Raw genomic sequence first — 68,223 nt, 5'->3', positions numbered from 1 at the left:
CTGCCCGCCCCGCCCTCCCCGGGCATGGGTGACGCAGCGGCATCTCTCTGCAGTTCACCCCCGCCATCCGGCCATTCCTGCAGACCATCTCCATCGGGCTGGTGTCCTTCGGGGAGCACTACAAACGCAACGAGATCGGCATCAGTGAGTCCCGGCAGGGGCCCGCCTGCACCTCACCTCCCTTCTGCCCCCGCAACCCTGCCCCACCAGCCTGACCAGCTGGGCTCCCTAACACTCTTCCTGACCCCCAGGTGTCACCGCCAGCTCCCTTTTCACCAGCGGCCGCTTTGCCATTGACCCGGAGCTGCGTGGGGCTGAGTTTGAGCGGATCACACAGAACCTGGATGTGCACTTCTGGAAAGCCTTCTGGAATATCACTGAGATTGAAGTGCTGTCGGTGAGTGTGAGGCCCGAGAAGGGCCCCAAGTAATCACAAGATGGGGGACACTGAGACCCAGAAACCATCCAAGGCCACACAGTTCTCTGCCGGACTGCAAGCCCAGGGAAAGCTCTTGAGAGGAAAGACTGGAGCTCAGTGGGAAGGTGTGGGGGATTCCCTGCCAGCATCCCCTCCCTAGCACCCCTTCTGTTCCCTCCCACCAGTCTCTAGCAAACATGGCATCAGCCACCGTGAGGGTAAGCCGCCTGCTCAGCCTGCCCCCAGAGGCCTTTGAAATGCCGCTGACCTCTGACCCCAAGCTCACAGTTACCATCTCACCTCCCCTGGCCCATACGGGCCCAGGGCCTGTCCTCGTCAGACTCATCTCCTACGACCTGCGGGAAGGACAGGTAGGGCCCGGCCTCAACCATGAACAGGCCCAGAGCCGAGGAGTGGACAGCCCCACCCAAGGCTCCCCCTTCCTCGTGCTGCCACCCTCCCTGCCCTCCCACCTCTCACTCCTCACACCTGCCCCGCTCCTGCCTCTGAGCCTGACCCCTGGGTGGGGGTGGGGGTGGGTCCCCAGGCAGATCATCCCAGCTTCACCCCCTCGCCTTCCTCACCCCCAGGACAGTGAGGCACTCAACAGTATGGTGAAGTCTGAGAGTCCTCGGGGCCTGGAGCTGCGACCACGCCCCCAGCAGGTGCCCCGCTCTCCGTCCCTGGTGATACACATCCACGGTGGCGGCTTCGTGGCCCAGACCTCCAAATCCCACGAGCCCTACCTCAAGAGCTGGGCCCAGGAGCTGGGTGCCCCCATCCTCTCCATCGACTACTCCCTGGCCCCCGAGGCACCCTTCCCCCGCGCGCTGGAGGAGTGCTTCTTCGCCTACTGCTGGGCCATCAAGCACTGTGCCCTCCTGGGTGAGCCCAGCCCCCAGCACTCCAGGTCCTGCCCTGACACCTCCACACCCTCTCCTGCCTCCACACTTCTCCCTCTCCCCACTGCTCACCAGACCTGCCACCTCAGCACTTACCCCTTCCCACCCCTGCACCCCACTTCTAGCCCAGACAGTCCTGTTTCTCTATCCCTGCTGACCTGCACTGCCAGCCCCCTGCCCTACCCGCTTCCGGCCCTTTCCTCAAGCTCCTGTAACCTCCCACTTCTCACATGTGGGGAGGCACCGAGCCCACTGGGGCCATAGGACACAGGCCTGTGGCCCAGTCTTTCTGTCCGTGCTGTCAGACTGAACCCTGACCTTCCTCGGTGCCCCTTCCCCCAGACATGCCCCTTGTCTCTCCTTTCCCACTGTCCTCTTGCTTCTGGGTCCAGCCTCCCAAGCTTCCTCTCCATGCTCTTCGGATCCTCCCACCACTGTCCTTCAAAGGAGTCCAAATCCCTGCCTCAGTTACCCTTTCTCTAAAATTGGCATTGGCTAGACCTTGGGGTGTCTGGGAGGCCAGCACTCCTGGCCCAGGGCTCAAGTTCCTCCCTGCCCAACATGACCGTGCCCCTCCACACCAGGCTCAACAGGAGAGCGGATATGCCTTGCGGGGGACAGCGCAGGTGGTAACCTCTGCCTCACCGTGTCCCTTCGGGCAGCAGCCTATGGGGTGCGCATGCCAGATGGCGTCATGGCAGCCTACCCGGCCACGATGCTGCAGTCTACTGCCTCTCCCTCCCGCCTGCTGAGCCTCATGGACCCCCTGCTGCCCCTCAGCGTGCTCTCCAGATGTGTCAGCGCCTATGCTGGTAAGGCCCATGCCCCTAGGCTAGGGGGTGCCGGGGCCTGGGGCCTGCAGGGCCAGGGGTGAGGGAGGACTGAACCTCCTTGTTCCTGCTGAAGCCATCAGCTGTGCTTGGGCTCCTGGTGGCTGACATTCTGGTTGTTGAGACTGGGCCCTCCACATGCACTCTGCAGGTGGGGAGACAGAGGACCAAGCTGACTCAGAGGAAAAGGCGCTGGGCATGATGGGGCTGGTGCGGCGGGACACAGCCCTGCTCCTGCGAGACCTCCGCATGGGCGCCTCCTCCTGGCTTAACTCCTTCCTGGAGATGAGTGGGCAAAAGTCCCACAAGGACCCAGTGCCCATAGCAGGTGAGATGCCCTCCCCTCATGCACCCAGCAGGGTGGCCGGAGGGACAGCCTGGTATACCAAAGTCGTGGGGGTCCTCAGGGGAGCAGAGATCCCCTTCCTGACCCTGCCCTCTACCCAGCCTGCTCTGGATGAAGCCTAGCTCTTCCAGCACAGTCCACAGTCCAGAAGTCCTGGAAATTCTGGGACTTTTGCTTCCTCCAGTCATCTCAGAGATCTAGCAACTACAAGATTTAGCTTTCCAAACAGCCCGTCCCTGACAGGCACCCTGGGGAGTGACTCAGAAGTCCCTGCCCCCCAAGTCCTGTTTATCAGTCCACAGAACGCCGCCCAAATCGCCTGGACACTCAGGTGGGGTCCAGCCCTCCTAGATTCTCTCCTGACTTCTAACAGAGGCACAGAGGTTAATACCCACCCCCAACGGCTGGCGGAGGAGCCTGGGGTGGGAGGTCAGCTGCCTGGACAGACTGCGGAAACCAAAGAGACCCCTAGCCCTGGGTGGGTGGCAGACCCTCAAGCGGCTGAAAGTCACTTCCAACCAGGGAGCCCTCTTTCCACGCCATTTTTGTACATGTTAAACGATCTTCAAGCACAGCTACCTCAACTTATTTTCTATCTCTAGCACATTCCCCTTTTTCTGAAAAGTGTTCCAATTGAATGCATTTTAAGTTTTGAAATGTTGGGCTGTTCCAATGGGTGAAAACTAATACAAAAACAATGAAAAGGGGTTGGAATTTTAGGCACAGGGACCGTTGAGCACTGGATCTTCCTTGTAGGATAAAGTGACCAGCGCAGCCCCTGCAAACACACACCAGGCCACTCCCTCACCGTGCCAGGTGCTTGCTCTCCCTAGGTGTGGTGGGCGGGTAACAGGACCTGTGAGCCTGGTTTTGCATCTCTGAGAAATGGTACAGAAACAACACCTGCCCAGAAGTTTGTTGGGAGGACTATGTGGCACACCCCTGGCACACAGCAAGTGCTCTTGGTCTGTACCCCGAAGGCTGCCCCGTGACTAGGCACAGTTCTGGTCATTGCGCTTACGCAGCTGTTCTGCTGTGGTCTTGCGTTTTGCCCTGTGGATGTATAAAGACAAGTGAAATGACTGGAAGAGACAGGGGTGGCCCTTGTGGTGAATGGCATGGACTTGATAAAATAGATGGAGCAGAGGCCGGGGGGCACCCCAGGTGGGCCAGGAGAGCATCTCTAACATCTTTTGGGCAGTTGTTTGCCTGGTAACTATGAAAAGGGATGAACAACATGATGGAAATTTGAGATCAGTGTGGCTATAGGTGTGGGATCACTGGGAGTCGAGTAGGCCCCCAAGACTCTTCAGCTCTGTGTGATCAGAGCCTCCTTTTAAGCCATGTGGGTGCTTACACCTCTTTGATCTGTTCACACCCTTTGTGTCAAGTGGCTATAAAAAGTTGCCTAGGGCAGGGAGGCAGCTGGAAGCAGGTAGCAGGCCTGGGAATAAAGCATTAATAAACTACACTGATCTATTATGACCTCCCCCCGGGGAGCAGTGCCTAATCCCACTGAGTCTGCACTGCTTCCTGTGAGATAAGGACTATTTTTATCCCCTTTGTACAGAGGAGGCAACTGAGGCTCCCAGGGGTAAAATGACTTGTACTTACCCTTCCCAGTCACCACACACACCCCTCCACTGGGACTCTGCTCCACCACCAGGACCACATAGGTGTCATAGTCATGCATGATTAAGGGTTCAAAACCCCTTGAAACTGTAGCCTGGGGCTCCTAATCATCCCAGGAGGGAATTTGGGGAACACTCTAGGCCCTGCAACCCTAGAATGCAGCACCTCCTCTATAGAGGCCACTGCCCTGCCATGACCTTCCCTGCCAGCCACCACACACCCAACCAACAGAGCTAGGCTTGTCTGAAGCTCCAGCAGACCCTGGTCCTGCTCCTCTTGCAGAGCCAATGCGCCGCAGCGTGTCTGAGGCAGCGCTGGCCCAGCCTGAGGGGCCCTTGGGCACCGACTCCCTCAAGAACCTGACCCTGCATGACCTGAGTCTGAGGAGCTCTGAGACATCAGGCAATACTGAGCTGTCACTGTCAGCTGAGTCACTCGGCCCCTCCAAGTCCTCTGATGTAAACTTCTTACTGGGATCTGAGGATATACCAGAGGATGCCCAGGCCCAAGATGAGCCAAGTTCTAAAGACCAAAGATACCAAGGAGTCAGCGCAGCCTTCCCTGAGGGGTTCCATCCAAGGCGCTCAAGCCATGGTGCCGCACGGATGCCCATCTACTGCTCGCCCATCGTCAAGAACCCCTTCATGTCACCACTGCTGGCACCAGACAGCATGCTGCGGAGTCTGCCTCCCGTGCACATCGTGGTAAGTGCGGGGCGGGTGGGTGCACCCCTCTGGGCACAGTCTGGTGGAGCGCAGGTGCACTGGGGTAGAGAGCTCCTGGGGTAGAGAGCTCCCGGGGGGCTGGGACGGTAGGTAACCGCTGGATAGGTGTGTGCCACCGAGGAAGGAATATACCCCCCACCCCCACCACCAACGGGAAGATGGAAGGGGGTCAGCGCTAGCGCTGCCATATTCTCTGGCAATTCTATTGCGCGCCATGGTGCAGCCTCACTGCCAGGGCTTAGAGACATGGGGAGGAAAAAGCTGGTGGGGTCTGGGGAAGGGAACTCTGGGCCGACGGGGCGCTCAGTTAAACTTCCTCTCAGCTCCCTGCCCCACCTCCCTGTCTCCCATCTCTGTCTGCCCCTTCCCTCACGTCAACTCGCCGGCCTGAGCCTAATTCGCACCTTCCCGGCCCCGCAGGCCTGCGCGCTGGACCCCATGCTGGACGACTCTGTCATGTTCGCGCGGCGACTGCGCAGCCTCAACCGGCCGGTGACGCTCCGCGTGGTGGAGGACCTGCCGCACGGCTTCCTGAGCCTGGCCGCGCTGTGCCGGGAGACGCGGCAGGCCTCGGCGCTGTGCGTGGAGCGCATCCGCCTCATCCTCACCCCGCCGGGCCCCGCCGCCCCCGCACCCCCCAGCGACCCGGAGCGCGCGTCCACAAGGTCCACGCTGCCGGCCTGAGGGGCGGGCGGAGACGTGCGCGGGGACATGGGGGCTGCGGGGAGCACACTAAAGGCCTCTTGTTCCCATTTACACCAGCCTCCGTGATGAATGCGCCCCGGGATGGGAGGAGGGCCCCCCCCAGGGGCTCCTGGCCCCTCCGGCTTGAGCCTGGCCTTGAGCCTGGCGGGCGGGGGCGGACTGTGCCTTAAATCGGGGGTTCGGCGTTGGGGACGGTTCAGGGTCCCAAAAGCTGAGCCCTAGCCTGGGAATGGAGGCGCGCGGGAAACCAGCCTGACCGCTGGACCTGCGCGCCACCGCTGCCACCGCCCCTGCCTCAGGGGCGCGGGCCTGGCCCCACCTCCTGGGGCCTTTTGGTTTTGTTTGTAAATAAAAGTATTTAATTATTTTGGCCTCTCTCAAATAGGGTGAGGATTCTCCCGCCAGGGGGCAGCACCGGATTCAGACGCTGGGAACCAAGAAACTTGGAACTGCAGAGCAGAAGGGGGGGGCGGCAATTCCCGGGTTCTGACGATCTTGCTTGCCTAGATTCTTGGGTGCCGAGGAACTACACTCCCCTACTAACCGACTTAATCCAGGTTGAGTTGCAGGGGACTCGTGCTCTCAGCTCCCCCCTTTACAAGCACAGCTCCAAACCGACAAGGAAAAGAAAACCCATCTCTTGGGTTCCAAAGCTTCTAGTGACCTAAACTTACTAGAGAACTGGTACTAAACTAGCAAAACCATAAACAAACTGAACACCCACAACTGGAAAGTCACGCCTGCCTAGCTGTGTCAGCCACTCGGTCCCTCAACCACGACAGGCCTCGCTTTCACATTCCCTGGTTTGGAGCGGAGATTTCTATCCAAGGTCAGCCTTCAGGAGGGTCCTATCCTGGTCTTCGGGTGGGTAGGGGAAGAGACACAGTAAGTCATGGCCTCCATCTGTGGTAGTCAGGGAGGACTTCGCTGAAGAGGTGATCTGAATTTGATCTAAAGGATAAGCACAAGTTTGCTGGGCAGAAGAAACATGTTAGGTGTGTGGTCAAGGCCTCTGCCTGCCATGAAGTTCGGGTGCAAAGTGTATGTGGGGTGGGGGCTGGAGATCAGCTCAGGCACCGAATGAGCCTGCCAGGACGCTAGGGGAAGGGCTGTAAAGGGCAAGACTGGCACCCTGGAGGTAAAGAAGGCTATAGACGGGGGAAATAAAACCAGGGCTGCACAGAAGCCATGGTGGTAGGGAGCAGGAGAAGGGGTGGGGCAGATCCCAGACCTGTGACTCAGGTGGGATGAACAGAACTGAATGAACTTAGAGCCAAGGTTACAGGAGAGCAAGGGGCCCAAATTGACATTTGGGTGTGGCCAGGGAAGCAGGTGGATAGAGAGGCTGTCTCTCCACTGGGAGGAGGCTAGGGTGTGAGGTGCCGTTTTGCACTCATCAACAGGTCTTTGTACGACAATGAGGGGGGAGCATCCAGGAAGTTGCAGGGGTCAGAGAGCAGACGGAGTGCTCACTTCTGCCTGCAACTGAAGGACTAGAACCTTCCCAGGAAGAGTGGGCAGGTGGTACAGGCAGAGGACCAGGACAGAGTCCTGAGGACATTGGTCTCCGGAGAGGGGAAGTAGACAGTAAATGGTGAGTCCTGGGGGTTCTAAGGAGCAGCTGGAGAGAAAAGCTAATAAGAAAGAAGCCAATGTAAAGCAAAGGGAATTTCAGGCGGGAAGGAGTGATCTGAGGCAATAAGACCGAACTGTTAACCTCAGGCCTCAGCAGTGAGATGCGTCCTGAGGGGACTTGCCCAGGGCCTTGCAGGGCCAAAGGAGGGTTGAGGAGGGAGTGAAAGACAAGGGATTGGGCCAAGAGGGTACCACAAGTTTCCAGCAATAAGAAGGATGAAAAATAATTCAAGGGAGCTTGATGGTGTCTGTGTTTAGAGATGATGGAACATTTTTTAATGCTACCCGAGAAGGAAGGAAGGGAGAGACTGAAGAAGCAGAAACACAGTTTCTTGAGGGAGTGGGGAAGGGACCCTCACCTCAGACCCTCACTCACCCACCAAGTGACTTCTGAGTCAGGGCCTGCGATGCTTGGGGAGGGAGCCATGACGGTCCAGTTCCTGAGTCACAGCTCCTTCCAGTTCATGGAAACACTTGCTTATCCCTGCCGAAACAGTCCTCACCCACCAACCTGCTCCCCTCCCTGTCTCCATCTTAGGGACGCCTCTAGCACCCTCCAGTCGCTCAGACCAGAACTCTGGGTCCCACAGTCTATTAAGCCCCATTTCCTGGTCTTTCTGCCTCTTGAATCTCTGCTTGTCCTCTTGACATCTGATCTAACACAAGCTTCACCGTCTCCTGACTGGGCTCCTTCCTAAGTCCCCTATCGCGGTGCTGACCCCAGCCTCATTCTTCCATTTCTGGCCATAGCTATGGCCCAGTTCTCCTCTGCTCCAAGGCCTTCCGTAGCTCCTGGCTACCCACCACCTCTGCCTCCAGCTCCACCAAGCCTCGCTGTTTCCTCTCCAAGCTACGTCCACAATCCCAGAGCCAAGTCCAAGCTCCTCATTCCGACCTCTGCCCACCTCTTCATCCTCTTCCAGCCTGACAGCTCCCCCCAGTAACATGGATGTGACCAGCCTCCACACAGCAGTACTCCTCTAGGCCTCCCGTTTTTGTTCATGCTGAACAACCCCCACCCCTGCTGTCCTCCTCCTTTGCCTAGCACCTCCGAGTCCTCCAAGGTCCATCTCTAATGGCCCCTGGCCTCCCTTTCCTGACCACACCAAACCAAAAAGACGCTCTGCACAGCCCTACCCATCCATGTGTGGGGCTGACCTCCCACCTGACCCCGGCGCTCTGAGGGCAGGGCTCAGGCCTGACTCAGCGTGGTCACCAGCATCGCCCAGCACGAAGCGGGCGCACCAGAAGCTTCAGGAAATGTTTAAGTAATGGGTGGATGAGTGTGTTCACGAGCGAGTGGTGTGAGTGGCTGGACGAGGAAATCAGTGACTGAGGTAATTAATGAGAGCAGGAAGGACGGAACGGATGGGTGAGCAGGACAGGTAGGGCCTGACGAGAATCAGGTTTAGGGCGGCAGGAATGCAATGGGTGATCAATACCGAAGCCTGCGCCTCCCCGACTCAGTTTCCCCAAAAAGCAAAATGTACGCTCGCCCCAACGAAGCCCCCCGCCCCTCTGCCTCCAGCCCACCAAGCCTCGCCGTTTCCTGTCCGAGCTACGTCCGCAAACCCAGCACTGGGCATCTGGAAAAGGCTTACCCGGCCGGACCCGCAGAACCCGTTTCCTCAGCAGCCCGCGGCAGCCTCTGCGGAGCAGGCTCCCGGCCTATTGGCAGACGGGCAGGACCGCCGGGGATTGGCGTCCCCAAGAGCCTATCGCTGCCCGACTTAGGCGGTGGGCCCCGCCTACCGGGGCAGGCGCCCGGGAGTGGCTCCGGGAGGCTGGAGGCGGAGTGTCTATTGGCGGGAAGACGGTGACTGGCGTCAGGGGCACCTTATCACAGCCGGACTCCGCACTCCCGCTCCGCACCCGCCTCTGTGGGGACGCGGGGAGGTCGCCGGGGGCGTGGCCTATTGCAGGAGGGGCTTGACTGGGGCCCCGGGGGGCGAGTACCTGGGCGCTCCGACCGGCCGGTCCCCGCCCGATCTGAGGGAGCAGGGGATGGAGAGTGCGGGGCGGAGGGACGGGGAGTCGGGCCTTCTGCATCTGCAGGAAGAGGCTGAGCTCCCGGGCTCCTGGGGAGAAGGGAGCGCGGACCTGAAGGGCTGGGGCCTGGGGACTCCTGGATTCAGAACTTGATGTGGCCGATAATGAGCCTGGAGCCAGGCCTTGTCCCAGGCAGAAGTCCTGGGGTTTGGAATAGAAATGGAGAGGGAGAGGCTTAGGGGAAGCCGAGGCCCCGGTAGGCCTTTCCTCATGCCTACAGGGAAAGCCACGGGCGGGGTACGGGCTTCTAAAGGAACCCGCGAGCGGGAGGAGACTTGAAACTCAGGTGGAGACAAAGAGAAAAACATACCAACAGAGAGATTAAAATATTGAAAGCAATAATAAGGGAACTCTTTTGCATGGAACTCACAGTGGCCCCGGTACTACGCTTACTCATAACAGCTCTAAGATCGGATTGTTATTATTATTATTATCCCCGTTTTACAAGTGAGAAAATTGAGGTGCAGAGAGGGAGAAGCAAGGAACAGACAGGACAGATATAAAACATAGATGAAAATACACAGATAATGACAACCAGGCCCACAGAAAGATGGGGGGGGGGGTGGGAAGAAGTGGGGGAAGAGCAGCTGAGAACTGGGACTCCTGGCAGTAGAAGGTACTGGGGTCTACACTTGGGGGTTCTGGGCAAGGAAAGACCAAGGGGTATTTCCTCCCCTGACTCCGAATACTAGGCTAGTCCAGCCCTTCTTGCTGTGGGCGTTGGACCTGCCTGGTTGGGGTAGAAAATAGTGATTAGGGGGGGCAGATGTGTCATTATCCTATCAGAAGATGATAAGAAAATGATTCATGGGGGTGCCCCCAGCCTAGGTGGGGCCTTTCCCCCATTGCCTGTTCTTTAGTCTGGACACATCAGGCCTCAGGAAGGATCAGGGAGAAGCAGGGCCTCTGTCCCTACCTATCTCTGCATCCCCATCACTCAGAACTGTCACTAAGGCCCACCGTGGATATGAGTGTGCCTCCCTGGGACAGCAACAGCTTTCCAGTAAGAAATGCATCTCACCACATCCCCTAGACCTTGAACCCATGCTGGCCAGAGGTGCTGGCAAAATGCAGGGACTCACAACTGCTTTTGGAATGGACTGATAAACTTCCTTCTCGCTGTGCATCTCTCACTCTTTCCTCATCCTGGCATCCAAGGCCTCCCCTGGCCTTGCCAATCTCCTCCCACCTTCCCTTTCATCCTGGTGTTTCTCCAGAGTCATTGGGTTCACCCTCCCCATTAGGGAGAAACGGAGGCTCATTTTGGAAGGAGTGACCCTCCCAGGGTCACCTGTGGGTCTTATAAAGGAGTATCTGAGCAAGAGGTTCTCAAGATCCCAAATACAGCCACACTCCTGGCCCCTCAGAGTCAGAAATGCAAGATCAGGGGCCTCCCCGGTGGCACATGGGGTTAAGCACCCGCACTATGAAGCAATCCAAAGCCTCTGTTACACTAGTTCCATCCTGGCCCAATAGGAAGCAGACCACATGGCGCAGCAGACCTCTCCTGTCTCTCCTGCTGCTCCCCTCAGCAGTGTACTTGGGTCAATCTGTTCCCCACTCTGTCTCTGGTGAATCCTCTCACCCCCTGCATCTCTGGCCTGTGCCCCAGCTCTTGTATGCATAAATAAATAAATCTTAAAAAAAAAGAAATGCACGATCACAGCGAACACATGCCCTGCGATACCTGCTTAATGTGATCTTGCATTTGCACCCACACAATTAGAGAATCACACTTCACCTATGTACACAATCATAAACACAAGCACACGATTACAGAATCACCAGCATTGACAAGACCCACAGAAATAGCCCATTTCATATGCCAAACAGAAACCCCAGTTACGCAATGATATGCATGAGCCATGGAGGGCCCACTCATCCAATCTCTATGAGGACCATGAGCAAAGATTTAGTTTCGTTCACTACTGTATCCCCAGCAACCAGCACAGTGCCTCATCGTCAGCACCATCATAAACACAAAGCAGGCTGACATCCACCCACAATCCTGAACACTCACGCGTTAACTCAGTTGGCCTCCTCAATAACCTTCACAACCTCCCATTTTGCAGATGGAAAAATTGAGGTCCAGGGATGCTGGGTGATTTCCCCAAGATTTTTCATAGCCAGTAAGAAGCCTTTAGGATTTGACTCAAACATTCTGGTTTGGGATTCCATCCCATAAGGCCGCTACTCAATAAGCTCTGCTTAATCCACCCAGACTTGTAAAACCTCAATCACAAAGAGCACTCGCTGGACCCAAGGGGGCACAATGGGTAAAACCACAGAAGGGCAATGTAGAAACACAAATAGAAAAAAACCCCTCACGTGTCACACCCCGGAACACAGGAACATGGTGACGGTCCCCATGCAGATGACACATGGCACACACCACACAAAAGAGACACAACACACCCAAGCCCAGACACAGTGTTGCACCAGGACTCCCAGCCCCTCTGGGCTGGCCCTCCAGGAAGCAGCAGGCTTCCATAGAAAGGGGGGCCCCCTCACTGGTCCGCTCAGCCCAACCAGTTCCACCAGGGCTGTGGACAGGCAACACCCACCTTTTGAAACCCACATTGGGCAACTGGACCCAGGCCAGGCCTGGACGCCTGGACTCTGGGGAAAAAAGGAGCTGAGACCCTGATTCCCGTGTTCTGAGGGAGTAAGGGGCTGGGTGCCCCTTTCTTGGATTCTTGGGGAGAGGAGGAAAAAGAGCCTGGTCTCTCAAGTCCTCAGGTGGGAGGGCCAGGACTTGGATTCCAGCATTCTAGGAAAAGAGGGAGCCAGGGACTTTGGATGCCGCTGTTTTTGAAAGCAAGATTTCAGATTTAATCCATATAAATACAGGACACCCAGGTAAGTTTGAATTTCACATAAACAAATACATTTTTAGTGTAAGTATACCCCAAATATTGCATGGCACATACTTACACTTTATTTATTTATTTTTTTTAATAGAGGCATGCTTTATTTATTTGTTTGCTGGTTTGTTTGTTTGTTTTGTTTATACATGCACTGGGTACAGTCAGAAGTGCAGGAGGGAGGGTGAAAGAATTCACCAGAGCCAGAGCGGGGAGCAGAGCAGGCAGAAGGACCGAAGTACACTGCTGAGGGGAGCAGCGGGCGGCAGGAGAGGTCTGCGCGCCATGTGGGACCCTCCTCCGGTGGCCGGGGAGCAGCCGGGGATTGAACCGGCGCCGCAGAGGCTGCGCGCAGTTTCGCAACCCAGCGCTCAACCGCTGCGCCACCGGGGAGGCCCCATACTTACACTTTAAAAAGTAGCTCTATTAATAAGTATTGTAAACCAATGAAATATCAGTATGAAAAAAAAAAGTATTTGTCACTTATTCAAAATTTAAATTTAACTGGGGTTCACCTGGCAACCCGACTTAGGAGGGATGGTGATCAGATACCTAGAGACATGGCCATGGTCTCCTGGGCCCCCAGGCCTCTCTTCTTGCTCACTGCCCTCCTCTCCACCCCCAAGCAGGTCGCCTCACAGCTTCCCCAGTCCCGATTTCCTCATAGGGGAATTGCTGTATCTAATTGGGGCCCCAGGCTATGTCAGAGTAGGAAGAGGAAACTTGAGGGCAACTCTCTGGTTGGGATCCTGGAAGTGCCTGGACTTGGACATGACTGTCCCCGAGTCACTGATGCTCCCATTTGGCAGAGCTGGGGGATGGGCTCTCTGGCTGCCTCCATGGCAGGTCTGGGATGGGGAGAGACGCTGAGACAGGAAACAGAGATCCCAGCAAAGGGAGAGAGACACGGAGTTGGGAGGGCAGAGACTCAGATTGGGGAAGGAGAGAACCCCAAGAAATTTGGACATAGATTTGCAGAGACGAGGAAAGGAAGAGGGGAGAGATTCAGAGCTGGAGAGATGAGAATGCAGAGATGGGGAGAGAGAGACACCAGGACAGAAATGGAGAGGTATCCCCCGGCATTCAGACCCCCAACCACATGATGGATCAAGACACAGAGTGCTGGGCCTCCCCTGGTGGCGCAGTGGTTGAGCGCTGGGCTGCGAAGCTGCCCGCAGCCTCTGCAGAGCAGGTTCGATCCCTGGCCACCAGCAAGGGTCCCACATGGCGTGACAGACCTCTCCTGCCCCGCCCGCTGCTCCCCTCAGCAGTGTATTTCATCAGTCTGCCTGTTCTGTTCCCCGCTCTGGCTCTGGTGAATTCTCTCACCCTCCTGCGCTTCTGACTGTACCCAGTGCTTATATAAATAAATAAATCTTAAAAAAAAAAAAGACACGGAGTGCTGCCTGAGGTGTGGGGACAAGGACAGCGGGCCATCTGGGTGGTGCCGGGCCATTGAGGCTCAGGTTCTGGTGTGTTTGACCATGAGGTAGAGGGAAAGTCAGGATCTCCAGGCCAGTAGGGCAATCCACCTGCCCTCACCCTGTACCCAGTGGAGTGATGACACCACCTTCTCTTCAGGTGACACCCCAATTTTCCGGTGCCTCCTACATTTTTTGGAGTGACACCCGTGCTGGGAACCCCACCCGGCTCTAATGCTGCTTCCCTCACTGAGTCACTTCCAACCCTACCAGGCCTGCTGAGGGGAGACTTTGGTGACTCAAGTATCCAGACCCCCAGCTCTTTCACCCTCAAAAACCCAGCTGCCCTGAATCCTGGACCTCCCACCACCCACTTAGGGAGGCAGCATAGCCCAACCCAAGAGTCTGAACCCTCCCAGGCCCTCCTTCAGACCTGGGAGTCTGTCCCACTCTCATTCCTATTAGGGGCTAGTGATCAGGCCCCGGCCCTGCCCCCGCAGACCCAGCATCCTCTGCTCTGTACGGAAGCAGAGTCCTGGACACATCCACCTCCTTCAGAACCACAGCTTCTCAGTTCCCAGCCTCCTCCCTTCCCAATTTGAAGGTGGGGTGAGGTTTGTTTATTTACTTTGGTTCTAGCATGAGTCACCCCCAAAACACACTGCCCCCCCAAGTGCCATATGGTGCTGAATAGAAGGACAATGCCCCTCTCCCAGCAAAGAAGGGCCTCCTTTAGGATGATGGGAGAAGTCCTGGAAAGGGTGCCCACACCACTCTCTCTGGCGCCTCACCCTTTCTCTTCACCCCTTTCCCTTTGCTGAGCGGCCCCTCCATCTACCTGCCTCTCTACCTGTCCACCTGTGTGTCTCTCTTCTCTGAATCTCTGACCCCCTCTTGCTAATTCCCCCAGATCTTTGTGCCTCGCTCTCTGGCTCTGCACTTTCTCCATCTCTGTGTCTTCTCCACTCTGCCCTTCTCTCTCTTTCCTTGCCCACTCCTCTCTCTCTATGTCCACTCCCAGCTTCTCATTCATGGACACCCCCCTCTGAGAAGGGGGGAGGCTGAGAGGGATAGGGGACAGAGCGAGAGGGAGGGGAAGTCCAGATGGGGGGAAGACAGTCAGCCAGACCGGCTTGGCTACCTGGCACCTCTGTCAGAGCCCCGCCCAGGACCTTGTGGCCCGCCCGCCCGGAATATAAGCAGCTGCAGCTCCAGCCGAGTCAGAGAACTGTGTCCCTGTCACCTCTGTGTCTGTCACCGCCATCGAAGACTGCAGGTAGGTGCGCTATCCACAGCCTGCCGCTGAGGCAGGCGGGTGCCTCTGCTCTATTCTCCCCCACCCCACTCCACTCGCATCTGTCTGTCTGCTTGCACTGCTCTGTCTGTCTCTCTGAAGAGCTGCTCTTTCTCAATGCTCTTGGGTTCCACCTCTTCTCACCTTGAGTAGCACTGGGTTGAAATCGGGAGTCTTGGGGTCTAGCATGTTCTCTACTAGCTCTCTTGACCGGAGTCATCAGCTGTGGGGCATTTCTCCTCACCTTTCGCTCTGCCTCAGTTCTGTCTGTCAAATGGGCTTACAGAGCTGTCCAGTGCCGCGCAGGTGTGAGCATCCCCGGCAGCATCTCTGTGGACGCCTGGCGCTGATCCCTTTCTCCCCTGTCTCTGATTCTCGGTGGGTCTCTCCAGCTCTTCCTCTGGTACAAGTGGGGTCCTCTGGGATCTGTCGGGCAGCTGTGTAGTGATGGGCGAGCCTCTCGCCCCCATGCCATCCACCCCTACTCCCTGTCTCTCCTAGCTGGCAGGCTGACTTGGCCTCTCTCTCCCCAGCTCCCTTCCCAGTGAGAACCCAGCCCCCAGTGCCCCTGCCCCTCGTCCTCCCCTCCCCTCCCCCAATATCCAGCATCCCTTGGACAGATTCTGCCGCTGTCACCGCTGCCACCTCTGCCGTCCCCAACACCACCTCCTCAGGGCCAGCAAGATGCAGTATGAGATGCACGACCGCGTGAAAGGCAAAGGTGGGATCGCTGGATGGACTGGCAACCTTCCCCTCCCCTGGGCACCCTGACTTCGAAGACAGATGGCACCTGCTTGCACCCCAGAGGTCCTCCTGAAACGCAGGAACACAGCACCCCAGGCCCAGAGGTGGAGGAGGCAGCGGCACTTCTCGGCCTGCCCAGATGTGGCACCTACCCTTCCCAAGTGCAGGAGCCCCCAGCCCCAACTCAACATCACAGATGTGCAGGAGCCAGCGGCAACTGGGATACCCAGACATGGCAGCAGGGAATGGAAGGGCTCAGGAGTGTCCCCTCAGGGGGGCGGCCTAGTGGCTCCGCCCAGACTGCCCGGCAGAGGGAGGCACAGTAGGGGTGGGGTGAGGACCAGGGAGGTCCTGGGAGGCGGCTGCTGACCCCTGTCCCCCCACCTCTGCAGCCATGTCCTACCCAGTGACCACCCAGCCCCAGTGCGCCAGCAACAGCTGCTACCAGACCCAGCTCAGTGACTGGCACACCGGTCTCACGGACTGCTGCAACGACATGCCCATCTGTGAGTGCCGGCTCATGGCTCCAGTCTGAGGGAAGGCGAGGAGGGGTGGGGGGAAGAGACTGTCACCTCCAACCCCACTCCCCCCGTGACTCCCGACCAACCCCACTCCCCCCTCCTTTCCTCAGACCCTCAACATTCTCTGACCTCAATCCTCCCCTTCGAACCCTCAACCTCCCTTTTGCACCCTCAACTTTCTTCGCTGGGACTCCAACTCCCCTTTCAAACCCAACTTCCCAAACTCTAAACCACGCCCTCCTCGGACCTCAGGGTCCCTCTGGGACCCTCCGAAGCCTCGCAAGGACCCTCAGCCCCGCCCAGCCCCGCGGGCCCCGCCCCTGATCCTCAGGCCTGCTCCCCAGGTCTGTGTGGCACCTTCGCCCCGCTGTGCCTCGCCTGCCGCATCTCCGACGACTTCGGCGAGTGCTGCTGCGCGCCCTACCTGCCCGGAGGCCTGCACTCTCTCCGTACCGGCATGCGCGAGCGCTATCGCATCCAGGTGCGGGGTCGGAACCCATGGGAGCAGGTGCTAGTCTCCTGGGACCTAAAGCAGGGCTTCTAACCGCTCTCTCCCATCCTCTAGGGCTCCGTCGGGCACGACTGGGCGGCCCTCACCTTTTGTTTGCCCTGCGCCCTCTGTCAGATGGCGCGGGAACTGAAGATCCGAGAATAAAGAAGTTCCCTCCCTACCTGCCCTGCTCGCCCCCTTCTGGAAGGGCCTGCCCCAGCCGCTTCTAGAAATACACCCATAATAAAAACCTGAAAACCCACTCCGCCTACATCCTTTTTGTCCCAGGGCAGGAATCTGGGTGGAGAGGAGGTTTGATGAGAAGGTGGGGACACAGAGAAGAGGCCTAGGTGTGGAAGGAGAAATTCTGGAGCTAAGTCAGATTTCTGACCCTGACCTGCTCTGTAGGACACTGACAAGTCTCTCCCCTCTCGCAGCCAGGGTGTCCTCACTAACAAAAGTAAGGCCACTAGCCAATCCCTTAGCCCCTACCAGAAACTCTGCTTGGATCCTGAACATAAGCAAACTCAGAAAAACCATCTTAGGCAGAGGCCACACACTCAAGTTCTGAGAAAAAGCGTAGGAGGCTGTTTTTTCATTCAAAACCTATGGGCCTTTGGCCTACACACAATTCAAATAGGTTGGGGGGGGGGGGTCGTCAATCTCTCCAAAGCAGAGGAATGCCAGGATTAAGGCATTCCAGAGCTGAAAGGAATCCTAAGGCTCAGCCAGTTCAATCCACTCTATTGCAAAAGCAACTGGTAGATAAGAAAATGATCAGGTCTCAGAATTAGACAGACCTGGAATCCAGTCTTGACTCTTGCCACTTCCTGTGTTATCTTACTGAATTAATTAATAAACCTTTCTGAGCCTGTTCCCTCCTCCTCCAAGAATCTTTAATATGTCATGTGGTTACAGTGAGAACAAAACATGGGGCAGATGAAGAGGTCAAACAGCAGACTCAGTAAACTGTTGCTGTTGTTAATATTATTATAGCACATATAATATCAAAATAGTATAACTGTCTCATATTAATATTTTTATTTCTTGCTGTCTTTGTTCTTTTTCCTCCTCATCGTCCCCCTCTTCTCCCTCTGCTCACATGTCATCTTAGGAGAGGCGTCCCTTCCCACCTGACAGAAAATGACAAGAACCAGCTCCCTGTCCCCCTCCTCATTGCCTTGTGCTTCTGGTCATCTTCCAACAGATCTCATAACCTATCAACACTCACCAGCAGGCTCCCCCCTGGCTTGTTCAGTCTGTGAGGGCGGAGACCTTGTTCGCAGCTGTATTCCCAACACCCACTGACAGCAGCATGGGCCCCCTGGAGGTGGAGAAAATGTGTGACCACAGGTGGGAGACCCTGACTTAAAAAAAAGAAGTGATTTTAAAGATAGGGCCTCCCCGGTGGCGGTGGCGCAGCGGTTGAGCGCTGGGTTGCGAAGCTGCCCGCGGCCTCTGCGGCGCCAGTTCGATTCCCGGCTGCTCCCCGGCCACAGGAGGAGGGTCCCACATGGCGCGCAGACCTCTCCTGCCGCCCGCTGCTCCCCTCAGCAGTGTACTTCGGTCCTTCTGCCTGCTCTGCTCCCTGCTCTGGCTCTGGTGAATTCTCTCACCCTCCCGCGCTTCTGACTGTACCCAGTGCATGTATAAACGAACAAGCAAATAAATAAATAATAAATAAATAAATAAATAAATAAATAAATAAATAAATAAAGATAAAGGAGGAGGTGGGTAGTGTAGTAGTCAAGCTGTGTTAAGAATCTGGGTTCAGGGCCTCCCCGGTGGCGCAGCGGTTGAGCGCTGGGTTGCGAAGCTGCCCGCGGCCTCTGCGACACCAGTTCGATCCCCGGCTGCTCCCCGGCCACCAGAGGAGGGTCCCACATGGCGCGCAGACCTCTCCTGCCGCCCGCTGCTCCCCTCAGCAGTGTACTTCGGTCCTTCTGCCTGCTCTGCTCCCTGCTCTGGCTCTGGTGAATTCTCTCACCCTCCCGCGCTTCTGACTGTACCCAGTGCATGTATAAACGAACAAGCAAATAAATAAATAATAAATAAATAAATAAATAAATAAATAAATAAAGATAAAGGAGGAGGTGGGTAGTGTAGTAGTCAAGCTGTGTTAAGAATCTGGGTTCAGGGCCTCCCCGGTGGCGCAGCGGTTGAGCGCTGGGTTGCGAAGCTGCCCGCGGCCTCTGCGACACCGGTTCGATCCCCGGCTGCTCCCCGGCCACCAGAGGAGGGTCCCACATGGCGCGCAGACCTCTCCTGCCGCCCGCTGCTCCCCTCAGCAGTGTACTTCGATCCTTCTGCCTGCTCTGCTCCCCGCTCTGGCTCTGGTGAATTCTCTCACCCTCCCGCGCTTCTGACTGTACCCAGTGCACGTATAAACAAACAAACAAACAAACAAACAAATAAATAAATAAATAAATAAATAAATAAATAAAAACATGCCTCTATTAAAAAAAAAAAAAGAATCTGGGTTCAGGGCCTCCCCGGTGGCGCAGCGGTTGAGCGCTGGGTTGCGAAGAAGCTGCCGGTGACCTCTGCGGCGCCGGTTCGATCCCTGGCTGCTCCCCGGCCACTGGAGGAGGGTCCCACATGGTGTACAGACCTCTCCTGCCGCCCGCTGCTCCCCTCAGCAGTGTACTTTGGTCCTTCTGCCTGCTCTGCTCCCCGCTCTGGCTCTGGTGAATTCTCTCACCCTCCCGCGCTTCTGACTGTGCCCAGTGCATGTATAAAACAAAACAAACAAACAAACAAACAAAAAGAATCCGGGTTCACCTGTCAATGAACCCCAAGTTCTTAGGCAAGTGACGTAGCTTCAGTGACCAAAAATGGCAGAACAAGCCTGCACCTCTGATGGAGATATTAGAAAGATTAAGAGACTCATGCTGAGCTACTGGCACTGTGTCACAGTGCTAGAGGCCCTTCCTTGATAACATTTCCCACCTCTGCCCCCTTCCTGAAATCTCTCCAGCATGGGCCAGGATCCAGACCTCTAGCCTCCCTTGGCCAGGCTTGCTCTCACTTTACCTGGAGCCTCTTCCGTTACAGAGCATAGATACAGCTGAGGCGCTGATGTAGAGATAGGAGGCACACGTTACAGGGTATCAGGACAGGGGCATCCACTCAGCTGTGACAGGACTTGGGGGCGGATGACTCCACATCTCAGACAGAAGGCCCAGTCCCAGTGCAAAGGCCTCATGTAGGCTGCCCATGCCACCGGGGATGGCTAGCAAGAGACCTTACCAAAAGGACCAACTGCAACATGGAGGAGCAGAGAACTATCTTCACTCACTCCTTCCTGATGGTGCAGGGAGAACCTTCCACCCGCCCGCAGACAACATGAGGCAGATGTCTTGCTGAGGGTCGGCAACCCATTTGGGAGAGCCTGCCTTATTCCAGGCAGAAAACAGCTATTTTTAACACCTTTCTCCTTCCTGGGAGGCAGAAGAATCTACTAGTCAGACACGTGGATTTGAGGCAGCCTGGGTCCTGATGGCTTCTCTCACTCCACAGCTAAATGACGTCTAGGAACTTCAGTTTTCTCATGTGCAAAACGGAGATTACATAGCTGTCTCATACGGTTGTTGGAAAGATCAAATGAAACCACAGCTCTAACAGTCTTTGTAAAGATCAAATAAAACCACAGCGTGGGGGCCGCCCCGGTGGCACAGTGGGTTGAGCGCAGCGCTGTGAAGCTGTCTGCAGCCCCTGCAGCGCAGGTTCGATTCCCCGACAGCCAGGGAGATAACACATATGGCTGGCAGACCTCTCCTGGCTTGCCCACTGCTCCCCTCAGCGGTGTATTTCACTCAATCTGCCTGTTTTGCTCCCCACTCTGTCTCTGGTGAATTCCCTCACCCTCCTTTGTCTCTGGCGTGTACCCCAGTTCTTGTATAAAAATAAATAAATCTTTAAAATAAAACAACGAAAAAAAAAAAAAAAACACCACAGCGTGAAGGTGCCAAACACACTGGCCAGACGCAAGGTACGCAGTATAAACTCACAGGCCTGGCAGGGAGGTTATGTCCTGCCATTAGCTCGTGGAGGCAAGGTGGGCAGAGTAATCCCACAAAAGCTCTTCAAAGGTCCAGAAAGTCTGAAAATGCTGTGATATTCACAGCCCAGCCCCAAGACCCACACTCCCTTAAGCTCAGCTCATGACCATGTTTTGGTTAAAGTCAGATGTAGCTGGGTTTATGTTACATTGTTTAACATTCCCAGTGAGACTCCTCTTTTGCTGAGTTGAGTAGGGTTGACTGAGGGGATGCTGCTCTCCCACTCCACTGTCCTAGGGCCCTTGTTTGCCCAGGGTACATGCAGATAAAAGGGCCTGAAGCCCCAAGTTTGGCCCCCAGAGTCCTCCTGAACTAGAGAAAGTGCATCGTGCTGGGGCCTCATCTCAGTCTGTGCCCATAAGTCAGAGACCTGAAGAAAACCTGAATCTGAGACCACTGCAATGTCTCCCCTCCTGAGACAAACTGGGGTCTCCCACGTGACAGGAGGGTCCACTGCCCTCATCATCCCTTCATTTCATCCCTTCTGAGGAACAAGAGCTTCTATCATAGCACCCCCACCGTCTGCCCAGGAGGGGGCAATGAGGAGCCCACCCAGGTCACAGAGTTTGGAGGGTCATCAAGATGAGGCCATTTGCCCAAGTATCCAGTGCTTGCATGCTGGTTCGGAGCAGACAACCGCCTGCATGCAGAGAACGCTGGGACACCAGGTCTCCCCCACACACTTTATTGTTGATTCAATCACTCCCCCTCTTCAGGCTGCTCTGTCCCCTGTAGAAAGGAAGATACAGGCAGGGCCCAGCTCCCCAAGGTCCAAAAAGGCAGCCAGGATAGAGTCTTGGGAAATATAAGCCCCAAGTTCAAGATGATCAGAATGGGGGGAGGGGTGCCTCAAAGGGGAGAGCAGCTCCGAAGTCCACAGTGGTGGCTGGGGTGGGGAGCAGGCCCCAGGGAGAGCCCAGAAGTCTTCAAGGCAGCATCATCCGGAAAGAGAGCCGTATGCTGAATACGCCACCATTTCTATCTCCACCTTTGGTATCCTGCCCCCTCCATGCCCTAACCCGCCCAGGGCAGCAGGCAGCACCTTTGTCTTCTGGCACTCCCTCTGGACCAGGCAACCCTGGCAGGGGTCAGCTACACCACCTGGGCTTTGTCTCTCCAGTCTAGTAGGGGCAGCAGCTTGCTTGTCCTTGCTCCTCCTTGCTTGTCCTATCCCCCTCTTCTCAGTCACATCTCTCTCCACACAGCCAGTCTCCTGCACTCAGGCCTTCCCACAGAAAACACTCAGTGGTTTCTGCTGGCCTGGCTTGACATGACTGAAGGGAAGTCTAAAGGGCATTTAGGTCTAAAACTGGACTTCTGATGAGCCCCACAGGCCCTAGTCAGCTTCATCTTAAATGACCCGCCATGCACCCACCACTGGGGCCACAAAGTTGGGGTTCTTCCAAGATTCCTCTCCTTTCACCCTGACATCCACACCATGGTTACATCCTTCCACACACATCTGTCTCTGAGCCCCTCACCTTGATCTAACCCATCATCTCCTGTGCCTCTGCCACCTCACAGCAGTCTGACCTCTTAAGCAGGCACATCAAACCCTGTCATGCTCCCTCATAAAACCGCCTCATGGTGTCCCACTGCCTGAGGAAAAAAAATCCAAAGCCCTGGTGATCTGGCCTTCGCCTGACCCCAACCTCATCAACCTCATCTCCTCTGCGCTGGGTCTGGGCCACAAAGGCAGCTTTCTCACCCCTCCATTAAAACCACCTCAGGGCCTTTGACCCAGCAGTTCCCTCTGCCTGGAACCCACTTCCTGCAGCTTTTCCCACAGCCAGTTCCTTCCACTGTTCTGTCTAGCTTCTCCAAATGTCCCACGGACTTCATCCTGCTATCCCTCACAGCCACATCCAGTCGACACCTCTAGGCACTACTCCATCAGGAAAGGAAGGATCTTTCTTGTGTGCGTGTGTGTGTACACTGATTATCTTCCTTTGCTACAACTTAAATCCCAGGAGATCGGGATTTAACAGGCCTTCAACAGCGCCTGGCACACAATAGATATTCAATAAATAATTGAGTGCAGAACAAAGAAGGCCCTGCCTAGGGGCCCCTGGGGGCAGGGAGGGAGCCAGGGGTCTCTGAGAACACAGCGTCCAGGGATCCCAGGTGGCGGGACCCCAAGTCCTGGGTGGCCCCATTAAGGGACATGTATACGAGACTGAGGATCCTGCTACAGGTCAGAGGGACATGCTAGTGAGGTTGTCCTGACTCAACAGTCCCTTCCGGCCTGCACCCGCCCCATGCCCACTGCCCCCTGCCCCCCCACTTCCTCCACAGTACTCGTGCAGCCGGTGCCGCAGCGTGACAAGGGCTGACCCCAGGCAGGCGCCATTGGGCGCATGGGGCCCACCGGGCAGCTGGAGCAGCAGTGTGGCCACCCCAGCCATGCCATCTTCTGTGGGCTCGAGGGTGATAGGCCCGGCTCGCAGGCCGGCAGTGGTGGAAGGAAGGGCTGGAGGACAGCAGCCCCCTCCCACTGGTCCCCAGGGCCCACCAGCTCCTGTCAGCAGCAGGGGTGCCAAGAAGGGCTCAGAGCGGCGGAAGGTGGGTGGTGGGAGCCCCGCTGGCTTCCAGGCAGGGGCCGGGGCAGCAGGATCGGGTGGGAAGCAGACGGTAACCTTGGCAAAGGGGCGGCTGGCCATCTTGGTCATCTCTTGCAGGTGCCGACGCTGCTCCTGCCGCTGGTCCAAGGCTTGCTTGGCCTTCCAGAGGAGAACGCAGAGCGAGAGGAAGAGGAAGAAGCAGGAAAAGAAGACGGAGAAGAAGACAAACAGGTCAATGTGGGCCTGGTCCTGCCGGAAGAAGAGCAGGCCCTGCGAGTCGGCTGAGCCATTGGCGCCAGGCCCGTTCGGGTCCCCCACGCCCAGAAGTAGCAGGTAGAAGCGGCTTGACTTGAGGGCGTGGTGCTCATGTGGGTAGGTGATGACCAGCCGGTCCCGGACACCTCGGACCACCAGCACCGCCGACGGCTCTGTCACTGTCACGTAAGTTATCAGGCCCCTCGGCCACACCTCCCGCACACGGGGCTCCACTGAGGTGCCTGGCCCACTCCCGGCCCCTGGTCCCCCAGGATCCACTGCTGCCCGGGGTCCCCCATCGGCAGGGGGTGGAGGCGGTGGAGGGGGCGGGGGAGGCTGGATATGCACAGTGTGGACGCCCGTGTCTGGGGCCACGCGGACCACGAAGGTATCATAGGAGGTGGACACGTAGAGGTCGACAGCACCGAAGGTCACATCCAGCGTCAGACGGATGTCCACGTTGGTGAACTTGGGCTGCACGCCAAAGAGGACAGTGCGGCCTGGGCCCAGAGCCCGGCGCTTGGGCTCATGGAAGCAATTGGTCTGAGACGTGGGGTCCAGGCAGCACTCCTGCTCCACAGAGATGAGGCGGTAGCACTGCTGGCCACCCAGTGGGCTCCCATGGAATGACTCTCGGCACTTGGCACACTGTGGGCAGGGTAAGGGTAGAGGCAGCCATCAGGGCTGAGCTCAGTGTCTGGCCAGCCTCCAAGAACATTTTGTGCCTACTGGTTAAGTGTCTACCAGCAGCTTCCTTGTGATCCCCTGGACCTCCCTGACAGTGCAGGGACCACCAGAACCCTACACTCCATCACCCCGCCCCTCCCAGTGTCCACAGTGCCCTGAAGGCAAGGCCTAAGGAATAGAGGCACAGTGAGAGGCTCTGTATAACCCTGGCTCGACCCCCTCACTGGCTGTGTGTCCTTGGACTGGTGACTTAACCTTGCTGAGCTGGAGATTCCTCCTCTGTACACAGCAGTAAACAGGCTCACTCACAGGATTGCTGAAATCTCAGGCACAGCCCAGGGTAGGCCAGCCTCGCCTAGCAGCCTGGCTGTTTCTGGACTGTGTTAGATATGTCCTGCCTTGGGGCCTTTGCACTGGCCGATCCTCTGTCTGGATGGCTCTCCACACACTCCCCCCAAAACAGCTTGTCTGACATCCTCCCTTACATCAGGTCTTTAACTTGAATCACCTTCTCGCCAAAGCCCTCCTTGACCACTGTCAACCAATTCCACTCCCCCACACACCCCAGTTCTCCTTTCTGCTTAATTTTTCTGCTTCCTGCTCATGACTAACATACTGGTATTAGTCTGTTGCCTGACTCCTTCATGAGACTGTAAATTCCTTGAGGACACATCACCTTGCCTGTTTGCTCCCTTTCGTGTCCCAGTACCTCACGGTGCCTGGCATATACAGCCATGTGTCACTTACTGGGGCCGCCTTCAATCACTTATATAGCCAGGCCACATCTAGGCCACATCTGTTAATATGACAGTGGTCCTAGCAGGCCGAACCCTCTAGCCTAAGTGTGAAGTAGACTCTACCATGTAGGTTTGTGCAATTATACTGACGTTCACGCAATGATGAGATCACCTAATGCATTTCTAGTTTCTAATTTCCCATTGTTAAGCCAGCGTGACTGCAGTAGGTGCTCAGTAAATATGTGGTGAATGACTGAGTGACAGGCAAGCGCTGCTCTGACCCCTGCAATCCAGTGGCAACCACCCAGGCTCTGGGACCAGACCGGGAGCAGGGATCCAGACCCATTGGTGGTCTGACCTAGGACAGTACATGGAAAGTCTAAGCCTCAGCCATGCCTCACTACGCCAGGTACAGACTTGACAAGGCTTCCACATCTACGCTGTCTCCACGGCCAGCACCAGCTCGGTTTCAGGCACTCCCGACACAATGGCCACTACTGCTGTCACTGTAGGAACCCAGAGAAATTGCTGCTTCTGAACTGCAGGAGGAAGAGGTGTGGGTTAATCTCTGGGCTGTTATGGTAAAGGCTAGGAGACCTTTTGATTATATATCAAGGAAGCAAAAATTCTGGCCTGAGATAGAAATGCTGGGAGACAGTGAAGCTTGTAAAACTTTGTCGCCATTTTGGATGGAGTTGCATCTTTGCAAATCGGATGTTTCTGCAGATAGGTGGGGGAGACTGAGGCAAGCAAGGGATTTTCTCTTCCTTCTAGAACTAGTTGCACTCCAAACAGGAACACAGGCTATCCTTTCCGTGGGAGGCAAGCCTGCGATATAGCAACCAACCAGGTGGCCAGTACAGGGGTTCCAGGAGCCCCCGAAGGAAGAAAAGAGAAAGGGATTCAAGGAGAATTTGAATCTAGGTATTAGAAATGATATGAGACCCCCTTAGCTCCAGGCCATCAAATGGGGGTTACTGCTTGGGGGAAACCTGCCCAAGAATGAAGCCAATACAGAGGAAAGTAGAGTTAAGATGAAAGGAAAGAGATTCCTACTGCTGCTGTTTGAGCTCCTAGATCCAGCTGTTCCTGAAGGTAGAGTACAGACCTCCACTCTGAGAGTCAATATATTTTCTTAAGGTACTGAGATTGGTTTCTGGGCAGTTTCACCTCTAACTATCTGTAATGGAGTCTGTCTCTTCAGTCTGAAAGGGCTCCCACAGGCTCATTTCTGGATCCCCAGTATAACTGCCCAAAGCCAGAAACTGCACTCAGAAACTGTCTATCAAGCTACCTTGATCCCCAAGAACACAAATATCAGGGCCATGTTGTCAGGGCTACTTCATCCTCCATCCCCCTTGGGGGCGTAGGACCCTTAGCTCATAACTGGCTTCTCAGCCGCACCTGGTACTTGTAGCAGTCTCGGCGGTCGCTTGGGGAGCTGCCCTGGCACGTGCCCGTCTCTGTGTTGTTCTGACATGGGCAGCCCGTCCCATCCTGCTCGTTGCATGTGTCTGCATGCCCGTTACACTGGCATCTGAGGGGAAAGAAGACGGAGGTCACAGAACTCCCAGGACTTCCTAGACTGATGCTGTATATGTGAGTTTCAACCTGTACCACAGGCCAGAGAGGAAACTGAGGCTCACAAAAGTCAAGCAGTTTGCCCAGGAGCACAGAGCTGTCAGGTAGCAGGGTCACATTAGAGCCCCAATGGACTCAGAGCCTACTGACCAGGGAGAGGGCATGGGATAGAGATGTCCTGAGGCTTCTCCCTCAGTGGCCCTCCGTCTGCCCACCAGTCTTCACCAGGGCAGCCAGTAGCCTGCGTTTTGGCACTGGCCTGCGGGGTCAGGAGTCTCCCAACTAAGTTCAGCTCTCTCCCCACTTGCCCTGCCCCAGCCTGGGATTCCCTAGGGATTTCCTGCTTCCTGACTAAGGGCCAGGAGGTCTGGCTTCCCACAATAATCCCAGCAAGCAGGGCAAGGGTCCCGGCCCCTCCTCTCACTTGGTGCACTTCCCGTCCAGGAGGAAGTAGCCATGGAGGCAGCTCTCGCACTTGTCCCCGTAGCTGTTATTCTGGCAGTTCACACACACGGCCTCATCTTCACTAGGCCCCTCTGTCACCCAGTTTTCAATCTGGTCAAGGAAGGACAGGGGGATCACCAAAAGGCTAAGGCCAGTCTCCTCCTCCCTCAGACCCAGGAATCAGGCCCTGCCTCTTTCACCTCCTCTGGATCCAGTGAGTACTTCTCTGGCTCCCTCCTGGCCATTTCAAGCTCCTTCCTGGAGACGCAGACGTGGCTGTTGCCGCGACAGAAGGCATGGCAGGGTCGACAGGTCCCGCCCCCCACGGCTGAACCAACAAACAGCGGAAGACACTGCTCACAGTGGCTGCCCTGGAAACCAGCAAAGGGCAGTCAGAGGGGCTGGAGAAACACAGGGTATGGGCATGCAAGGATGGTGAGGGGGCGGGTTCTGAGGACACTGGGAGGGCTTAGGGGCTCAGGTCACCCCAACCAGTCTGCGAATTAGCCTGCCTTCCCTCACACATTTCCAGTGATGGGGGTTCACTCCCTCTACTCTCTGTCAGATGACAAGTCCAGGACACAAACTGGACAGTGTCCCCAAAGTATTCTCAACCTCCCTGGGATAGCACTGTGTGGCCTCCTCCCTGCCCTGACTTATTGATGTGCCTAAGTGTGGCTGAAGGAGGGGCTCAGTGCCCTCAGTTAGGCATGAGATCTGAGACCCACCTTGGTATGGTTGCGGCAAAGCAGGCAGTGGTCACGGGCCCCCACGCCGGCGCACTCGCTGTGGCGATTGCAGCGACACTCGGTGGAGCAGTTGCGGCCAACAAAGCCGAAGTGGCAGCGGCAGTGGTCAGGCTGCACACACGAGCCATTCACGCAGCCCTGGGCACACACGGGGCGGCACAACCCCGTCACGCTGTAGGGGTGGAGTGGCAGGTCAGAGCAGGGCAGGGGCCCCTCGTTTCAGCACCCAGCTCGGCCCTGGTCTGTCCCTGACTCTCCCCACATTGGGGCCCTGTCCACCAGCTCCTCCAGGAGCTAGCCAGAGATCCCCACTCTTCCTGTGGCTCCCCCACTAAACTTACCTAGGAATTGAAGCCCCTGCACTTCCCTGCCCCCCCTCCCTACCGGCCCATTCCTGGAGGACTCCCAACTTCACACCTTGGACCCTGCTGTCTTTGGCCCAGTCTCATCTGGTACTGCTCCCCAGTGTCCCACCCAGCCTGTCCCAGCCTGCTCCCCCAGGCCCCTGGGTCTGGCTGCAGCCTTACTTATCCATAGTGTAGCCCGTCTTGCAGCTGCACTCATAACCGTGAGGCCGGTCGTGGCAGTTCTGTGTCTCGTTGCAGTCGTGGTGCCCATTGGCACACTCATCCTCAGGGGGGCAGGCCAGGAAGGCCCAGGATGCCCCAGAACGCCCACACATCAGCCCTGCACAAGGATGGAGGACTTTACCTGGGGGCCTTTACCCAGCCACCCAAGCCTTGGCTCTTACATCCCCCAAGTGCCACTTCTGGGACAGCCCCTACCCCAATGTTCTCTGCCAGACTCCAGTCAAAGGTCAGCCCCTCTGCCCCACCCCTGCATGCATCTTACCTTCCCGGGGGCCGCTGAGTCCACCCTCCAGGCAGCGGCCACCCCCGTCCTGGCCCCCCCAGGCACACCAGCCACAGTGGGGGCGCCGAAGGCACAGGGCACACTGGGTAGCCTGGGCACAACCCAAGGAGCAGCTCTCGGGGCCTCGGAGCAGCCGCCCACAGCCTCCAGCCATACATCGCAGGGGCAAGTAGGAGGGGCTCAGACACTGTCAGGGAAAGAGGGGTGGACAGATGCATCTGGTATCTTCCCAGACTGCGCCCTCTTCTGGGCGATCACACCTCCCCTGGTCACAACCAGGTGGACAAAGTGAACATTGGCTGGGGTCATCCTCTCCCCCCAAGCACTTCTAACTAGAATTCTGAGCTGGCTAGAATCATCCCTAAAACTTAGAGGATTGTATTAAGCAAGGATACCTGGATGAGTGAATGGCAGCAGATGGAAAGAACAGACAGTGATAGGCAAAGGGCAGAGGCAGAAGGAAGCAGAGGTGAGACTACACACCCAGGGGCAGTGGAGGCAGCTGTCTAATCAGTTCCAGTCCCTTGTAAGGCCTGGCTGCACTTTCCACCCAGGACCCCAAGAGGCACCACTGTGTTCGTCTGAGTCCCCTTTATGCGCCTGGCAATGACCCCAGGTAGAGACAGAAACTAGTGCTGGGAGAGGGCTGCAATGTTTGGCAAAAAAAAATGGGCCTGCTGCTGGGGCACCAGATTCCTCCCACCCTAGGCTGGGAAGCTAAGGGGTGCGTGGTCGGCCGCATAGCAACTCACAGGCCATCACTCAGGGTGTAGGGCACCCAGACAAGGAGCACAGTGTGGTTCAGACTAGAGCACTTCCCTTCGTGCACAAAAGCACTTCATTTACTGCTCAGGCCTTACGTGCTGTGTGAGAGGAAAGACTGCTCTGGGCTGGTTGCCTGAAAGCACTCAAGTACAGTTCTGAGAGAGAACCACGCACTGCGGCCGAAGCTCTGAGCCCCACGAGGGTTGGTGTCTCGAGCACTGAGCCATGAACTGCCCCAGCCAGCCCTGCCAGGCTGGCCTCCACACCTCATGCCAGTGCACCCACCGGCAGATGGCAGCCAGCTGGGAGTGGGGAGAGAGAGCCCCAGTCTGCACAGTGATGGTGCTTTCAGTCATGACCTCTTTAGTGGCCAAATGCAATAATGCCCAAAGCCATAAACTGTTCCCTGAAGAGACAGTTTATGGGAACGTAAGTTCTGAGAGCTGTCTGCTGACCTGTGCCCCCAGCCTAGCAAAGCGCCGAGCCCCAGAACAGGGTGCAAGAAAGAATTTGGTGACAGAGGGGAGGAGAGAAGCAAGTCTGAACAGCCAGCAAAAAGAAGGCCCCTGCGGAGCCCAGCCTCTGAGGTCCAAGTCATTCAAAAGCACAACACAGGTGGTTGTGCTTGGCCACCCTGGAGCCAGCTCCTGAAGGTCTGGCTGCACTCTAAGTGCAGGCCTGATGTGTGCGGCAGTGTTTTGTGAAAATCTGGGTTAATGCTTTAACCAAGATATTTCACAGAAGTCAGGAGGCCTGGGGGAAATTCTTTCACGTTCATGCACAGCATCGACTCTGCTCACGGCCCCTCCTCTTCCGCCTGCCTCACCCGGGCAGCACTCTCACCTGGTAGGCCCAGAGCAGCTGGGGCAGTAGCATGCCCCCACAGGCCCTCAGGTGTTGCCTTCTGGCCCTTGGAGTTCCCCATAGAGACGAACACCACAATGGCAATCTCAGTATTTGGAAAGAACCTGGATCATAGAAGGACCCCAGGGCTTGGGGAGGAGGCCACAGGGCAGGGCCGCACTTCGAGGCTGGTGGGGACAGCCCCCCACCCAGCAGCAGTGACCCTGTAGGTGCATCCCAGGCAGTGGAGCCTGATGTCTTCCCAGCAGGAAGGACTTGGGGAAACACTCAAGTGAAAACTCCAGTCCATGCTCTAAAAAGCTTCCCATTTAAGTTGTACAACCATCCAACGTCCTAGTGGAAGGTGCAGCCTTCTGAACAGCGTGGCCCTAGGTGTGGTGTCACCAAAAGACCAAGCATTTGGTTGGGGCCTTCAGCCACATCCACTGAGCTGGGGGTGGGTGCCTGGAGATTGTGCCCCATAAAAAGTCTTAAGCAATGAGCTTCAGAGAGCTCCAGGTTGGCGAACATGGCCATGGGAGGGGGCGTGCCAGACAGGCGGAAGCTCTGCACCCCACTCCCCACAGCTTGCCCTAGCCATCCCTTTATTTGGCAGCTTCTGAGTTTTATTCTTTATGATAAACTGGTATTCTTTATGATAAACTGGTATGATAAACTGGTATTCTTTATGATAAACTGGTATTAGTAAATTATTTTCTGAGTTCCACAGGTTGTTCTAGCAAATTACTGCGCCCAAGAAAGAGGGGGTGTGAATCCCTGATGTGTGGCAGATCAGTAAGAAGTACAGGGGGTGCCTTCCCTGGTGGCGCAGCAGTTGAGCACTGGGCTACAAAGCTGCCTGCAGCCTCTGCAGTGCCGGTTCGATCCCCAGCCACCAGCGAGGGTCCCACATGGCGCGTAGACCCCACCCTGGCCCCGTCTCCAAGGCTGGACCCCTAACTCGTGGGCTAGAGTCTACCTCGGGAATGTGAGCTAACCAATGAACAAAGATAACGGTCATCTCTGGAATTAGTCTCAGTCTGGGCTTAAAGGTCGCCACTTTGGCTGTGTCCGTCAATGATCAAGCCAAGAGAAATCAGGAGATGGAAACATGTAGAAAATAGCTGTGATGCAGGCCGTGTGGGCGGAAGATGATGGAGTACTTCCTATGTCAGGTGCCACCAAATGTGCCCAGTTCCTTATACTACTACTAACACCAGCCGCTATAATAAAACCAGCACAAGTGGGTTCCATCTCTTTCAACCACAAGTTCCAAAAGCAGAGAAAAGAGATGGAGAAGGGAAGCCAGAGGCTTGGGAGGGAGGAGGGAAGACGTTAAGGCTCATGGAAGGGAGGGGCAGGAGGCAGAAGGGAGCTGGACCCAGATGCTGAAGAGTCCAGGAGTCCAGAACTGGCAGGGAGACTCAGGTGAAGGAAGAAAGTCACCAGGAGGAAAGGAAAGAAAGTGGGAGGACAGAGAAAGTTCCCTGGAGGGGCCAGAGCTGGCAGATGGGGCAGGAAGCAGGATGGAGGAAAGGCGGCAAAGAAGGGCAATGCAGGCAGAGAGGAGGGTCCCCTGGACACCGGCGGGTACCTGTTGGAGGCTGCTGCTCCAGACGCAGTGCTGCCAGCCCCCGTCAGCACCCTTGGAGTCCAGGCAGGAGGAGCAGTTTGGCAGGAGGTGACAGGGGGTGGGGCAGGGCAGAGGGGGCGATGACTCCACTGGCATCGGGGACACGTTGAGCAGAGAGTGGCTAAAGCATGTCCAGTCATAGGTGGGCTGCACTGAGAGGATGCGGCGGGTCTCTCCTGGGGTGGGGGCACAGGAATGAGAACCTGCTCGGACTCCAGCCCCCTTCTCACTCAGCCCAGGAGTCCAGGCCCTCAAACGCTCCCCTCAGGGACCAAGCCTGGGCTGACCTGTCCTCTTGAACTGCCGTGTCCACATGCACTTGCCCTCCCTGGTGCACTGCTCGCAGTCAGCCGCCCCGCACGCAGCCTCAGAGCAGTTTCCTGCCCAGAAGACCTCTCGCTGGTTGATCCGACAGTCATTCTCCGAAGTGCAGGACCCATTGCGCCCGATGCAGGCACCCTCGGGGCAGTTGGTACACCACTTACAGCGGGGGGCAGATGCCTGGCAGGAGCAGATGGCTCAGCTCAGTGGGGTGCTCGGGGCCACAGCACCCCTCCTGACCCAGCACTTCCCACCCATCACAGCCTTTGGGCTTGGTACATCTAGAAATGCCCTTTCAGCCCCGCCCAGTGTCACTCACCTCTCCATCTCCTGGCTGCAGGGTCCGGGGATGGCGGGCCAAACACTCACTGCAGGTCCGGAGCCGGCGACATTCCTCTGGAGAGCGTGGCATTGGGGAGCAGGGTGGGCCCCCACAGCCCAGCCTGGGGAGGCAGGAGGCTTGGCTCATCACTCCCAGCCAAGCCGCACCCTCTCCCCATGTACCTCCTCTTTTGGTGCCTCCTGAATCTGCAGGCTCCCCAACGTAGGCCCAAACCTGCTCTGCTCCCACCCCAGCTGGTGAAGGTCCTCTGTATACTTGTCACCCTGTCTTGAAACATGGCACATCTTCCTAACCTTCCAGCTACCATGGCCTCTGCTTCTGAATTTCTGACTGTCCTCTCCTATCTGCCCCTGCAGTCTCTCCTCAGCCTGGTCCTTTAAGCCCGCCCGAGCCTCCCCATGTCTCCACCTGCAGCCTCCCCTTCTCACTCCCACCCCATCCCTCACAACTGCCCCAGGGGTTTTCTGCCCAGGGCTTCCCCTGCCCTCTCCCGCTCAAACTTTCCCTGTCTGCTCAACCCATAAAGGAGGCCTACCGCCCCTTACCCCACATCCTTGAAGACCCACGTGTTTCAGAACTTTCCAGACTTCAGGAAAGCAGTGGGTGCACTCACTATTACATAGCAGCCCTAGCAATGCTGGGGAGCACTCCATAACAAACCCATTAATATTAATACACACAGTGTTTAGTGGGAAAAACAAAGCTCGTCCGCTGTCTCACATCAGGACACCGTGCAGCCAGGCACAACCCAGTAGGGTGCTTGTAGCTTCCTGAGGTGTTTGGATTCCCAACCACTTGTGAGGGCTCGGTGAGCTGGAGGCCCTGGAAGCCCCTCTGGAGTGGCCCCCAGCCCCCACTCCAGTCTCATTCTCCCCCAACCAGACGGTCTCTCAAAGGCTTCAGTGCAGCCCCAGTGCCAAACCTCTGCTGCTCTAAACCCCACTGGTCATTCAGGGGCATGGCAGCCCCAGTCCTCCAGCCCAGCACATAGCAGCCCCTACACTCAGAGCTCTCCCAGCCACCCCTGTGTCCATTTCCCCACAAGAGCTGGTATCCCAACCAGACTATCCACTCCCAAGATTTCCCCGTAAGCCTGCCCAGGATAGAACCCCCTTCAGAGGGTATGAGTGCCACCCACCCATGCACTGTCAGTCACCATGGTTACCTGTGGGCCTGATCCCCAGATAAGCAGGCCCCGTGGCACCAAGTGCAGGCCCCAGACTGGTTACAAGCTTCAGGTGAGGGCAGCAGGCGGCAGGGGTCAGGGGGCAGAGTGAGGGCGAGCAGGCGGCCCAGGGCCACCCCCCCAAAGCCCCCCGAGATATACAGGCGGTTCCCCACTGCTGCCACGGCATGGGCCACAGATTCTTCCATTGGGGGACCCACAGAGGCTGGGCCTGGAAAAAAAGACAGGGCATTTAGAAGGAGAGAGCAGGAAACGTGGGAAGAGACTCACAAGATGCCGCCAGCCAGAGAAGAACGCTGATCCCGGAACAGCTAAGGAGAGCAGAGGCAGATGGGAAGAGACTAAGCCAGACAGAGCAAGAGAAGCATAATGAAAGCAAGACAAAAGACAGGGGAGACACAAACAGAGCAAAGGGACAGGGAGAGGGGAATAAGAACGGAGATAGGTGGGCCTCCCTGGTGGTGCAGGAGTAAAAGACAGCACTATTAAGCTACCGCCAGCCACTACAGCATGAGTTTGATCCCTGGCCAGGGAGCTGACTCATATGGTGCAGCAGACCTCTCCTGTCTCTCCCGCTGCTCCCCTCAGCAGTGCAATTCAGTAGATCTGCCTATTCTGCTCCCCACTCTGTCTCTGGTGAATCCTCTCACACCCTGCACCTCTGGCCTACACCCCAGCTCTTCTACCCAAAAATAAGTAAAATAAAAATCTTTTTAAAAAAGAAAAAGAATGGAGATAGGTAGAGGTAGCCATGTTGCAAGTACTAGCATTTTGCAGATACTAAACTCTGCAGAATCACACGTTTTACAGTGGTTCATTTGTGTTATGTAAATTTCACCTCAATAATTTTTAATCCTCAAAAAAATTAAGAGTTACAGAGCAGTAGAAAATAGAGATTAAAACAGAGACAGACAGTAGGTCAGAGAGAGAAGTAAAAAGGGAGCAGGCCCAGAGACGTACACACAGTCAGTCTGAGCATCGAGTGAAGTAAACAGGCAGAAAATAAGCCCCTTCTCACCAACAAGCAGCAAAGACTGTTAGTGATTGTCTCTACATGGGGGACAATGGGGTTTTTTCCTTCCAGTTTTACAAATTACATACAATGAATATAACTTTTATAATCAGAATAAGAACAAAACTTTCCCAAGAAAAGAAAGGACAGAGGGTGTCTTGCTGGTATTTGGGTAACACGGAGGGGACAGGAAGTGAGTACTAATGATTGGGGGTCAGGAGATGGGGTTGGGGACAGGAGAGGCTTACGGGTGAGATCGGGCAGCAGCCAGGCGTTGCAGTTGACCTGGTAGAGCAAAACGTCACTGCTGAACTCATCAGGGTCCGAGCGCCCCCCAAGGACCACCATGGTGTCTCCTAGCAGGGCTGAAGCGTGGAAAAGTCGGGGCCGGGGCTGTTGGAGAGACAGATGGCAGGGATGGCCTGTCAGTGCCCACACTACTCCATGCCTCTCAGACCACCCACATCCCAAATCTCCCCGCTCCCATTAGTTCACCCAATTCTAACCTTCCTCAAATCCCACCCCTGCCCCCAGAACACCTCCTCATAGCAACTCCCAGAGCCACTTCCTTCCCTCCTAACTCCTGAACCCCCATGCCCTGTGATGCTCCCCAAGAATCTAGCTCAGACTGCATGAGATGCCCCCTGTGATCTCAAGTCAACTCTGACTTTCACCTCCTCACAGTTCAGCCCCAAGAAGGGCTTGAAAATGTTTGTGGATGGAAAACACAATCCTCTTGGGCCGTACAGCCACCCCGCCATCCCCTTTGGACTTGAGGGCAGGAAGTGCCATGTTTTTAAGATGGAGAGGTCCAGGTTGGGTGCTGCGAGGGCAATACTGAGTTGGGCAGAACTGGGCAGAATCCAGGCATCTGCCCTCCTGGTCTAGGGTCCTTTCCTCCAAGTTGGGGAAAGTAGGGGAGCGTTGGGGGAGCCACAGTTTGGTTTAGGGGGCTGAAAGCAGAGGGAATAGGAATCCAGAGTGGAACCAGTCTGGGGGCACTGGGAAAGGAGGTCCCCTCCCTCCTGCCCCCCACATTCATGTCTGCAGCATTTTTCCTGACCTTTGCCCCCTGAGAAGGGGCCAGCAGGCTCCAGGTGCGGTCAGGGCAGTGCAGGGAGTAGAGTTCAGGGGATGGGGCCGCCAGTTCCACATGAAAACGGAAACCCCCAAACACATAGAGGGAGTCGGTGGCCTCATGGTACACGGCAGAATGACCATAGAGACCTGGGGGGAGTAGGGGAGAGACGAGTGAGCAAGGAGACTGAGGGGAAAGGTCTGAGATCTTTGATGCCCCCCCACTTCCTGGGTTCCCCTTCCATTACCCTAGTAGGCCCTGACCTAGGAGCCCTTCTCAACCTGTTCTCTCCCTTCCGTTCTAAAGGACAACCATGAGACTCTGGGAAAGAGATGTTGGCGGTCAGAATTGGGGACAGTGACCAAGGAATGTCAAAGGACAGGTGGGAACAGGAGACCTGGGGGGCAGTGATAGAGGACCTGGGGCAGGAAGGTGACCCACTGTTACTAGGCAGGAGGAGGGCAGCTGACCATGGAGTCTGGAGAGCTAAAGAAAGAAACCAAAGGGACAGCACCCTGAGAATTTGGGTGGCAGAAGATGGGGGTGACAAGGTTCCAGGACAGTGACCAGTATGGAAGTGGTTAGGGCCCACATGAAGCCCAGAACAGGCGGGAGGTCAAAGGTATTGGGCCCTCCCAGTCCCAAGGCCCACCTGTGGGCGGTGTCCCACTCTGGGCCCCAGACACCCAGGTGCCAGTCGCCAGCTGGTACTCAAGCAGCTGCTGGTTGAAGCCATTTTCAGGGGAGTAACCGCCCACCAGGAGCAGAGACAGGCCTCGGCGGGCAGTGAGGGTGTGACCGGCAACTGCTGGCAGCTCCACAGTCTGAGGGGCCTGAGGAATGGAGGGAAGAGGTCAGGGTGGGTGAGAGGTTGGGAGGCCCTGGTAGGTAGAAGAGATAAGAGCCTCCTACAGTCCCCTGGAACCGCTGAGGTCAGCCCCGTTCTGACCAGCCATGATCCGGGTAGGCACTCAGCAGACCTTGGGCTATCTCTGCCCCTCAGCGCCACTTCAGGTAGCGCCCTCGCTCCTGGCTTTCACTCCAGCTGCATGGGGCTGAATGCCCCACTCCATAGTCTGGCTGACCAGAGCACGGCATGCCCATGGCCAGGGAGCAGCCTGGGATACTGCTGACTTGGATGGTTAGTGGAATTCAGTTCTAGGACTAGTGCTAGAGCCCTGGTAACCATTTCCTCTGAGGGGCAGATCTCAGCGTCCCGTTGTGGGAGTTGGAGAGGGTTGTTTACCTTCTCCTGCCGCCACTGTAGGGTGGTGAGGTTGAGGACCCAAAAGTCACGGGCAACACCACCAGCTGTGAGCCCCCCAAGCAGGTACATGGCACCACGGCCAGAGGACACATAGGCCGCTGCATGGAAGGAGCGAGGTGAGGGGCCTGGACCCCCATCCTCAGCTCCTGCCAGCATCTGTGTCCACCGTCGCTCACTCACTGAATACCTGGGGTAGAAAGGCAAAAAAAAGCAGCCTCGCTATTCAGTCATCCCAGCACCCCTGGGGTAACCCCCCCCCCAGGTATCCCAGCATGCCATGGGACAACCTCCTGTGACAGTCATCTTTTATCTTACCACACCCCAGAGTGGTACCACCCAAATAAGTATCCAGTCCCTGAGGTCAGTCTCCTGCAACCAGTATCCCAGTACCTCCTGAGGTGACTTTCCCTCATGCTAGTATCCCACATCTCCAGGGAAGTCCTCACCTGTACAGGTTTCCCAGCAGTCCCTGGGGCAGGCCCAGACCCCCAAACATCCACAAGGTAGCATCAGGTCCCTCCACCATTGTGTGCCCCAGGCGGTGCAGAAAGCGGCTAGCCGTGTCCTGGGTGGAAGTGGGTGTGGGGACATGAGTGGTTGAGCTAAGGTCATGACAGTCAGGCTGGATAGGGAAGAATCTGAGGGTGTAGGGCCCAGGAGTAGAGGCAGCTGTAGGATACCCTCCCAAAAGCAGTTTCCACAACTCACAGCTGAGAGGCGGCTGTCCATGAGGGTCTCCCACACCAGCTGCCCTCCGTCCAGCTTTGTGGCACAGTCGGGGCCCCCAAAGCCCTCAGCACAGATGCACACACCCAGACTCTAGGGGACAACAGAAGGGGGCTCAGGGGAGCCCTGTTGGGGCACCCTGTCCCACCCAGCCTGCCCTGTCCCACCAGTACCTGGTTACAAGTTCCTGCCCCACTGTGGGCATTGCAGTTCTCAGGACACAGAGCCATGCGGCAGTGGGGGCCAGCCCAGCCCTGGGGACATCGGCAGAGTCCTGCGCCCGAGGCCCCATCCTGGGGCACACACTCCTGGGGTACAGGGCAGCTTCCAGGGCCCCCTGACCCACAACGGGCAGAGCCCACTGAGGCATTGAAGCCCCAGGATGAGGAGCCATTGGCCTCCCAGTGTAGCACCAGCAGCCCTGTGGGGGGAGAGGCCAGGGTGTTGCAGCACAGCCTCGTTCCAGGGCACCGCTCCAGCCCAGCAGAACTGGGCGGGGAAGCAAGGCACCCTGATAATTTACAGTCCCTGCCATAAGTAACCACCCTCCTGTTCACTGCACGCCCTCTTCCTTGTCCAATCCAAGTTCAGCTGCTTTTAAGGCCTAAATCTCTCTCCTGTTTGCCCACACTTGCCCTCTTCAGCTGCCTAGCCTGGTCACCAGTGCCATCTCCCTGTGCCCTTCCTGAAAGCCCGAGGCACTGTCCTTCATAGCAGCCCAAGTGATCCTTTAGGAACTAGAATCTGATCCTGTCCCTGGCAGGCTGCAAGCCCTCCACAGCTCCATCCTGCTCTTACCCAAAACCTAGCCTCTTAGGCAAGCAGAATGGGGGAGGAGGGCAGTTAATTATATGATTATATGTGTAAAAAATGTCTCAATAAAGTCTTTTTTTTTTTTTTTAAAGGAGGCCCCACAGGCCGGCCCTCTGACCTCCACCAGCAACCACTCTCTCAGCCCTACTCCATGCTCCAGTACCACCAGCCCCCTTCCTGCTTCCCAGGGCCTGGGCATCTACATTCCTCCACCTGGAGTCATCGCCCTCCCCCACATAGGGCCTTCTCTTGTGCCTCCTCTTGTCTCTTAGTGAAGGCGACATTATTCTGAGTGTATTTTGCTCCGACAGTGCCTGTGTCTCCTGTTCACTGCGGCGGCCCCAGTGTCCAGCTGTGGCCTGGCTCATTGCAGGGCTCAGGAGAGGATCCCTCAGTGCTAGCTGCTCACTGTGAGGGGCCTGGGGTTGTGTGTAATTCCAGCAGGCCAACTACACTCTCTCCCAACCATGCCCTCTCCCAGGCCTGGAGTCATGCTCAGTTACAATAGGAAGGAAGCGTTTCCAACTCTACTACTTTAACCACCTTGGCTAACATTATTTCCATTGCCTCGCCATCAGACTAAGCTGGCTTTCTCAACCTCTCAGCACTGTTGACGTCTGGGGCCTGGTAATTCTCAGAAGTGGGGACTGTTCCATGCACTGTCAACTGCAAAGCAGAATCTCTGGACTCCTCCTCCAAGATGCCAGTCTCGCCTTCGATCATGACCACTCAAAATGACTCTGGACATTGCTAAGGAGCCCCTGGGTTGAGAACTATCAGGGAGGGGAGAGTCTCAGCCACATTCTGTGTGCCACTAAGATGTCCCACTGGACCCTTCTCTCCTAAGAGGTAGCCCAGCCAGAGCAATCCTTTCTGTTTGCCTCTCAGCTCAAGAGAGTATGTCCCAGAGATGGCATCACCCAGCAAGTCAATGGCAGATCAGCCTGGAACCAGCATGGAGCTGGGTCTTAAGCACACCTCAGGCGGCAAGGTGTAGGGGGCAAGGTATATACAGCCCAAGACAGATGTCCCCCCTCCTCCCAACCTCCATACCAGACAGGGCCTGCACAGTGAGAGGCCTGTCCCGCCGCTGGCCGCAGAAGGCAGCAATGAGGCTGCGGTCCGACTGGACGACACCAGTGTCCAGGAAGCGTGGGAATCCATCAAAGGCCAGGACATAGCTCAACTGGAAGGGAGCAGAGTTGAAGATCAGGAGATGACGAGGATGAGAAAGTAGCTCAGGGTCTGGGAGGAGAAGCTCAAGGGGAGCGTGCAATCTGAGACTGGGAAGTGAGCTGTTTGAATATCCTGGGCAGAGTGAGAGGTCACCGCCTCCCTGTTTTCACGCAGACATGGCTAATCGACCAGGCACTCTCCATGGAGCCTTTTTCTCCGTATACAGCTCCTGGTGGCCACTACCAATCAATCAGAGTTAGCACACAAGTTATCAATATACCTGCCTGGAATGAGAAAGGGGTGTTTGAGGATCTGGGGAATGGGGAACTGCAGTCCAGAAAATGAGTGGGCCTAGGAACAAAGTGCTGGGGGTCTGAAGAGTAGTGCTTAGCATTTAAAGGATAAAGAAAACATGGACATGGGGGTCAGGGCCTGTCTAAGGATTCTGATTGGGTGAGAGAGACATGGGCTTAAACACTAGTGCTCACCGTGCAGGGGGTGCTGCTGTCAGGGGAGAAGGTGAGGGTGAGTGGGGGACAGAGAGTCCCAGGGGCACAGGGCTGCAGCACCTCAGTGGCGGAGACAACCCACACACAGTAGGACAGGCCTGGCCCGGCTCTTGCAGCCCCGCCACCTGGAGGCAGCAGCCCCCCAACCCGGCGTGAGCCCAACGCCACTGAAGACACATTGGTGAGGAGGGCACGACCCCCACATTCCCGGAAACAGGAGCCACTGGCCCTGGGGAGATGGAAGAGAGCCAGAGTCAGACCCATTTGGCCCCCCCTTCCATGGTTACAGGATACCCCCCCAACCCTATGTGGTTAGCCCCTGGCTCACCGGGGGTCCCCATAGTAGCCAGGGGAGCAGAGCTGGCAGTGGGCACCCTCAGTGTGGTCCTGGCAGAAGCAGAGTCCGCTGAGGTTGTCGCAGTGGCCACGACGCGGGTCCCCATGCCCGTTGCACTGGCAGGGCCGGCAGCCGCCTGAGCCCGTGGCGTTGCCAAAGCTGCCAGGCCGGCACCGTTCACAGTGTTCCCCCCATGTCCAGTCTGTGGAGACCCCACAGATGCAGGGTCAGGGGCAAGGGTGGGAAGGGGTCTCGACCACCTGGCTCAGCTGGCTCCCTAATCCCACTTGGCTGCTTCAAAGAATAACAAGGGTTGAAACTGGTGGGGAGAGAAAGTCCCCACAGGGACTGAGGCCCAGCCAAACAGACAGGTGGCCCTGAAACTTGGATTCTGAGCAGGGACGGGGGCAGGGGGACCCAGAGCTGGGTGAGTGGACCCTGAAGCCCATGCAGGGGTAGGAAACCAGAACCCTGAGGAGCCCCCCCCAAGGCCAGATCTGGGGTGCCGCTCACCCTGGCACTCATCACAGAAGCCAGGTCCACGCTTGCGGCAGTGGCTGTGGAAGTTGCAACCACAGTCCCGGGAGCATCGAGGGGCAGGGGGCCCTGGGGCGGGTGTGGGCGGAGGCAGGTAGGACGTCCAGCCCAGGTCACACACACAGGTGAAGTCGGGGGGCCCGCTGCACACACCATGGCCACAGTCCTCCAGGCACCTGAGGGGCCACAAGAGAGTAGGGGGAGGGCTGGGCAGGCCCAGAGCCCCCAGAGCAGCCCTCCACCCCATCATTATCTCCCTGCAGCACTATCACAAGCTGCTGCCTGTCCCACAGGACTGGACTCTGTGGGTGGCCCTGTCTCCGGGGTAACACCCACACATGCAAACTCCTATCTGCTCTCGTACCACTGCTGATCAGCTCTGTAAAAAACTCCTTTTCAAGTTGATCCTCCTCTATCTCCATGGCAACCCTGAAGACTATGGCTCACAGTGCAGGGGCGACCCATCTCCACAGTAACTAATGCTATGTCGGGGACCCTGTCACTCTAGGGAAGGCACAGTCTGCAGGGGACAAACCCCGAGTTCACCGGAACGCTGGTTCCACAGAGGGATCCCAGCACCATGACCACTTCCTCCCTCCATCTCCACGTGCCCAGTCCCAGGCCAACATCTCCATGGAAACCCAGCCTCACTCACGTGCGGTTGCAGTAGGTGACTCCGTCGCCCTGGTAGCCCCGCTGGCAGTGACATTCGTAGCTGAGGGGCGTGTTCAGGCAGGTGGCCCTCTGGTGGCACCGTGCCAGGCCCAGGCGACACTCGTCCACATCCGGACAGCGGGCATAGGCCCAGCGGGCAGGGAGGGCCACAGGCAGTCCCAGGCCCTCCCCAACCCACAGGGAGCAGTTACCCCCACCCAGGGGCCCCGAGAAGTCCCCCTGGAGGCACCTGGGGGATTGAAAAAGAGGGCAGAAGCCGGGAAGATAAAGAAACAAGAGACAGAGGCAGTGATGCAGTGACAGCAGGAGGCCATTCAGAGAGAAACAGAAATATGGAAAGATGGAGAGAAACCCAGAAAAAGATACCAAAAATTTGAAACAACAGGAGAGAGACAGATAACGATGACAGGGGAGAGACGCAGAGACAGAAACAGAAGAGGAGGAAGAAAACAGGCGCGATGAGGGAACACAAGTCACAGAGGCAGAAAAAGAGCAGAGAGGGAGAAAAGAGAAAAATGGAGAGAAGGAAAAGAGAGAAAAACAGAGATGAAAGACAGGAAGCAGCATGGGGGCAGACAAACAAAGAATCTGTCAGAACCAGGTGGAGCAGAGAGCCAACAGCCCTTCCACCTGCCCTTGTGCGTGTCCAGGCGCCGTCCAGCCTCACCGTCCCAGTGTGGGGTTGTCCTCGTTGCCACACCAGCCGCACTCATGGCTCTGCAGACACTCATGGCAGGTGAGGAAGCGGTCGCAGCTCCGGCACCGGGGCTCTGAGTGCACGCTGCAGGGCACCAAGTATGTGGGGTTAGAACCTGGCCTGTCTCCACTCTCTCCTCCAAGTTGCCACCGCCTGCATCACCACACCGCCCCACACCTGTCATCCCAGCCGCGGCAGCCTCCATGTGGGTACCGGGCCAGGTAGGCAGCAAACAGGAAGCAGGTGTGGGTGGACTGGCACCAGGCACACTGGCTGGAGTTGGCCAGGCAGTCATCACAGGTCAGGCGCCTGGGAACAGGGAGAGGGCTCACACCATGATTGGAACTCCACAACTCCCCCCTGTACCCCAGTCCCTGGGAGCAGTGGAGCTCACTGGCTGCAGAGTGGGGGACACTCCTCTGGGCTCTTCAAGGCACCCCGGCCCCGGCCCCGCCGACTGCATGCTGCGTCCCCTTTGCGGCTGGTGCTCTGATGCCACTCGCAGAAGGGATCCTGGGGGGTGGGGGAATAAGAGCCCCCTGCTTAGCCAGGCCCCTGCAACACCAGCTCAAAATGCAACTGCTTCCCTGGCCTCTCCCTGCCCCCTGTCCCACCGACCAGGCCACCAAGTCTACTCCCTCCCCAGATGCCAACCTCTCTAGACTTTCCCCTTCAGCCAATGATCCACTGGTTCTTCCTGCCCAGTCCCCACTCCCTTCTTGGGGCAATGGCATCTTGGCATCCAAAGGCCCCAGGTGTGTCCCTGACACCCAGGGTTCCCTCAGCTGCCCATGGCAGCTCTGGGGAGCCCTCCCCCTTTCCCAGGAGCCTGCTTGGGCTGCCTCCACCTCAGGACCTCCCTCCGTGGCCCAGCAGGCACCTGAGTGCAGGCGTGGCAGTCACGATGCTCCTCACAGAGTGGGCAGAGGGCAGGCACCAGCACCAGCAGGGACCCACCGGCCCCGTCGTCCCCATCCCCACAGTGGGCCCCACTCTGGCGCAGGTGGCAGGTGGCACTGGTCAGGCACCAGCCACAGCCCTGGTCCGCCAAGCAGCCCAGGCAGGAGGAGTAGGTGGTGCAGGCCGAAGAGCGGTAGGGTTCCAGGAAGAAGAAGGAGATCTCCTGGGGGAGGGGGTCATTTGAGGGTCAGGGTCAAGTTTTGGAGTAGGGATCAGAGTTTGGAGCTAAACACTTAAGTATCTGGAAACAATGTTTAGAATTCAGGTGCACAGAAAATCAGGCTTTAGGACAGGGGTAGACAAACGGGGGATGAGAGTTTGAAAGAATTTAGAGAGAAGAGGTCAGAGGTCAATGTCCCCAGAGTCAGATGTGGGCAGTGGTCAGAAAAGGGGATCAGATCAGTCCCTGGGATCAGATGTTGAGGTCAACGTAAACCCTGAAGTTCAGAGGCCAAGAGTGAAGGAGTAAGAGGACAGGATCAAGGGAGTTAAGCGTTTGTGGCCTGGGGTTCAGAAGGCCCAGGGAATCTAGGCCTGGGGACTCACACTGCCGCCTGGCACGCCTGTCCGGTCCCACAGCAGGGTAAGCTCGCTGTGCCCAGGGCCCGCCGAGCCATTGAGCTGGCCACGGATCTCCACGGCATACTTGTGGCCTCGCCCAGGCAGTGGGAAGAGGCGAGCAGACCCCGGGCGCTGTAGCCGTCTCGTCTCCTTCTCCTGCTGAGCCACCCAGCGCCCCACCTCCTCCTGGAGTAGGAATGTGGCACAGACAGGGACTTTAGAACTTTCCACCCCATTCCCACCCCTGAAACCTCCAAGAGTCCCAAATACCCAGCGCACACCTCCTCCTGGGAAGAGGAAAAAGGCCTCAGTATCCCTTAGACCTCCAAGAGCCTCTAAGCATCCCTCAAACCTCCCAGACACCCACTTCCTCCCCAGGGCAGTCTGACTTGGTTACACAGACCTTCCCCACCTCCTTCAAAATTCCCCCAAATTCTGTTCACAATTGGAAACCCCAGAGCCCACTTTCTCTCCATTAAGGATACATCTCATGACCCCAATTTCTCCCCATTGCTCCCCCACACTACACTTTCCCAGCCCCCACATTCATGTCCCAGGCATTCACCATGTTCTCTGTGTCAGGGCCACGGGCCATGCGGGCCAGAACATGGAGGCGCTGGGCCCGGGCCCACACAGCCACGTCCTCAGTGCCCCGGCCAGGCCCGCCCTGCAGCAGGGGGTGGATGAAGCCGCGGTAGACCAAGGACACATCGGTTTCTGGGCTGGGAGTCAGGGTGATGGTCGTACTGCGGACAATCAAGACCTGTGCCAGTGGGGCAGAGGGCATGTGTAAGTGCATCTGCACTGCCCTGCAGTCCCCACAGCCCTCAGGCTGCTTCAGATCAGGGCTGCCAGGCACCGGGAGGAACAGAGAATGGAGAGGGATTACTTAAAAGGTCCAGGGTTTAATGGTGGGGTGGTAAAAATGCCCTTGAACTAGATGATGGTGACAGTTGCAGAATACTGTGAATGTGACAGCCAACTGTCACTAGTGGTAAATTTTATGTGTTTTACCACAATTTTAAAAGAGTAAGTCAACAAGAAAAATCAGGCCCTTAACTGTACAGATTTATGAGGTAAACACAGAGTGATAAACAGTGATCCATCTGACAAACGAGAACTCTCAGATGAGGTCCCTCCACACTACATGCTGAGCTCATCCCGGGCTCCCCACCTTGTCGGGCTGAGAGGCATTGGGGGGCTGCTGGAAAGTGAGCAGGTGCAGGCCAGGCAGGAAGCTCTGGGTGACGCAGGCCTCCAGGGACGTGACGAAGACAGGTGCAGGGCCCCACCAGCCCACGGTGCCTGAGATCTGCTCCCCTCGGCAGCGGGCCTGCTCTGTGATGACAGGAAGGGGGTGAGGGGTCAGAATGGGGTGCTGCTGGCTCCCTCCTGCACCATCACTGGGCACTCACCAGGCCGAGGCAGGCAGCTCTCGTTGTGCACACACCAGCCCAGGGCACCAGGCCCGCGGGGAGGAGCTGCGGGGCTGCTGAAGGCCAGGCAGGCCTGGCAGTCCCCCAGGAGGCGGCCCAGGCCCAGGCAGCTGGCAGCAGGACACTGCAGGGAGGGGAGGGGACAGGGGTCATCATCCACCGGGATTTAAGGGGTCTTAGAAGGGCTGAGCATACAAGAGAGTGGGGATGGAAGGGGTCAGGAAATTGGAGAAGGGAACTGAAAGTGGAGTTGAAATGAGGATGATGGAGAGGATGGGGGATATGGGGACAGGGCCCTAAGTTTGAAAGAATCGGGGTGAAGGTCAAATGTTCAGGGGTCAGCATTCAGGAATGATGATTATAGGTATAAAAACAGGTTTCCCAAGTGGGGGAAAGTCATTCTCTACTTGGTTCAGACAGAGGAGACCCTGGTTTCTGTGCCAGGGGACAGAGTGTTAGGACAGTCACTCACAGGCCCCGAGGCAGTCCCAGGAGGTGGTGCGGCTTGGCAGGCCCCCTGACACCAGCTGCATTCAGGATCTCGGGAGCAGACACTGTGGTCTGTGTACATGGAGCAATAGTCCAGGTGGTACTGTGAAGAGATGGAGTGAAAGGGCGTTTGCGTCCTAGGCTTGTCCCTAAGTACCCACTTAATGGGATTATCCCAGGGAACCCTGACTACTCAGCACCCCTCTCCTCTCCTCCCCGAACCCCAAGGACCTCCATTCCTCCTAGCTTGAACCTGAGGACTGACCTTCCTTGTCTTGTGGCCTTCCTTCCCCCCCAAAACCTCCAACTTTCTCCCTCATTTGTAGAAACAATGCTACCTTCTCCTAACCACCCTCTCCCTGTCACCCCAATACTCACATCTGGGGCAGGTGCCTGGAACACAAAGGGGGGCACCTTGTAAGCCATCAAGTCCCCACGGGGCCGGCCACTGTATCCCCCAGCCACCAATAGTACACTGCCCCCAAGCACAGCCGCCACATGGGAGTAGCGACCACTGGGAGGCGCTGCTCGGCCTAAGAGAAAGAGATCCCCAAAAGACATGAGACCCCATCCTGTCCCACTACCACCTTCATGGCTCCCCTGTCCCAGGAGACCGCCCCTGACTCTCCTAGGCCTCACCCCAGGCTCCTGGTTCCCACTTCAACCCGCCTGCCCAAGGAAACCTCCCAGCCTGCCTAGCCTGTACCATCTCTAGTCATCCCTTGCCCAAACCATCTTTCTGACAGAGAAGGATCTTTGGGGTTGGAAAGACTTGGGTTCACGTCCTGAGTCTACTGTTTACCTGGGTTCAAACCATGAGTTAACCACTGACTAGATGTGTGGCCTTGGGCATAAGGCTAGACTTCTACATCTTGCTTTATTTTTCTACAAATGTAGCCTCGGTGGAACACCACTCTCTCATACTCCCAGTCCACAAGGCTCAAGCTGAGCTGCCCCTGTCTCTGGCAGCAGGGGTTTTACCCAGGCCACTCGGTGTCAGTGACCCGTTCCTATGATTCTTGGGGAAACGCTCTCTTTCCTTTCTGGGCATTTAAAAGGGGTGGGGGGCCTCCCCGGTGGCGCAACAGTTGAGTGCTGGGTTGCGCCGCTGCCCACAGCCTCTGCAGTGCCGGTTTGATCCCTGGCTGCTCCCCGGCCACCGGAGGAGGGTCCCACATGGCGCGCAGACCTCTCCTGCCGCCACTGCTCCCCTCAGCAGTGTACTTCAGTCCTTCTGCCTGCTCTGCTCCCAGCTCTGGCTCTGGTGAATTCTCTCGCCACCCCCGCGCTTCTGACTATACCCAGTGCTTATATAAATAAATAAAATAAATCTTTAAAAAAATAAATAAATAAAAAAGGGGTGGGATAGGAGCCCCGAGCTGCTGGTGAGCATCGCCAAAATGCGGCCCTGCTACAGACTAGAGCAAACATGGCAGAGAGCTGGAGAGAGACTGACACCATCACTCAAGTGAGTCAAGAAATTCTCCCTTTTTTATGGAGGTTGGGTTGGATTTCTGTCACAACCAGAGTTCTGACTGGCAGGTGAGTGGTCAGCTACTGACCTCCTACCCCTTGCGCATGTGGGACTTGGCCTGGGGACTCACAAATGGCAGAGGAGGAAGAGGCCTCTGGAAACCTCATATAAAAAGGACCTAAAGCAGAGATGGGGCAGGAGAAGCCCTGGAATGGAGGCCTTCAGTGTCAGGCCTGGGTTGTATTTCTGATGGCCACGTAGGGCTCCTTTGAACCTCCTGCCCACCCTTACGGGCTAATGTCCCTTCCTCAGGTTTGTCCTATGTCCTCACTCTTCTGCTCAGTGGAGCGGGAAGAACAGAGGGGCACCAGAAGGTTCGCAGCACCCTGAAATATGTCATTTGTGTATACAAGCCAAGAGCCTTTCTGAGGAGAGGGCCTGTGGCTTTCTTCTGATTTGCATAGTATCTCTGATCTGACAATTTTGACAACTGAAGGCGCACCCCCTCCCTGATGAGTCCACTGGCCTAGATAGTCACCACTGTTAGAAAGGCAACATGTCAAGCCCTTGCCTTGGGGTCTTTATTCCTCAAGCATCATCTCAATTTACTCTCACATCAGCCGATGGCCCACATGTTATTACAGTCCCCATTTTACAGATGGGGAAAGGGAGGCACAGAGAGAGATTAGATGATGATTTCTGCACAGATGACCATTTGGAGCCAGCTATCCTGGTTCTGTCTCTTGCCTATTCTGTCACCTTGGAAATATAGTATTTTGTAGGCTGTTCCCTGGGGCAGGGAGAAACTGGTTAAGCCTGGGTCAGAACCCCAGTTTGATTCTGTGGTAACTGCTCCACTTCGACAGCAACACCCTGTTTCTGACTCAGCTCCAACAGGATGTTTAGCTCACCCCAAGAAAGCCCAGATGCACTGAGGAGTAGTGTAAGCCTCAGGAGTCCCTCAAGGAAACGGGGTGACTCACCCTCCGGGGTTCCTGGGGGAGCAAGCTCAGCCCCTGACACCCACTGATGGCAGCCAAGGTGGTAGAAGAAGATGCCGTCTTCATAGCACTTTTCCTCCTGGTAATGGGTGTGCACGTTGCCCCCTGGGAAAGGAGGAAAGGGGCACAGCTGGCAAGCCTGGGGCAGGTAGGGAGACCCATGCAGGGAGCCTCAGGTCGGGGCTGGCTTGGGCCCCAGGTGGGCAGGGCAGGTGAAATCGGGAAGCCTTCTCACCATAGACCACCATGTAGTTGCCCAGGACGCTGGCCGTGTGGAAGGCTCGCTCCCGTGGGCCCTGAAGCCCATCCCGGCCCTTCAGGGTTGTCCACACACGCCGATCCACGTGGAAAAGCTCAGTGGAATTGACCCGCACAGAGAACCTACAGAGGGGCAGAGAAGGGCTCAGGGTAGGCAGAGCCGCTCTTCCTCCTCTTGGGTCTTAGCACTTGTGGGATCACCCAGGAGTAACGGTGTGACTATGTTTAGGTCCCCTCACAGCAAGAAGTTCCTCGTGGGCAGGACCGGATTAGACCCCTCTCTGGGTTCCCCACACAATCTAGCCAGGCTGAGGTCAGCTGAATGGATGGATGGGCAGGAGGCAATGAACCAAGAAACTGAATGAAAGACTAGGGAATGAGGGGTTGAAGGAGTAAAGGAGGGGAGAACGGAAGGAGTGACCAACTATCTGACTGCAGGAGCCCATCAGTGATCTCTGTCCACTGAAGACCAAAGGTCCCAAGCGGTTCACTCACCGGGCAGTGGAAGGCCGGTGTCCACCGTGAACCAGCAAGGCACGAGAGGGGGCGTGGAACACCATGGAGTGGCCAGTGGCAGCAGGGGGCCGCCCACCTGCTGGAATCACCTGCTCCCAATAGCCCCCACTGGTGATGTCCAAGCGGAAACGGAAGAGGCCAGAGGAAAAGAGGTCGTGCTGGGTGCGGCCACCAGACACGTAGAGCCAGACGTCATCTACCAGAGCAGCTGCGTGACCGGCCAGGCCTGGTGGTCCCGAGGAACCAAATGCCGGTGGTGCCAGGAGCTCCCAGTGGCCCCCGCCCAGCGGAGTAAAGGCCCACACATCGCTGGTGAGGGAGCCATCAGCCAGCTCACCGCCCATCAGCACCAGGGAGCCAGCCCAGGCCACAGCCACGTGGGAGTGACGTGCTGCCTGTGAGGAAGAGACAGGGAGACAGAGATGGAGATGGGGACAGATATGACACACAGAATGACAAAGAATCAGACAGATGCAGAGACAGGCAGATGGAGAGACAGAGACAGAGACATGGCGGGTAGACACAGAGATACACAAGGAGAGGAGACGGAGCCAGAGAAACAGATTCATGCAAATAAAAACGGAGAAGGGCTTCCCCAGTGGCACAGCAGTTGAGCACCGGGTTGCGAAGCTGCCCACAGCCTCTGCAGCGCCGGTTCGATCCCCGGCCGCCGGTGAGGGTCCCACATGGCACGCAGACCTCTCCTTCAGCCCGCTGCTCCCCTCAGCAGTGTACTTCGTCAGTCTGCCTGTTCTGCTCCCCGCTCTGGTTCTGGTGAATTCTCTCACCCTCCCGTGCTTCTGACTATACCCGGCGCTTATACAAATAAATAAATAAATCTTTAAAAAATAAAATTAAAAAAAAAACAAAACAGAGAAACTCAGAAAGAGAGGGAGGAGGCAGGGAGCCACAAACAGAAGGGAAATGATGGAGAAAAGCAAGTCAAGACACACTGGACCCAAAGAGACATGGACCGACAGAGACAGGAGGCACAGAAAGAGAAAACATAGAAAGGGAGTTAAAAAGAAAAACCAGACAGAAAGCAGGGAGGAGCTGTGGGCCTGCACCAAGCCAAAGGGGGCGCAGGGGGTGCCTCCGGGCACGACAGAGGTGGGATCCATACCGGGGCAGGACTCAGGTCCCAGCGCTCCCAGGCGTTGGCAGAGAAGTTATATAGGACGAGGTCGCCCAGGGCACTGTTGAGATCCTGGCCTGCAGAAGAGTGGGGGGGTCTCAAGCCCTGGCCACAGACTGCCTGCCAGGTCTCCTGGGCCCATATGCACACCCATCTGCTCACCTCCAAAAACAGCCAGCAGCCCCGGCGGGGACAGGAAGGCGCCAGCTGCCCCGATGCGAGCAGAGAAGGCGGGGTCCCCGGCACTCACATTGTGCCACCAGCCAGCCCCCTGGTTCTCCCACAGGTGCAGGTCACAGGCGCGTCCCAGGAAACCAGGTTCACAGCGGCAAGGTCCTAGGGGCTTCCGGGAAGAGGACAAAGACAGAGAGAGAGAGAGGTGGGTGGTAGGAACAGAGAGAGACACAGGCAAAAATGGGATGGCCAAGAAAAGAGAAAAAGAAGGGGGGGGGAGAGAGAGAGCAGGAAGAAAGACACACAATCAGAGGGAGGCAGAGGAGAAAAGAAAGACCAAGAGAGAAAAGGTCATGTGAAGAGCAAAGGTCAATGTCCACCTGGGCTAGAAGAGCTCAGATGGGAGGTCAAGGCACAGAGGGAATAAACATGATCCAGACCCAAAGCTGGATATATTTGGCACAGGCTCAAGATCAGGGGTCAAAATTCAGTAATCAGGGCCGGGGGCCGGGATCAGAGAGGGGCTGGGTGAGAGGATGGAGGTGCACCCAGCTGGTACAGGAGAGGGCAAGAGCACAGGTGACGTGGGGTACAAACAAGGATGCAGCAGGCAGGGCAGGGGCCCCAGGTGAAGGTGGGGTGGGTCTGCAGTAACAGGTGGGAGCTGGAAGAAGGGGAGTAGTGGGGTGAGAGCAGAGTCCCTGGTGGGGCAGGTGTCTGGAAGGAGGGTAGGTGGCAGGGCTAGTTTCAGGTAAGGCCCAATTCAGAGCTATGAAACAGGAGCAGTAGGTGTGGTCACAGATGAGGCCTGGGGGACACGGTGGGATTCAGGCTCACCGAGGCGCAGGTACCATGGCTGCCACAGTAGGCTGGGCACTCCTGTAGGCCACAGTCAGGGCCCCCCCAGCCCGGCTCACAGGCACACACTCCGGGGGGCCGGCATTGTCCATGGCTGCGGCAGCCCCCTGGGCACAGGGAGAAGCGGAAGGAAGCGTTGAAGCCCAGCAAGTTGTAGTTGGCATCGCTGAAAAGGTGCAGCAGCATCTGCAGGCACAAGGTGGGCAGGTTCTGGGGACTAGACTGAGAGGCTGGTCCTGTTGGGGGCCCCCACTCCTTCCTTGGTCTTCCCCGCCTTTCTTTGTTTTGTGTCCTGTCTGATGCCAAGCCCCTCCCAGGGCCTCCATCCCTCCCCTCTTCTTCTGTCACCCCTTTCCCCACATTCCCCCTAGATCTTCCAGCCACAGCCCCACAGCCCGGCCCCACCAACCTTGCCTGAGGAAGCCTCGATGGGTGGAGGCCGGGTGCTCCCGCTCAGACTGGCAAGCAGGGGGCCTCGGGGGGAGTCCCCATCATACACAAACAGGTAGTCATAGGTGCATTCTGTGTCCAGGAAGAGGAAGTCCAGCAGGATCCGGTGCTGGGGACTTGGGGCTGGGGGGAAGAACCATGGAGGTGGACTCAGCTATGGACCCTTTCCGCACGCCTCCACGCAGCCCTCTGCAAACACCAAGACCTGCTCCGAGTGATGTGGGGGGCCCCAAGATGAGTCCGACCTGGGCCCTGCCTTGGAGGGGTTCCTGATCTTATAGACCAGGGAGGTTAGAGCTGTGACCCTGAGATGGACAGATGAAGGGCTCATCTTCTCAGGGAAGGGCTCCCGAGATCAGGCTGAACACCTCCCACTATTCGGATGGGAAAAAATGTAGTGCAGTAAGAGGAACCCCATTCCCATAGCCACACAGAAAGTTCCAGTTTATGCTGGAACCTCAGACATCCCCAGGTGCTGGCATGTCTACAGCCCAGGTCCCAGGAGAAAGGCATACTTTCAGACCCAAAAGGACCCCTGTGACAATCCCCTTTCCCAGATTGAACAAAACTCTGAGGGAAGAGGCCTCCTGGACAAAGGCTAAACCTTCAGGCATCACAGCCCCCACCCAGAGTGTCATCTCTCTGGTTGCTATAGTAGCAAGCTTGGTTCCACCACTTACTAGCTACTAGCTGTGTGACCTTGGGTAAGTCACCTAACCTTTCTGAACCTTTTTCTTCAGTTGCCAAGTGGGGACATGCAGGTACTGCGGTGGATCCATTCAAACACATTGCCACTCCTTCCTTGCAGAAGTGAGGCCAGATTCTCTGCCGCTAGCATCTGGGAAGAGCCTCAGACATGCTTGATCAAAGCAAAGCAGCAAGAGCGACATTCCAAGGCTAGATCAGAGAAAGCCTCGCAGCATCTACTTGGGCCCCTATGATACTCCTTCTCCCAATGCAGTTCTCATGCAACGAAAAGCCAAAGCCACGTGGAGGGGCCACACAAAGGCGACGCAGCTGAGCTCACAGACAGTGTCAAGTGCCAGCCCTGAGAAGGAGCCTCTGGATGCTTGGCCCAGCTGAGAGTTCAGATGACCGCAGTTCCAGCTGACCTCCACCTGCACTGGTGTGCAGGAGGTACTCCTCACACCACCAATACCCCTGCTCTCTGCGGGGGCCTGATTCCAGAAGGTTCTCTGATGCCACATATCACACTACGAGCTTAAAGAAGTCTTTTGTGCTACGGCAAGTAAGGAGACCTGAGTTCTAGCTCTGCACTCTGACTGCTGGAAGGCCTGGGTCAGCCCTTCCCGCACAACCCTCTGTCCACCCATCTGAAAACTAGACACTCGCAAGCTGCATGATCTTAGCCCAGTTTCATGGGCTTGCTGATTCTCAGTTTTCTTTTTTTTTTAAGGTTTATTTATTGATTCATACAAGAACTAGGCCGGGGCGGGGAACGGGGGGGAGGGGGCAGGTGGTGAGAGAATTCACCAGAGACAGAGTGGGGAGCAGAACAGGTGGATTGACTGAAGTACACTGCTGAAGGGAGTAGCAGAAGCGAGACAGGAGAGGTCTGCTGCGCCATGTGGGTCAGCTCCCTGGCTAGGGATGGAACTCATGCTGCAGTGGCTACAGATAGCTTCACAGTGCTGAGACTTAGCCCCTTGAGCCACCAGGGAGGCCCAGATTCTCAGTTTTCGTGAGGTAAAGTGTGACTAATTCTCCCTGCCTACCAAAGCTGGTTGAATGGTCCTACAAGATGATGACTGTAACATGCCAGTCCAGGCCTCATTCTCTCTCACAGGATCACAGAATCACCCTCCTACCTGGCCTCCTGTCTTGCCCTGATAGGTGTCCATGAGGGATCCTCCCCTGCTCAAAAGCCTTCCACAGCTCCTCACCATTCCCAGGAGAGAGTCCAGCTCCCTAGCCTGGCATTTGCAGTCCCACATCACCTTGCTGACTGCAGCTCTCTGGGGGCCCAAGCCTCTGTCTGGAGCAACATTTTTCCTTCCCACTACCAAATTTCTCCACCATCAGCCTTCCCTGATACCCCCTAGCTCAGTTACGTGTCCCTCTTGGGGTTGTTACGTCCCGTTATAACCTTCCTTCCTCTAGGCCATGGTCGTCTGTGTCCAGGTGTGTCTCCCCTGCAGCCTAAGAGGTCCACAGGGCAGGGCCTGGACCTCATTCATCTTGGAGTCCCTCCCTGACACTGCCTAGCACAGGACCTGGCACTGACAAAGGCTCCGGAAATGCTGGATGAAGGAATGAAGAAATACACAAAAGAATGAATACTCAAGTTGGTTTTTCTCTCTCCTTCAGGTCCTGACAGGAGCGCCCAAGAACAGCACACATAGACCTGGACCCACAGGCTGGGGAAGGCAAAAGAACCCTTCAGCCAACCAGCCCTCCCAGATCTTACCAGCTTCAAGCCAACTATAAAACTCTGTTGCCAGAATTACAACAAGTATGTCTTTGTCAAGTGTCTGCCAGAGGCCAGCTCACCATCTGCTCCCCCAAGTTCCTCCCTAAGTACAAGGTCTCCTGTTTCCACCCAACATGGGCCCCACCCCCTGCCATCCCATACAGAGAAAAATCCCCCAAAAGCCCCTCATTCATGAGGGTATTATAAGGACTGGGTACAGTAAAGTGTGAATGTAGTGCAAAAGTAAGTGTGTCAGTGGCTTACTTTTTAACACATGATGGTTCTTAGCAGTGATAGACATCAGGAAGGATGGGTGATCAAGGAGGTCTGCACGTCCCCTGGGCTCCTCCATACCCCAACATCCAACCGGTTGGTCCCCAAGTGCCAATGATGAAGCTTTGCAACTGTTTTACCCCTGTCCCAGCTCAGAACTCACCTGCTTCTGCAGGCTAGCTTGAGAGCCATGCCCCATTCCTGCTGAAAATCCTTTTGTTGCTTCCCATCAACCCCAAGAGAAAAGCCAAGCTTGAAATTCAAAGTCCTCTTTTCCCTGCTTCCAGTGCCCTCCTCACCTCCCAATCAACAGTCCAAGCAGACCAGACAAACCTAGACATGGCTTCTACAGCCCAAGTCTCTCTTTTATCCTTTTTTTTATTTATACAAGAACTGGGGTACAGTCAGAGGAGCGGGAGGGTGAGAGAATTCACCAGAGACAGAGCGGGGAGCAGAACAGGCAGACGGACCGAAGACACTGCTGAGGGGAGCAGCGGGTGAGGCAGGAGAGGTCTGCTGAGCCATGTGAGTTTCTCCCTGGCCGGCAGGAAATGGAACCCATGCTGCAGAGGCTGCAGACAGCTTCACAGCGCGGAGCTCTACCCGCTGCACCACCAGGGAGGCCCACCTCTTTTTTATCTTTACAGCAAGTGTTCCATACTTTTCATCCAGCAAACTCTTATGCATACTTCAGAACCCTGTTCCAGTAACACCCCCGCCCCAGCAGAGTTCTCTTATTCCCCTAGGCCCATCTACCCACCTACCCAATGCCTATTCCTTCTTCCATCTCAGCCCTGAGTACTTTGAGGGCTAAATGTCTGTGTTTTGCTCTACCATTCCCAACTAGGCCAGAGAAAACATATGCATACTTCCTATTCTGTTCTCACCCACAGACAGGAATGATTCCCAAGCTGGGGACGGTCAGAGGCTCTCACCTCCAAGAAACATATTTCATCCACAGCCCACACAGCAGCCATTGAGACATTCTAAATCACAAATCAGATCAAGCTTTCCTTCCATAGTTCCTCCATAACCTGCCAAAAGAGGCCCCACAGCAGCCAAGACTGTCACACCTGTGGCCTTTGCGTGGGCCCACCTCTCCTAGGAGGCCAGCCCCTACACTCACAGGAGGCCTTCCCACACTTTTCTAGCCAGTGCCTTGGACTTCTCTTTCACCTGCCTATTGCCCTCAGGATACAGTACAAAATCACAAGGTTCAACACACACCTTCTGGCTCTTACCAATCCTCTAGCCTCTGGCTCATAGTTCATCTTCTTGTACTATGTGTTCCAGCATACCAGCTCCTCAAAAGCACCATCCTTCCTGCTCCCGGGCCTTTGCATGGAATGCTCTTTTGCTCCATCTACACATGCTTCTGGTCTCAACTACAGCCCAGTTTAAGTCAGACATTTCTGGCTTCCCATTCCCTGGGGATGGATCTATTTCCCCCATTGGACTGGGAGACCATATGTGTAGGGCTAGGGCCTTTGCACAGGTAATTCCCAAAACACTTTTCTTCCTCCTGGCTGATTCCTGTCGGTCCTGTATCTCTCAGCTCAGTCATCTCCTCCTCTAGGAAGCCCTCTATGCTCTCCCTAGGAAGTTCTCTGCTTGTGCCCAGGTCAGGTACCTCCTTTAGGCTCCCTCAGAACCAGCAGGTTCCTCCATCACAGTCCTAACCACTCTGGGCTGTCACAGTCTATTAAAGTGTTTGTCTCCCCCCACTGGATTCCTGTCATTGGGGACTGTTGGGACTATCTTGGTCTCCAATGTATCCCAGTGGCCAATGTCTTTTTACCAACATTCTTTAAAAATAAACTGTCAGTAATAATCCTCATACCATTTGTTGAACATTTACTATGTGTCAGGCATGTTAAATACTCATTCTCATTTCCTTTCCTTCCCATAACCCACATGGCGCGGCAGACCTCTCCTGTCTGGCCCGCTGCTCTCCTCAGCAGTGTATTTCAGTTAGTCTGCCTGTTCTGCTCCCTGCTCTGTATCTGGTGAATCCTCTCACCCTCCCGCACATCTGGCCTGTACCCCTGTTCTTGTCAATAAATCTTTTTTAAAAAGGGGGGTAGGGGGGTACGGGAGCTGAATCTCAGAGAAAGAAAGGAAGGAAACCACCTGCCCAAAGTCACAAAGTGAAGGGCCTCCCTGGTGGCGCAGGGGTTAAAGACATAGCACTACCAAGCTATCACCAAAGCCACAAAGTTAGTAAGAAGCGGAGCCCAAATTTAATGCCAGATCATTGAGCTCAGTGCCTGAGTTTCTAACGATGGCCCTAATACCACTGATGCTCCTGGCTTTTAATTGTCCATCTGAGTCTGGATGCAACTTTCCCATCAGATTTCAAGGCCTTCCAGGGAAGGGTCTAGCCTGGCTGCATTTTAGAGCAAAAGGCCTGCACCACAGCGGGCTCTCTGGGAATGAGGCAAGTGGATTAATGAGTCCACAGATGAATGAATTAGGGGATGAGTGGGTGTGTGTGACCCAAGCTGCCCCACTCACCCTCGATGAGCCACTCGCAATTGCCATTGACGCTGTAGTTGCCCGCGCCATCCGTCACGAAGCCTGGCGCCTCCCGCAGCACTTGGCGCTGTCCCTTGCAGTCCCCAGCCCGGGCCCCAGGGGACAGCGGCCCCAGCACCGCCAAAGACAGAGTCAGCGCCACGGCCAGAGCCCGGCTCGGGGCCATCACCTCCTCCCACACTGACGCTGACAGACCCGAGAGGACCCTCCACCCGTGAGGCCCTGCAAATGCGACCTCTACAGACGGGACATAGCCTTGTAGACCCGGGAGGTCCAGGAATCGCAGTTCCGGCGAAGGGAACCGTCGCAGTAGAAGCGCTCTGGCAGCGGAGGGATGGGCCCTATAGCTCCATGGAAGACCCTGTAAATGGGCTCGTCACGGACGGGGCCGACCCTTAGGGACCGTGGGAGCCCCCCCACAGACAAGGGCCCTCATAGGTGGCTGAACCCATAAATGGTATCCAGCAGTTACAGGCGCGGGTCGCTGCAGGCCGAAAACGGACCTTACAGACGGGTGCGTCCCCAGGGGGCGAAGGGCTCTACAGCCCGGCGGGGGCCTCCATAGAGAGCGCGGGCCCGGCCGGGAGAGGCCCGGATGGTCCCGGGGAGACCCCGCCAGCCGGGGGCGGGGCGCGAGAGGGTGCTGGGGGCGGAGCCCGTCTTCCGGGGCCTGGACCACATAGACGCACAGCTTCGCTCACCCACCCGCGCCTCCCTCCGGAGCCGGATAGGCCAGATCAGAGAGATGAGGGTTCGCTCGGGCCAGAGAGGCCCGGTGAAGACCCGCTGGGAGGGCCAGGGGGCGGGGGCTGAGCGGCCGCTGTGGGAGGGAAGACGGAGAGCAGGCGAGAAGTCGCGGAGCCGCAGGTCAGAGAGGCCTTGGGAGGACTGCGGAGCACGCAACCCCGCCCCACAACCCCGCCTCCACACAAGGAGACTTCCGGAAGCGTCCCCGCCCACTGGTCCCAGCCGCATGCGCAGTAGTAATCTCGGCCGGCGAAGAGAATGTACACATGCGCAGTGGTAAAAATCACAGTCCCGACTCGGGGTGCGGGAGGCTAAGAGAAGTCTGCGCCGCTAGAGGGCGCCTCCACCTCTGACGAGGGAAGAGAAGGTAGTAAAGGAGCAGTGCAGCCAAGGGCTCCGCTGCATGATTCGAATCTTCGGTGCACCCAGATTCCGGGTCAACAGAAAGGCCTGGTTATTGCAGGCCCCAAAATGCCATTTCACAGACGGACACGTCGAGGTCCGAGCCTGGACTGGTTCTTTCTCAGCCCCACCTCTGAGCCCCAAGATACAAAGAAGCCATCTTATAGATAAAAACACAACGAATCCTCTTTATTTGGCAAGAAGGGAAAAAAGTCTTCCCGCTGGGGCCCAGAGCGAGGCCCCGGCATGGAGGCTGGAGGGGCAGCGCTCGGGTGCGCGGTCGCAGAGGCCCGAGGGGAGGTTTCGGGATGGAGGCCGGCTGCGCAGTGTCCGTCCCGGGGCAGAGGCGTGGGGTCGCGGCGTCCTGCAGGGCCACGGGCGGGGTCCCGCGACGGTCACTGGTGTTCGGGGTCCCGCGGGGTCAGAAGTCTCGGAGGGGGCCCGGGGGCCGGAGGTCACGGAACAGCGGGAGCCCAGAATCCGGCGCCGCTCGGGGCAGGGGCTGAGGGAGGGGACGGGGAGAGCGGCTCCCGCGGGACCGTTTGGCACAGACGGGGCGGGGGCGCTGGGCACTACGCGGCCTCCCGGGCGCGCGAGGGGGCGGGGCGGGAAGGTCTGGCGCGGCCCAGCCCCGGGATCGGGGCCGATCGGGGGTCCGTAGCCGGGCCGGGGCCCGGCGCGCGGCCCGGGGGGCAGGGGAGGGCAGGGGCTCAGACCGGGGGTGCGGCGCCCCCGGCCGTGTGCATGCTGAAGTACTCGGTGAAGCCGGTGTGCGGCGCCGCCGTCTGGGGCACGAGCGGCTGGTAGGGCGGCGTCGGGCCATCCCAGCTCGCGTCAGCCGCCTTGGGGAACCGAGTGGGAAGGGGCGGGGAGGCCGCCCCTGGCTCGGCCATGGTCACCACGCGGCCCCTCGGGGCCGCCGCCGCAGCCGCCACCGCCGTCTCCTCCACCTGCTTCCCGGCCTGGGAGGGGGGTCAGGGTCAGAGGTCGCCCGGTACCAACGGGGGGGCAGATGCGGCCCCGAAGGCCCTTCCTCCTCCCCCCGGAGGAGCCCCCCTCCCCGAGAAGTGGGCGCACGTGTCAGTCAGGGAGGGAGCGAGTGGCGGGCGCCAGGGCAGCGGGGCCAGGTACTCGAGGGGCGGTGTCACGGCGCGCGGGGCGAGCCCCGGCGGCGGCCGGGGCGGTGGGGGCGAGCCGCGGAAGGCCGGCGGGGGGGGCACCGCGCGCGGCGTCTGCGGGGGCGTGCGGAGCAGCGCCAGGACCCAGTCCGGCAGGGTGGGCGCGGGCGCCGGGGCACGGGCGCGGCGCGGCGTGGGGGCGCGGGGCGTGCGAAAGGCGGGGGGTGGGCTCAGGCGCCCCGGCGCGGGGGGCGGCGGCGGGGCCGGGAGCGGGGTCAGGTACTCCAGGGGCGGCGCCAGCAGCTCCTCGGGCGCCGGGAGCGCGGGGCTTACGGAGGAGGCGGGCGGGGGGATGGAGAAGAGCTCCGTGAAGTTGGGCACCGAGTCGCTGATGAACGTCACGTTTCCGTAGACGTGCTGCGGGAAGGCTTTGTCCGCGGACTGGCTCCCTCCCGGGCCCGGGGCCCCGGCTGAGGCGATCTGAGACGTGCGCACGTGGTAAGGGAAGTTCTTGTTGGCCGCAGACGGACGCGTCATGATCTGGGGCGAGGGGCCAGGCGCAGGTTAGAGAGGCACAGTCACCGTCCCACGCTGCCTCCATACACACGGCCCTAAGGACTCTCCTTCACTTGACATCCCCCGGTGCTTCCCTGCAGCCCTTCAGCTGGACTAGCTGCCACCACTGGGCTCTCGGTGTCCTCAGTGCCCTGACCTTTTTCCTCCATTACAATTCTTATTGCTCTGCTGATTCTTCCTGTCAGAGTCCTGACCACTGAGTTATCACTGACTGGTTAAGCTTCCATGTCTTGTGCTATCCATACTAGAGAGTATGATAGCCACTAAGCATGAGCAACTAATTAAATTTAATCAATTATAACTAATTTTTTGTTTCTGGCCAGATTTAAGTGCTCAATAGCAACGTGGTTGCGCACTGCACTGGACAGAACAGACTGTAGAATATTTTCGTAAACACAGTTCACTTCGACAGCAACTGACAGACTCCAGAATGTTAACTCCATGTGGACAGGAACTTGACTGTTCTTGTACCTGCTGAGTCCCCAATACCTTCTAGAATAGTGGCTAGCACATGTAAGATCTCAGTAAATATTGGTTGAATGTAGAGATGTCCCCCAGTTAGTCTGGTCGGAGTAGGGTGTGACTCTAGCACCAGACCCCAAAAGCCTAGCAAGGCCCCTCTGAGGTTGTGCTGAATAAATGAACACTAAGGAGCGGTGGAATGCCAGAGAGGGACTATGCTTAGCTAAAGTCAGTGTTTTTAAGAAGGAAACTGACTGAAGGTGAAATGTAGTTGAAAAGGCATTGCCCCTTGGCAGTATCAGCCTGCACCCCAAATGTCAGAGTGTGGGATCTGGGGCATGTTGATTAAGCACCCTGAGCCTCATGGGGAAAAAGGGATTGTAGTGCCTGGTAAGGAAGAAGGAAGTATGGAAATGAAAATTGCTGGTGCAGAGCCTGCCACATGGTGAGTTCTCAGCATTTTTCTCTTCTTTCCCTTTATGACTTCCTGAAGAGTTTCAAGATGGATGATCCTAGGAAGGTGAGTCTGTATCTAACTCAGGCTCCGGGCAGAAGATAAGGGACCCAGTGCCTCCCTCAGCAGCTGCGTACATCCCCTACATAGCACATGGTGGACCCCTGGGGTCAGGAGCTAGAGCCTTCAGCTATGCTCATGTCCCTGTTTAGCACTCTCGTCTATCAGACTCGTCTGCTCAAAGTCTCTGCCCTGCCACCAAAGGCCATGGAGCCCTGGCAGGTCACTGCCCTTCTCTGGATCTTACCTTCCCCTCTTGATATAGTGGGTTCAATGACTTATCCATCCTCTACTGACACTTGAACAAGAGGGTGGGAACAAATGCATAGGAACAAATGCATGTTCCTAGCATCAAACAGAGGCTGGTTCAGGACAGATGCCCCCTGGATGGATGGATGGATGGATGAATGAATGGATGGCCGGATGGAGAATTGTCACCCATAGGCCAGATAGGATTTAAACCAGGGCAAAGAATAGGTTTGGTGGTGGGCCTCCCTGGTGGTGCAAGGGGTTAAGATACAACCTACGAAGCTATCCACAGCCACTTCAGCACAAATTCCATCCCCGGCCAGGGAGCTACCCACATGGCGCAGCAGACCTCTCCTGACTCGCCCACTGCTCCCCTCAGCAGTGTATTTCAATAGATCTGCCTGTCTGTTCCCTACTCTGTCTCTGATGAATCCTCTCACCCCCCCACACACACACACCTCTAGCCTGTACCCCAGTTCTTGTATGCATAAATAAATAAATCTTTTTTAAAAAAAGAATAGGTTTGGTACCACTATTCTCCATTCAGATCAGGCCCCCTGGGTCCCCTGCATGTCCCACTCCAACTGCCACTTCCTGAACCATGGCCTGTGATGGAAAGGCAGGATGGGAAAATGGGAAAGACGGAGTAGACACCAGAGATGGGAAGGCCCTTGGGATACAGAAAGGAAGTTTGGGCACAAAGAGCCAGAAATGAGTATGGGAGGCAAAGAAAGAAAGTGGGGCTGGGGGAAAAGGTGGGGACATAAGGTAGGAGAGAGGAATAGAAGAGGGAGGACTTTGGGGGATTGGGGGTGGTTACAATAGAGTACTTGGCAGGAGTTCAACAGGCTCTCAATAAGTTATCTCTTGAATGGCTAAAGGGATGATCACAAGCTCAGTACAGAAGGTTGGGGGAGAGATCAGGGATGGGAAGCCTACACATCAACCCACTGGTTTCCCACCCCCAACCTTCATGCCCAACCTCACCAGGAAAACGCCATGGGCGTACAAATGGATCCCCAACTGTATGCCATTGACAATCTTCTCCCGGGCCCACTTGGGGATCCCAAAGTTGGCGATCAGGGCCATGATAGGAACTGCAAAGAACCTGAAGGGAAGGAATCAGGTCAGTGGAAACCCTGCCCCTGCCCTCCACCCCATCCATAGTGCCAACCCTCTGCTACCCACACCCACAGGCCCCCAAGAAGGCCCCAAATTGGAGGGAAGCCAATGTGACCTTCGGAAGCCAGAGGTTTAAAGAGGGAAATGAATCCCACTTGCATGGGAAATTCTAGAGGCAAAAACTAGGCTGAACTCAGTTCCACCCCACCCCAAATCCTGGCACCTTATGGGAAGTCAACAGATGCCTAATGGATTAATTAACATATGATAATAACAATTAAGGACTTAATTGTTAAGCCCTTAATTAAGGGCTTTCTGAGCATTTTACATATATAAACTTTCTTAACTCTTCCAGTGAGTGATCTCAAGGCAGATATAGTTTTATTTCTATTTATTTTTTAAGGTTTATTTATTTATACAAGAGCTGGGGTAGAGGCCAGAGGCACAGGAGGGTGAGAGGATTCACCAGAGACAGAGCAGGGAGCAGAACAGACAGATGGACGGAAAGCACTGCTGAGGAGAGCAGCAGGCAAGACAGGAGAGGTCTTCCACGCCATGTGGGTATCTCCGTAGCCAGCCAGGAATTGAACCAGCGCTGCAGAGGCTATGGACAGCTTCACAGCGCAGAGCTCAACCCACTGCGCCACCGGGGAGGCCAAGGCAGGTACAGTTTTAATCACTATTAAACAGATGAGAAGGGCCTCCCTGGTGGTGCAGAGGCAAAATCTCAGCACTATCAAGCTATCAGCATTCATGCCAGCTACTATGGCATGAATTTGATCCCCAGCCAGGGAGTTGATCCACATGGTGCAGCAGACCTCTCCTGTCTCGCCTGCTGCTCCCCTCAGCAGTATGTTTCAGTAGATCTGACTGTTCTGCTCCCCACTCTGTCTCTGATGAATCCTCTCTCCAGCCCCCCTGCATCTCTGGCCTATATCCAGTTCTTGCATGCATGCATAAATAAAAATGAATCTTTAAGAAAATAAACAGATGAGAAAACTGAGGTAGAGAGCCATTAACTGACTTGTGTGAGGTCACACAGTTTACCAGCTTTAGCACTGGGATCTGAACCCAGACAATCTGGCTTAGGACCCATCTACTTTACCACATTACAACTTTTACTGAACATTTACTATGTGTCAGACACGAAGCCCTCATGTACTGCACTATACATGCTCAAGATAACACATGACAACCCTTCTTTATGGATAACCAACCTGAGGCTTTTTTTTTTTTTTTTTTACTTTGGGAAAGTAATTTTCTCCAGATCATAAAGTAAATGGTAGCATTTGGTGATAACTGACTGACTTGAAAATTCATCTGCCTCCGTGAGGAGGGCTGACCCTGGAAGCCAGGGACAGGTCGGGGGCCCACCACGTCTCACCAGAGGGTATAGGCAGCAAAGAAGGGCACATAAAAGGGCTGCTTCTCAGGGAAGTGACGCAGGGAGATGAGCACAGCATAGCAGAACCACACATATGCAGCCACCTGAAGCCCGATCAGCCCATAGCCCGCCGGCGACTCATACGTGTAGAGTACCTGGCCCGGGTCAAAGAACTGGACACAAGGGAGAGGGTTCATTATAGCCCCTGGCCTCCTGCGGCTCCAGACCCAACCCTGACACCCAGGGCACAGAGGTTCTGGGTCAGAACAGAAACAGCAGGAGAGTGAGTGATGGGTTATAAGCATATGGAGGTAAAGAGAGGAGGTGAATGAGACAGGAATAGGGAACACATCCACTGTAGCTCCATGTGGCTGACACAAGGCTAACCCCCTCCCACATGTAAGCTTTGCCACCGGTATCAATGCAGTACGTTGGGGTTTATTATCACCCCATATCACAGACAAGCAAACTGAGGCTAAGAAGGAACCCTTTGGGCCAAAGACATACAGGTGATAAAAAACCTCAGAAAACCCCCCTGGGGTAGGTAAGACAATCCTAATTTTACAGAAGCAGATACAGGCCCAGAGAGGGCCTACCATGGCCCAAGGTCAGCCAGCTGGGAACTGGGAGAGCTGGGATGGAATCCAGGTTTGTGTGACTCTTGAACTCTTCATCAGGACATTGAGCATAAATGTGACAGACAGTGAGAGACAGAGGGAGGAGGAAGAAACCTACACAGAGATGGAGAAGAGGGGAGACATATACCCAGACAGATGGGAAAGCAAAAAATCACAAGAGTGGGGGAGAGAGCCAGGAAGAGCGTGACTTGGGGAAGGGCTAGCAGATAGGTGGAGTAGGCCACCAAAGCTCTGGGAGGTTGGAGAGGGTCTCACCTCTGCCTCATAGATGAGCAGCACCACATGAGTAAGAGTGTACAGGGTCATGTACACAGACAACTTCACAGAGCCTGAATGGCTGATGCGGCCCCTGGCAGCAGGCCATGCGGGGAGACAGCAGAGTGCGGGCAGTCAGGGGAGAGGGGCAGCAACCCCCCAGACCCGGTCCCTCCCTAACCCAGCCACCCCTCCAGCACTCCCTCCCACCCCAGCCTGGGCACCGTGTCACTGTGAATCCCTTCCCCAGAAGAATGAGCATCAACAGGAAAATGAGGAAGCTGGAGGAGAAGAGCAGCTTGGCTGGGGGTGGGGGGGGGAGAGGGCAGCTCAGTTGCAGGCTCAGCACCCAGCGAGCACCCCCACCCCCGCCCACTGCATTCTCACCCAAGATCTTCAGACTCTCGTTGCCAATGCCATCAGTGGCATACTGACCCCAGTAGATGCAGAAAAACAGGAGGCTCAGGACTGAGGGGGTATGGGCAGAAAGAAGAAAGGAATCATCTTTGGGGCATCACTGTTCTCTAGAACTATGATACAGGGTGCCAGAACCCTTCCTTCACCCCATATCAGGATTTAGACACTTGCCTCCCACTCACTTACTTGGAGACCTAGGGAGTCCAGACCCCCAGTTCCTCCTCCCTCAAACCCAGGAGTCAGGGCCCCCAGCCCCTCCTTTCCCAAGGCCTTCCTCTCCGAGGATCCAGGAGTCCAGGCTCTCAGTCATTCCCTCAGACCCAAGTTTCTGGGCCCCAGGACACTCCTCTCATATAATTCAAAAGTTGGTATATTCTAAACCTCACCCTCCACTCCTGCTGCGGCCATGAACATTTTATAAGTCGTGTGCAGCAACTGACGACCTTTCAGCAAATCTAGAAGGGAGGTAGAGATAGGTGCTCACAGACATTAAGGGAGAGCAGCCCATGTCGCCACCCCATCCCCCATGTCACCTAGGACCTCCAATCCCCCAGCCCCTCAGCCCCCCACCCCCAGGGCCACTCAATGTGCTGGACTCACATCCAAAGTAACAGGAGAGGAAGAAGATAAGGATGAAGATGAGGAGGAAAGTCACATCTGTCTCCAGGATCCCTGTCAATTTGGTGCAGGGAAGAAATGTTTAATTCAGGATGGGTGTCCCTCAGCAGTCACCAAGTTCTGGGCTCCCGCAAAGATCCCTGCCATCACCCCCTGTTCGGGGTCCCCAGAGGCTCACCAAATTCATCAGCTGAGAAGTGTCGTGTCCAGAAGGACTTGCCATTGGTGAGCACCATCTCGTACTCCAGTTGCAGCCCATCTCCCTGTGGGGAGTACAGAGACCTCAGGGGGTTCCTGGGCAGCTAAGGGTCTTAGGAAGGCAAAGAGAAGGCCCAGCACTTACCCCACACTTGCTGAGGGCAATGTACCACCATCTTTCACGCACCGAGCGGAAGCTTCGGCCACTGGAGCAGCTCAGGTAGCGGATTCCCTCCTCTGACACCACCTGGAGGGGGCGGAGGCAGGAGGAAGCTTGAAACCTACCTGCACCACACCCAGGCCTTAACTTTCCAGGCTTGCCCACTCCTCCAGTCTGGGCCCATACCTGGCAGCCTGACCAGGCATACTGGGTGGTGAGGTTGATGACCTGGTTGTTCTCCGGCCTGATCACTGACTCCTTGGCCAGGCAGTCCTGGGGAGGGCAGGGACGATGTCGTCATTCTCTGGCCAGCCTTAACTTTCTCTGCTCTCCCATACACTCTCTCACAGCTCTCACCTTGTCCCCTGCCTTGTACACAGCTGGCCACTGGGATGGGTCATCAAAGTAGAGGAGGATGTTCTGACAGCACTTGGCCTGCAGAGCCAGAGATTTCAAGATTTGGAGGAGCATGGGGAACTGGAGTAGCCCTTCCCTTGAGACGCCAAGAGGGCACACAGCCTTGGCCTCAAGTTAGGGAAAGCTCACCTCTGGGTATCGGAAACGGAAGTCCAGTCGGCCATAATCCGAGAGGAAGCAAAACCTTGTCAGGAACACCCAGTCCTGGAAAAGGGGCCCTGTTCTGAGACCTTTGAGAATTCTCCTCGAATTCTCAAAATTCTCACAAGTGCCCCCCAATTTTTCTTCCCTACCCCCCCCCCAGGTACCTGGTTTCCTAAGAAGCATAAAGGAATCAAGTCACCTCCAAAAGTCTTCACTGATCTCTTCACCTTGGGTCTAGGAATCCTTCCTCAGACTGCTTCCCTAAGTTTCCTCCCCTGCCATCAAACACTTCCCCCTTTTCACAGGCACCTTGAGAAAGGTCCTGGAGGGCTAGGTCCCCATCCCACCTTCTGTCCCAGACACCAATCAACAGCATCCCACAGTTACACACACACACACACACACACACACACACACACACACGTTGGTTCCAGGGACCACCCTTGCTGGGGGATATTCACATTCCAGAGGGCCCCCTCTGGGTTCTGAGCAGGAGTGTGAACTCGGAGCTCTGCGCAGAGTGAAAAGTGCTGTCCCTTCAGCACCACCTTGGCGTCCCCCACCCCCACCCCAAACTCCCAATCTGCCCCGCCTCCGCCCAGCACTGACCTCAATGTCCCTCCTCCAACCTCCGAATCTCGCCTGAACCCCACGACCCCCATCACCCACCACCCAGACACAGAGCCCCATCTCCCGCCGGCCCCTCGGGGCTCCCAGCGTTGACCCGGGAGGGGCTGCAGGGGGCGGGGCGGCACCCCCCCCACTCCTCCCTCCCGTCCCGCGGGGGCCCTACGGGTGACTCCGGAGGACCCAGTGCGCTCACCTCCTTGGAGCTGAGGTTGCCCCGCACGTACTTAGCCCGGGCGCGGGGGGGCAGTGGCAGCAGCAAGAGCAGCAGCGGGGGCAGCAGGCGGCGCAGAGCGGGCGCGCGCTGGGGATCCATTGCGCCCGCTCGGGCCCCGGCCCCGGCTCCGCTCCGGCTCCCGCTCCTGCTCCAGCCCGGCGACGGCGGCGAGAGCGCGCGGGCCAGCAGGCGCGCGCCCCCGATTAAAGGGGCCGCTGGGCGCCGCTCTCCCCGCCCCCTCCTCCTGGACGGTCCGCCCTGGTCCCTTCCCAAGCTCTGTGGGAGGAGACGCCCCTTTCACATCCTTTCCGTCCCGCCCAAAGCCCAGGCCTCCCCTCTGGGAGTTTCGCTGATACCTCCAACGCCCCCACCACCCCCAACCCCCGCCCCGGCCCGTGTCCTAAACTGAACTCACATTTCCCCCAGCCATGCCTCCTCTGCCATCTCCAGACAGCACATAACTCCCAGGCCCTCCTCCTGCTCGGTCCTCAGGTCCCTTCACACCCCCATTTAGTTCTAAACTGCTTTCTGATGGCTCATCCCCTCTCCATAACAGCCATCGCCAAATATGTCCACCCAGCTCCTGACCCCATGCACTGTGAGGTGCCCACAGAGACCCAGAGGCAGGCAGAGAGGGTAAACCACTTGTTCTGGGTCACACAATACAGAGGGGGCAGAGCCTTCAACCACAATCACCCACTACACCCTGTTGAGTGGCGCACTCCTGTCACTGCATCCAGAGTGTGCACAGACAGGTGGTGGTGTGAGAAGCCCACAAGCAGACTCTGAAGTAAATTGCTGGGTCCAAATCCCAGCCTTGCCACTTCCTCCCCCTAAGATGTCAGCTAAGTCACAGCCTCATGATCTTCCAGTCCAGTACCCTCCAGAAGGGCATCTATTTTACGTTTTCCCAGTTAGGCAATACGGAGCCCTGGAAAGGCTGTATGCAGTGCAGTCCAAGGCTC

The 68,223-nt window shown here is 56.6% G+C and overlaps 4 protein-coding genes across 6 annotated transcripts in view; 2 read left to right on the top strand and 2 right to left on the bottom strand.

The window, feature by feature from the left end:
• LIPE (lipase E, hormone sensitive type) overlaps nt 1-5,537 on the top strand; it is a gene marked incomplete at both ends in the record, with an annotated part of 14,647 nt that extends 9,110 nt beyond the window's left edge. Inside the window, 8 exons of the mRNA XM_084256933.1 lie at nt 54-144; nt 252-397; nt 604-789; nt 1,009-1,303; nt 1,905-2,132; nt 2,302-2,478; nt 4,411-4,832; nt 5,274-5,537. Coding sequence (XP_084113059.1) covers nt 54-144; nt 252-397; nt 604-789; nt 1,009-1,303; nt 1,905-2,132; nt 2,302-2,478; nt 4,411-4,832; nt 5,274-5,537 — 1,809 coding nt within the window. The remainder of the gene's footprint in view (nt 1-53; nt 145-251; nt 398-603; nt 790-1,008; nt 1,304-1,904; nt 2,133-2,301; nt 2,479-4,410; nt 4,833-5,273) is intronic.
• Nucleotides 5,538-15,505: 9,968 nt separating this feature from the next.
• CNFN (cornifelin) lies at nt 15,506-16,741 on the top strand (the record flags this gene model as incomplete). The annotated part of the gene is made up of 4 exons (XM_084258015.1): nt 15,506-15,542; nt 15,958-16,071; nt 16,431-16,567; nt 16,652-16,741. 4 exons carry the CDS (start codon nt 15,506-15,508, stop codon nt 16,739-16,741), a joined length of 378 nt encoding a protein of 125 aa, XP_084114141.1.
• A 6,091-nt stretch (nt 16,742-22,832) lies between these two features.
• MEGF8 (multiple EGF like domains 8) lies at nt 22,833-57,159 on the bottom strand (the record flags this gene model as incomplete). Of its 2 annotated transcripts, none has more annotated exons than XM_084257959.1 (41): nt 22,833-24,101; nt 26,282-26,414; nt 26,883-27,013; nt 27,103-27,273; nt 27,631-27,823; nt 28,179-28,338; nt 28,504-28,711; nt 31,727-31,941; nt 32,053-32,266; nt 32,406-32,529; nt 33,595-33,826; nt 34,876-35,020; nt 35,565-35,854; nt 36,358-36,538; nt 36,952-37,159; nt 37,419-37,537; nt 37,681-37,791; nt 37,872-38,119; nt 39,565-39,697; nt 40,176-40,425; nt 40,525-40,735; nt 41,047-41,246; nt 41,726-41,974; nt 42,413-42,526; nt 42,620-42,751; nt 42,837-42,955; nt 43,323-43,565; nt 43,949-44,149; nt 44,529-44,726; nt 45,138-45,301; nt 45,379-45,523; nt 45,872-45,991; nt 46,267-46,421; nt 48,346-48,468; nt 48,599-48,744; nt 49,117-49,532; nt 50,261-50,349; nt 50,435-50,615; nt 51,284-51,490; nt 51,714-51,877; nt 56,973-57,159. In XM_084257959.1, 41 exons carry the CDS (start codon nt 57,157-57,159, stop codon nt 22,833-22,835), a joined length of 8,499 nt encoding a protein of 2,832 aa, XP_084114085.1. The 2 variants fall into 2 exon arrangements, with proteins under 2 accessions (XP_084114085.1, XP_084114086.1); XM_084257960.1 differs by having other exon boundaries at nt 35,691-35,854.
• Nucleotides 57,160-58,335: 1,176 nt separating this feature from the next.
• Nucleotides 58,336-67,500, bottom strand: TMEM145 (transmembrane protein 145). Of its 2 annotated transcripts, none has more exons than XM_084257991.1 (15): nt 67,238-67,500; nt 66,400-66,474; nt 66,211-66,288; nt 66,040-66,126; nt 65,881-65,940; nt 65,674-65,758; nt 65,478-65,549; nt 65,264-65,332; nt 64,848-64,928; nt 64,685-64,763; nt 64,461-64,554; nt 63,568-63,740; nt 62,049-62,169; nt 59,594-59,800; nt 58,336-58,644 (listed from the first exon to the last, which is right to left on the bottom strand). In XM_084257991.1, the coding sequence occupies exons 1-15, from the start codon at nt 67,355-67,357 to the stop codon at nt 58,564-58,566; spliced, it is 1,482 nt and encodes a 493-aa protein (XP_084114117.1). In that variant the 5' UTR covers nt 67,358-67,500; the 3' UTR covers nt 58,336-58,563. The 2 variants fall into 2 exon arrangements, with proteins under 2 accessions (XP_084114117.1, XP_084114116.1); XM_084257990.1 differs by lacking the exon at nt 58,336-58,644 and adding an exon at nt 58,731-59,104 and having other exon boundaries at nt 65,839-65,940.
• Between the last annotated feature and the right edge of the window lie 723 nt (nt 67,501-68,223).

Source organism: Talpa europaea (genome assembly GCF_964194135.1).
Source record: "Talpa europaea genome assembly, chromosome: 16".
NCBI lineage: Eukaryota > Metazoa > Chordata > Mammalia > Eulipotyphla > Talpidae > Talpa > Talpa europaea.
This window is presented reverse-complemented; position numbering and strand designations above follow the sequence as displayed.

What these genes read in the sequence shown, in the direction of transcription:
- TMEM145 (XM_084257990.1), bottom strand. Translation starts at nt 67,357, where the DNA reads ATGGATCCCCAGCGCGCGCCCGCTCTGCGCCGCCTGCTGCCCCCGCTG. An exon ending in TGTACAAGGCAGGGGACAAG is followed by an intron (nt 66,127 to 66,210) that starts GTGAGAGCTGTG and finishes TGCCCTCCCCAG; the next exon opens with GACTGCCTGGCCAAGGAGTC. An exon ending in TGCTCATCTATGAGGCAGAG is followed by an intron (nt 63,741 to 64,460) that starts GTGAGACCCTCT and finishes CCTTGTGTCCAG; the next exon opens with TTCTTTGACCCGGGCCAGGT.